This window comes from Neoarius graeffei, chromosome 1 (assembly GCF_027579695.1).
Source record: "Neoarius graeffei isolate fNeoGra1 chromosome 1, fNeoGra1.pri, whole genome shotgun sequence".
Taxonomy (NCBI): Eukaryota; Metazoa; Chordata; class Actinopteri; order Siluriformes; family Ariidae; genus Neoarius; species Neoarius graeffei.
In genome coordinates, this window is record NC_083569.1 from 27,484,590 (window position 1) to 27,556,678 (window position 72,089).

Genomic DNA, 72,089 nt, shown 5'->3' on the forward strand with positions numbered 1-72,089 from the left:
TCTAACTCTCGCTCGAGTGCAAAGTCAGCTGAGACAGCTTTTACAAACTGAAAATATGATGCTTACCTGCTTGTATTCTTAAAGCTGCTGGTGAAAAGCAAGCTGCTGTCGTGAAAAGGCACTTTTCACCACCTTCCAGCCAACTGCTCTCATTGAACAATGAAGCAACAAATGCTTCCTGAGGCATGTCCCAAAAGTGTGAGAAGCATGCCAGGGACTCCATGTGAGGAGATTGGGTTGTTTTAGGGGCAAAACCCGTGAAGCTTACCACCTGGTATTCATGCAAATGGGAGTCAGAATACACTCCCCCAGAACAAAAGTCTGCTTCTGGGCAGTCGCTCACTTGAAAATAAACAACCAACCAACCAATGGAAACTCAGGCATGGTTCCAGAGAGCAACGAGCAGGCCAGGAAGGGCAGTTTGGGGAGCTTGCGGTAGTTAGTTGGTCAAACGCTCAAACACAGCAGGGGAATTAGCTCAAGTGGTAGAGCGCTTGCTTTGCATGTAAGAGGTAGTGGGATCGATGCCCACATTCTCCAAAGCCGCCAGCTTACATGCATTTTACAGAGAAAAACATTCTTGTCATCTTGCAAACCAGCCGAGTCATCTGCACTTTCAGCCAAGTCAAGATCAAATTTCTTTGGCCACATTCAAAGCAGCACATCTGTGAAAACAGCCACTGTTTGGATTAAACCCACAACCTTGGCACTGTTTGCAACAATGACCAAATCAACTAACTGCACACTGCTTTTCTGCTGATATGCTCCTCTGATGAGCTCCGAAGGTGAGCTATCACAGATTCCTTTCAGTTTGCTTGGCTTTATTTCTTGAATTGCCCACTGACCTCAGAATCTCCAACTCACATTTTTCAACAGGCTTGTCATAGTCCCACCATCCACTATGAAATTCTAACTCTCGCTCGAGTGCAAAGTCAGCTGAGACAGCTTTTACAAACTGAAAATATGATGCTTACCTGCTTGTATTCTTAAAGCTGCTGGTGAAAAGCAAGCTGCTGTCGTGAAAAGGCACTTTTCACCACCTTCCAGCCAACTGCTCTCATTGAACAATGAAGCAACAAATGCTTCCTGAGGCATGTCCCAAAAGTGTGAGAAGCATGCCAGGGACTCCATGTGAGGAGATTGAGTTGTTTTAGGGGCAAAACCCGTGAAGCTTACCACCTGGTATTCATGCAAATGGGAGTCAGAATACACTCCCCCAGAACAAAAGTCTGCTTCTGGGCAGTCGCTCACTTGAAAATAAACAACCAACCAGCCAATGGAAACTCAGGCATGGTTCCAGAGAGCAACGAGCAGGCCAGGAAGGGCAGGTTGGGGAGCTTCTGGTTAGTAGTTGGACAAACACTCAAACATAGCAGGGGAATTAGCTCAAGTGGTAGAGTGCTTGCTTAGCATGTAAGAGGTAGTGGGATCTATGCCCACATTCTCCAAAGCCTCCATCTTACTTGCATTTTACAGAGAAAAACATTCTTGTCATCTTGCAAACCAGCCGAATCATCTGCACTTTCAGCCAAGTCAAGATCAAATTTCTGTCGCCACATTCAAAGCAGCACATCTGTGAAAACAGCCACTATTTGGATTAAACCCACAACCTTGGCACTGTTTGCAACAATGACCAAATCAACTAACTGCACACTGCTTTTCTGCTGATATGCTCCTCTGATGAGCTCCGAAGGTGAGCTATCACAGATTCCTTTCAGTTTGCTTGGCTTTATTTCTTGAATTGCCCACTGACCTCAGTATCTGTTGGACTTCACCCAGTCGGAAACGGTCAACTTACTTCTCGGGACCCCCGCCCTCATGTCACCCAGAGCTCTGGGGGGGTTAGTCGCCAAGAAAGACAGGAACCCCAATGTAGTTTATTCGCAAGTTCCCCCCATTGGACAAGAATACAGAGGGTTATTATATGTGAGTGTTATCTGTGTGTAAATGACATCAATGATATCTATGTGCGTGTGTGCATGAATGTGTGTATGTGTGTGTCTATGGGGGGGTGTGAGTGAGTGACATCATTTTGATATCTGTGTTTATGTGTGTGTGAGCAGGTCACATTTTAATTACATCACTGTTCTGATGGAATGTTCAGATGTATGTGTGTGTGTTTGACTTGCGTGCAAGTGAGCAGCTTGATCTTGGGGCAGGTCAAATAATCTCCATCAGTGTGTGTGTAAATCATAACACAATGACATATTTCTGATGATATGACATGATAGCAAGATACAGACAGATTTTAAAGGTCATTGCCTACGTACACCCCTTTAGGTCAGATATAACATAGGGCAATATGTACTTAAGATGGTGATGGAATTTTTAAACACATATGTTATAAGAAAGTAAACAAAAAATAAGAATATGTCTAGTCTACGAAGGTCAAATGCATCAGAAATTAATGCCAAGTTAAATAGTTTAAAGGATCTAAAAGCTAAAGGATGAAAAGCTAAAATATTAAAATTATAATTTCTTAACACATGAACGTGTGCTAAGTCAGCAAATTACATCTTGATTTCATCAGTATGTAGTAAGACAATCATAAGCAAAATAACAAATAAGAATATGTCTTTAACAATCCTAAATTATATTCTGTAATTATAAAACTAACTTAAAACTATAAAACTAACTTAAATCATTGAATGCATCTTAGATCTAACAATTAAGTCTAAATCACTGCCATAGTATATGCAAAAGTCCAAAATAATAAAGGATCTTAAAAAGCTCTCCCATATAAAGTCTTAACACTTTGTGCAGCAATAAGGCTAATACAAAACTATAAAACTAACATGAATCATGGCTTTAAATTTAACTTTAATCCCAAATACACGTTGCGCTATGCAGCTGCGGGTGTGTCTGACATCACTGCAGACCTTGGCGCCGTTCTCTGATCAATAATACACATTTCATATCAAAATAAACAAAATGTTCCCAAACAATGTCCAGCCGAGACATAAGGTCATTTTAACTGAACAGAAATTCATCCTTAATTTTGTCACAAATATAAATTGCTGCCTTCTTGGTCAAGAATAATACTTATATAAACCTACATATAAACCTACATAATAATAAAACCTAACAATCCCCCCCTTTGATAATAGTATCACTATTATCAAATCCTAGGATCATATATGATCATTATCACCTCACGATCATATATGTGATTACATCGAGAATTAATCTTGAGTTAATCTTTGCCCTTCTTGACGTATATTGGTGCTCAGAGGGCGGGCATGCCCGATCAGCCCTCGTCCCACCTCACCGGAGCTTAGAGAAACTCAAAACCTCTTAATTCGTCCCAAATACACGCTACTTCCTTCAGAGTAATTTGTTCTAAAACAGTGAGGGAAAGTGAAATTAGAAGGCATATTGACCTATAGTGAGAACAGAGTCCTGTAAGAATACAGAGTTTCAGAGCATAGAGATGTGTAATAATAGTAGAAAACGGCATCAGATGAAAGACATAACACATTCGTGTGGTGTGCGCTTGTGCAGTCCAGTTAGCGAATTGCCAGAAGATGTTGTCCAGCTCGAGCGGGTAACCCTGCTCCAAGCAATGAAGTGGTCCAGAAGGCTCGGGCGGGTAACCCTGCCCCGAGCAAAGATGAAGCAGTCACAAAGGCTCGGGCGGGTAGCCCTGCCCCGAGCAACAATGAAGCAGTCACGAAACCCGTGATGAGGACTGTCATGGTTGTAGTGAGGATGACTGGTTCCAAACGGAGCGCAAGATCTCTTCCCCTCTTTGTTCACAATGTCCCGCAGGCAGCAACCCGAGGATTCTCAGTCGGCCAGGGCTGCACACAGATCACGTCAAATCTGTGTAGAGCTCAGAAATAGAGAGACAGAGAGAGAGAACAGAGACTGGAAAGGGACACAGAGAAAACGTTAGTAGCAAACTTGTCATTGTAACACAACTTTGTTATGGAGCCTTCTTCAATCGCGTGGCATGGATCCACTATGGAAAAAGATCAGTTAAAACAGAAAAGTAATGGCGACTATGTCTGCAGGCCCACCATATCTAGGTTTTCCCAATTGTCCAAATCGTTACTTTAAAAAGTCACACCAGCACTTGTCTCCCACGTGAAAGGGGTGTGTGGTGGAGATAATATTGTACTATTGACCTTGGTACAAATTTTATACAACTTATCTATAAGGGCTGCAGAATACTCATTCATATGCATTTTCACATCAGAGGTACCCGGAGCCGGAGTTCCCTTCTTCCAGGGGAGAGGGAAAGGTCTTCCAAAAATAATTTCTTGGTGTCACACAAATTTCAGCCAGAATGAATTATGGATTACAGAGCCAAACCTGTGTCCTGCATGGCCTTAATTAATTTGTCTTTCAATGTTCGATTAGTACGTTCTACAATACCAGAGGATTGAGGAATGTGAAAACACCAGTTTAGTTTAGAGATACTTACAAAGGTTTTGTGTGACTTTTGAGGTGAAAGGGGTACCTTTGTCTGAGTCTATGGCGTCTGGAACCCCATAACTATAACAATAATTATTATTATTGATTTCTTATTATTTTACTGTTGTTATTTTATTGTTCTGCTTTTATTGTTTGTTTTTCTTTTTTACCGTCCAGTGTCCTTAGGTACCTTGAAAGGCACTTATAAATAAAATGTATTAGTATTATTATTATAACTAGGTACTATTTCTTTTGCCAGAGTACGAGTAACTAACTTCGTGTTCTCTCGAGAACAGGAAAAAACTTCTACCCATTTAGAGAATTTGTCCACAATCAAGATGACAAAAATCAAATGAGAAAGGAAGAGCGTATGCCTCATGCAGAATATCAGGCAGTGAACACACAGAGTAACCACAGAGGTATGATAAATATTATAAATTATAAATATTATACACCGTTTGAGGGTTTAGAACAAGAACCATCAACAAAGAGTACTTCCCCCATCCCTAGAGGGCTGGAGGAGAGATCAGACCTGATACTAGTAGTATGTACGATTTTTAGACAGACAATATCAATGTCATCCCAAGTATCATCCTGAGAATTAAGGAAGCGTGCGAGAGCATGACCTACATTATCAAAAGGGGATGTGACACGAATTTCGAGATTGTTAGTAGAACAGAGAATAAACAGTCATATGTTAATTTAATTATCAATTAAATTACTGATAAATTAATTTAATGGGTCTGTAAATTTTGCAACACCTGTTTAACTTGATGTGACGAGTGCAAGATCAGTGGGTGAGACAAGACCAATTTTTCTGCATCTAAAACCATCAAAGCACATGCGGAGACAGCTCCCAGACACGCAGGTAAGCCTTGAGCAACAATGTCTAATGTTTTGGATAAAAACGCACAATGATGCATCTTCCCCCTTCATGCTCCCGGCCAACAGCTGTGCCTTGGTGTTCACAGGCATAGAGGTGGAAGGGCTTGAAGTGATCAGATAAATCCAGGGGCGGAACAAAGGGTGCTTTTGAGGGAGTGATAAGCAACCACCATAGTGTCAGTCCAGGTCAAAGGATGTTGCAGTGGATCGTGATGAGAGATTGCAGAACGGAGAAGCTTGTCATATAAAGAGCAGTCAGGGATCCATTTTCTGACCCAGAAAAGACATCAGTGCATGTTTAGTTGCAGGGCGTTTTGTGTCTAGAATGACAGCCTTGAGAAAGTTCAAACTTCAAAAGTTCAAATACTTAAGTGTCCATTGGTCCTGGAAACCTTAAAGCCCTTGTGCGCCAGATGTTGGAGCAGGCGCAAGTGTCAGTGTCTTGGCAGAATTCTGGTGACTCAGCAGATACCAGAACACACAGACCACAGAGTCCTGAGGGAGGGAGAGGTCACAGAGTGCGTTATGAATTTGAATTACAGCTGAAAAAAACAGCAGGAGAGTCAATGAAACCTTGAGTCCAAACACTATCTCCTCATGTGCGTGAAAAAAGGCAGAACAGAGATCATTAATGGAAAAACAGCAATGATGAGCAGGAACCTGTGACATTACAGAAGAAACAATCAATTCATTAATCTTACGTAAATCTTGTGTAAAACGCCAGGTACCATCGGGTTTAGGTACTGGATTGACAGGTGTATTGTGCGAGCTGGTGCACGATCTCACCACGCCTTGCTCGAGAAGAGACTGTAGGATGACATCGATCCAGAGAGAGAGGTACTGCTTAACATAAACAGGATGCACATGAATATTGAATCATATTTTGTTTAGTTTCATGTCAATTTAAGTTCCAGGTTGCAGTGCAACAAAATGCGGAAAGGTTCAAGGACAATGAATACTTATACAAGCCAATGTATCATAATCATGATAATTTATGATGTTTTTTTTCTTAATGGTTAAATAAAGATAAACCCAAGTCTCCGATTTATAAACACCACTGGAAGGAAAAAAATTTTCTCCTTTTTTTTTCTCAACATTCTTCAAGTAAACGTTTGTTAACTCTGTTTCTTGCTGAAAAAAATTATGGTTAACTAAATACATTAAAGGCCTATCCATTCCATATCATCTGTGGTTTTTAAAGGCAAAAGTATGTAGGTTTAAAACTCAGCAAACAGTTAATCAGAACATTTCATATCAATAGTTCGAAATTAGAAGGAACATGTTTAAGCTTAGCCTCATAAGGAGCAATAAGTTTAAAGAAAGAAATATAAAACAGAGCAAATTGAAATGACAAACAATTTCACTGAATGTAATTTGAATAAAATTGAATAGCTGATAAGCACTCTTTGTTGGATTCAATATGTGACAGAGACTCAAAATACATTTTTAATTCAATTAAAAATAATGGGAATGAGAATCGGTTATCTTGGACATTTTGACTTTATGTATATGGAATTTACCTAGTAATATAAAGAGATTACTTATTAAATTTCTTATTGTGTGAGAAAGTCTCATCTCATCATCTCTAGCCGCTTTATCCTTCTACAGGGTCGCAGGCAAGCTGGAGCCTATCCCAGCTGACTACGGGCGAAAGGCGGGGTACACCCCGGACAAGTCGCCAGGTCATCACAGGGCTGACACATAGACACAGACAACCATTCACACTCGCATTCACACCTACGGTCAATTTAGAGTCACCAGTTAACCTAACCTGCATGTCTTTGGACTGTGGGGGAAACCGGAGCACCCGGAGGAAACCCACGCGGGTGTGAGAAAGTGCCAAAAATAATGATTTTCTCTGCCCATTGCAGATTTCTGTGTGTCCTTGTCTGCTGTTCTTGCATGGGTTGGTTGTTTATATTATAGCTCTGTAACAGTCTGGGAGTCTCATCTCAATGTTGACTGAGAAAAGAGACAGAGCATATTGCTACGGAACAATTATTCAAAATATTATATTTATAATACGACGACAATTATTCAAAAAATGTCAAAAATGAAGTAAAGAGCAGGTTAGCTCGCTGTTGATCGAACTGCATGTTTCCCAGACAAGACAAGTCCACATTTCGCTAAAACGCGTTAGAAACAGGAGTATATAGGATATTTAAAGGTTAGAATTACATATGATTAATAAAAATACCACTACACGATCAGTTTTAAAATGTTTTAGATCAACATTAAACATTAGGTTAAACATTAAACTTTTCGGCATTTCCATTCACAAGTAGGGTAAATATATTTGATGCCTTTTATTACACCTTTTCCATATCTGTTCTCTCCCATCTAGTGCGCATGCCTAGCTCACAAGCATTATGGGAACTGGAGTTCTAATGTTATTAACACATAATCATCACAATTTTGCCGTCACATACTTCTGTCTTAGTTTTAACTACTTCGTATTCATCATTTATAAGATCTAGACATGAAACTGCATTAATCGATGCACTATTAATTATTAAAACACATCAATAGTCTTGTAGACTGCTCGCGGACCACTCGTGAATTTCCAGTTACAAGTTTCGGACTATCGACACACAATGAATATAAAATACAGATGATCTACTCACCAAACGCTGAAACTAATTGATTAAGAAGCAAATTTTCTCTGTTGAGGGAAGAGGATCTCTTCTCTCCTCCCGTAACAGTGATGAGATTCACAAACGATTCGGATCTTTTTCGGGACGGAACATAAAAATGACTCGATCGAGCGAATCGATACAGACGCATGGACTGCATTTGTTTGAGTTCATGCACACGTAATGGTTTGAGGAAAGTTCATCCTTTAATTTCATGCAGCATGAAAGTGTGATTATTGTTTACAATTTAAAAGCAGGAATACAAATAAGGTTTCCGTAGTTTCTGAGTCAAGAATCAAGTAAATTGATTCACACGCATGCGAGTTTGTTCTAAAGAATCGATTCAGTGAAGCTTTCGTTGAGATCATAATGAATATACAGAATGTCCGGATTTTATACGGATTTGATTCAATAAACATAGTATACGGGCGTACAAATAAAGTTATACGGATTCTTTTTAACAAAAAAAACCTTCACTATTTATTTAGAGCTATAATAAATTCCCACGATGATAAAAGAGCACATTTACACTTTGTTTTTTTTTTTTTTTTTTTTGTCAAACATTGAAGCCTTGTATTCATTCTTAAAGTTTATTGTTATTAATATTGAATAAAAAGTAACCGGGATATATCATTGTTAATTATCATTCAAATTTTAGGTAAATTATTTTAATTTGCATCTTATAAGGATTTTATAAGGGAAATAAGGATTTTGGAAGTTGGTTATACAGGTTTGATTGACCAAAGGTTTGACATTTATGCACACCAGGAACACAGTTCTGACTGTTCATGTCCAGAGTACTGATTTGTTGTTTCATTATTTTGTGCATATCCAGTAATGCCTTATCTACAGTGGTGCTTGAAAGTTTGTGAACCCTTTAGAATTTTCTATATTTCTGCATAAATATAACCTAAAACGTCATCAGATTTCCACACAAGTCCTAAAAGTACATAAAGAGAACCCAGTTAAACAAATGAGACAAAAATATTATACTTGGTCATTTATTTATTGAGGAAAATGATCCAACATTACATATCTGTGAGTGGCAAAAGTATGTGAACCTTTGCTTTCAGTATCTGGTGTGACCCCCATGTGCAGCAATAACTGCAACTAAACGTTTCCGGTAACTGTTGATCAGTCCTGCACACCGGCTTGGAGGAATTTGAGCCCATTCGTATGTACAGAAAAGCTTCAACTCTGGGATGTTGTTGGGTTTCCTCACATGAACTGCTCACTTCAGGTCCTTCCATAACATTTCGATTGGATTAAGGTCAGGACTTTGACTTGGCCATTCCAAAACATTAACTTTATTCTTCTTTAACCATTCTTTGGTAGAACGATTTGTGTGCTTAGGGTCGTTGTCTTGCTGCATGACCCACCTTCTCTTGATATTCAGTTCATGGACAGATGTCCTGACATTTTCCTTTAGAACTCGCTGGTATAATTCAGAATTCATTGTTCCATCAATAATGGCAAGCCGTCCTGGCCCAGATGCAGCAAAACAGGCCCAAACCATGACACTACCACCACCATGTTTCACAGATGAGATACGGTTCTTATGCTGGAATGCAGTGTTTTCCTTTCTCCAAACATAACACTTCTCATTTAAACCAAAAAGTTCTATTTTGGTCTCATCCATCCACAAAACATTTTTCCAATAGCCTTCTGGCTTGTCCACGTGATCTTTAGCAAACTGCAGACAAGCAGCAATGTTCTTTTTGGAGAGCAGTAGCTTTCTCCTTGCAACCCTGCCATGCACACCATTGTTGTTCAGTGTTCTCCTGATAGTGGACTCATGAACATTAACATTAGCCAATGTGAGAGAGGCCTTTAGTTGCTTAGAAGTTACCCTGGGATCCTTTGTGACCGCGCCGACTATTACACACCTTGCTCTTGGAGTGATCTTTGTTGGTCGACCACTCCTGGGGAGGGTAACAATCGTCTTGAATTTCCTCCATTTGTACACAATCTGTCTGACTGTGGATTGGTGGAGTCCAAACTCTTTAGAGATGGTTTTGTAACCTTTTCCAGCCTGATGAGCATCAACAACGCTTTTTCTGAGGTCCTCAGAAATCTCCTTTGTTCTTGCCATGATACACTTCCACAAACATGTGTTGTGAAGATCAGACTTTGATAGACCCCTGTTCTTTAAATAAAACAGGGGGCCCACTCACACCTGATTGTCATCCCATTGATTGAAAACACCTGACTCTAATTTCACCTTCAAATTAACTGCTAATTCTAGAGGTTCACATACTTTTGCCACTCACAGATATGTAATATTGGATCATTTTCCTCAATAAATAAATGACCAAGTATAATATTTTTGTCTCATTTGTTTAACTGGGTTCTCTTTATCTACTTTTAGAAGTTGTGTGAAAATCTGATGATGTTTTAGGTCATATTTATGCAGAAATTCAGAAAATTCTAAAGGGTTCACAAACTTTCAAGCACCTTCCCGTGTTTTTACACGAGGTTTAACCAATCTTCCCGTGGCTCTTCCACGAGGTTCACCAAAAAACATCCTGTAAACAAAAGTCTACGAGGTTCAACAACATAAAAACATCCCGTGCTTATACACGAGGATTACCAATAACATAACCAAAATAATAAACAACTGGGTTTTTTTCTGATACTACCAACCAGGCAGAAGTCCCCCCCAACTAATCAATTAAAAGAGACCCCTTACCTGATTGGAAGTATCCCACTTCTGACACCAAATTCTTAGGGTTCACCCAGTCGGAAATGGTCAACTTACTTCTCGGGACCCCCGCCCTCATGCCACCCAGAGCTCTGGGGGGGTTAGTCGCAAAGAAAGACAGGAACCCCATGTAGTTCACATCTTTATTCGCAAGTTCCCCCCAATTGGACAAGAATACAGAGGGTTATTATATACGAGTGTTATCTGTGTGTAAATGACATCACTGTTTGATATCTATGTGTATGTGTGCATGAATGTGTGTATGTGTGCATGAATGTGTGTATGTGTGTGTCTATGGGGGGGGGTGTGAGTGAGTGACATCATTGTGATATCTGTGTCTATGTGTGTGTGTGTGTGTGTATGTGTGTGTGTCACATCTTAATTACATCACTGTTCTGATGGAATGTTCAGATGTATGTGTGTGTGTGTGTGTGTGTGTGTGTGTGTGTGTGTGTGTGTAAATCATAACATAATGACATATTTCTGATGATATGACATGATAGCAAGGTACCAACAGATTTTAAAGGTCATTGCTTATATACACCCCTTCAGGTCAGATATAACATAGGGCAATATGTACTTAAGATGGTGATGGAATTTTTCAACAAAGATATGTTATAAGAAAATAAACAAAAAATAAGAACAAACCTAAACAAAGACAGTCATACGAAACATAAACAAAGAAGTGCTACATCAGGAAGGTCAAACAGGATTCAGGATTAAACTCATAAAGTCTTAACATTAGAATCATAAAGTCTTAACAATCCTAAATTATATTCTGTAATTATAAAACTAACTTAAAACTATAAAACTAACTTAAATCATTGAATGCATCTTAGATCTAACAATTAAATCTAAATCACTGCCATTGTATATGCAATAGTCCAAAATAATAAAGGATCTTAAAAAGCTCTCCCATATACAGTCTTAACACTTTGTGCAGCAATAAGGCTAATACAAAACTATAAACTATAAAACTAACATGAATCATGGCTTTAAATTTAACTTTAATCCCAAATACACGTTGGATATGCAGCTGTGGGTGTGTGTGGCATCATTGCAGACCTTGGCGCCGTTCAGACACATCTCTGATCAAAAATACACATTTCATATCAAAATAAACAAAATGTTCCCAAACAATGTCCAGCCGAGACATAAGGTCATTTTAACTGAACAGAAATTAATCCTTAAATTTGTCACAAATATAAATTGCTGCCTTCTTGGTCAAGAATAATACTTATATAAACCTACATAATAATAAAACCTAACAAAACTCATGATGTCATCCTCGTTAGTATAGTGGACAGTATCTCCGCCTGTCATGTGGAAGACCGGGTTTCGATTCCCTGATGGGGAAGCTTTAAAAACTTATTAACTTTTGCAGCAGGGGGATGTAGTGGTTCGCACTGCAAGAAGGTTCCGGCTTTGAGCCCATCGGCTGGTGAGGGCCTTTCTGTGTGGAGTTTGCATGTTCTCCCTGTGTCAGCTCTGGTTAACCCCACAGTTCAAAGTACTTATAGGTTAACATGGGGTGGTGTTGGGCTGAAATGCCCTTGAGCGAGATTCCAGAACTATGGCCTCACTTTATCTTCAGTCAGAAATATTGGTAGGGACACGCCCATGCCGTCCATACCCAGTTCTACACCTATGTTGTTGTTTCTGGAGAAAACCAGAAAATAGGGAAAAAGTTAGGGCAGGCAAAATAACTTCTAGCTGCATGTGGTCCTAGTACAAGTACATCTGTCTTGTCAGAGTTCAGGGTGGTGTAGTGGTTAGCACTGTCCCCTCATAGTAAGAAGGTTCTGGGTTTGAGCCCAGCAGCTGACGAGGGCCTTTCTATGTGGAGTCTGCATATTCTCCCTGTGTTTGCATGGGTTTCCTCCAGGTGCTCCAGTGTCCCCCACAGTTCAAAGACATGCAGTCTTTCGGTTAACATGGGGTGGCCATGAGGTTTGGCTGAAGTGCAGTTAAGCAAAACACCTAATGCCCAACTGCTCCTTGGGTGCTGTAGCATGGCTGCCCACTGCTCTGTGTGTGTGCTCACTTGTGTGTGTTAACTGCATCAGATGGGTTAAATTTCACTGTGTGCTTAAGTCTGTCCTTGAGTGTATGTGTGACAAATAAAGGCTTGGTTTCTTAAGGAGAAGGAAGGTAATAAGCATCCAGTATCTAATTTCCTTCACACATTCCTCAATTTTATTAAACTGGTGTCTCTCATCTGGATTTGCAGAAACATACAACTTTGTGTCATCAGCATAACAAAGAAAAAAGCAGTGGGCCTCAGACAGAACCTTGTGGAACACCAAAATTTATCTTAGTGTGCATAGAAAAATCACCATTTACATCAACAAACTAATAACGATCAGTTTAATAAGACCTGAGCCAGGAGAGGGCTGTTCCCTTGAAATAACATGTTCTCGTCTATCAAGGAGAATGGTATGATCAGTGGTGCCAAAGGCTGCACTAAGGTCAAGCAATACAAGCAGGGAGACAGCCCTGATCAGAGGCCAAAGTGGTGTCACATACAAAGTGGTGTCACACACACCAGAGTGGTGTCCTTTCCTGGGTGAATTCCTCACACGTAGTGTTAGGCTCCAGATCCACAGCAGTCAGACCAGGATAAAGCACTTACTGAAGACAAATGAATAAATTAAGGGATGTGCTCAGAAAACCTTATATTAACGAACAGTGTAATATTATCAAATTCAGCAAAGTCAACATAAACACAATTAACAACACAAAGCATCATTAACTACATTATCAGGATTTTAATTAATTACTTTCTTTAATGGATTTGTTGCACCACATAAGCAATATCAGATAAAATGAGGTTTGAGTTTACAATATTGTTAGTTAAGGGACTGATAACACAATCTGTAAGACTCCATCTAATCCTCAGTGGGTGGAGCAAGATGTGTAAGATACAGTTTACACAGTTTCACAGAGACAACACTCCCATTCATATCGACTGCAAGAGACACACTCAGAACAACCATGTTACTCTTTCTCTCTGTTTTCATGGTTGTTATCAATGTTGGTAAGTCATTTAGTATTATTTTAGGTAATTTTATTTGCATAACAAAAGGTTTATTTGAAATGTTGAATGTAGATGTAGGAGGTAATGATACAGACACAGAGACAAATCTGCCATTTATACAAGAGAGATCCAAACTGACACTCAGGAAAACCGTTATTTATCCAGCTGTTACCACAGCTGTAATTAATATCAATAAGTCTATATTAAACATGACATACAATATACAAATATGTACCATTTTACTGTTCTTAAATTAGTACTATTGAGTGGTTATTAAAGTATATTACAATGTGTTTTCAGCAGAGGCTGTTGATGAACGCATGAAACCAGACAAAACAATCATAACTTCAACTGAAGGCAGCAAAACCACACTGAGCTGCACATATGATGAATCAGCTACCTATCTACACTGGTATCGACAAAAACCTCAGTCAGGACCAGAGTTTCTTCTGATGATTCAAGAATCTACAGAGGTTGTTCCTAATCCTCATCCAGGACTATCCATCAAACTTTATAAAACTGAAAGGAAAGTAGTTTTGGAGCTCTCCTCTGCTTCAGTATCAGACTCCTCACTGTACTACTTCGCCATAGAGCCCACAGTAACAGGAAACCCAGCTACACTTGTCAAAAACCCCTTCATATGAGAAAAGTGAATTGTTTTTCTTTTTTGTCAGGAGGGGGCGCTATTTAGCTAGTTAGTTCAAATAAATTTCCCTGTTTCAATGTCCAGTCTTTGATGTAGAGTATATTTGACTTTCTGTGCTGATTGTGCTTAAATAATCTTTATAAAAATGTAAAATCACCTTTCTTGTTATTTCTTTAAATACTTCTTAATTTATCCCCAATACCCAAAATGGACCAACAAATATATCCATTGTTTGTGGACACTTTATTTTTGTTGTTGTTGAATAAGATTGTGTTTATTTATTAGACCAACCATGTCACGTCAGTGCTGAAAATGGGGCCCCTTGCTTCACACATTAGTCACGTTAGTAAAGTTGCAGGTTTTGTTGGTATTATTAAGCGTCTGTCGTGTTTATCTTGTGATGTGTTTTGTTTCACTGTATGCTCATGTTTATGTTATTGCTCGTACTCCTGGTCTTATTTTAAAAAAAAAAAATCTGCAATTGCATTACATGACGAACTACTGGAATATTTCACTCATTTATGCATGCTAAACTGTGTTCAAATAAAATAGGTAAGTGAGTGAAAATAAAAAGTAACAGTAACCTTTTACACTATGAAAAAGAAAACATAGTTTATTCTGTCGAGTTAGTATTCTGAATTGTTCAGACAGGAAAATGAAAAATTATTATGGATGAGGGGTGGCATGGTGGTGTAGTGGTTAGGGCTGAGTTCGAGCCCCCTAGCCAACAAGGGCCTTTCTGTGTGGAGTTTGCATGTTGTCCACGTGGGTTTCCTCCAGGTGCTCCAGTTTCCCCCACAGTCCAAAGACATGCAGGTTAGGTTAACTGGTGACTCTAAATTGACCGTAGGTGTGAATGGTTGTCTATGTGTCAGCCCTGTGATGACCTGGCAACTTGTCCAGGGTGTACCCCACCTTTTGCCTGTAGTCAGCTGGGATAGGCTCCAGCTTGCCTGCGACCTGTAGAACAGGATAAAGCGGTTAGAGATAATGAGATGAGAACTATAATATTATTTGGCAATGGGCACATAGGAAAGTGTAAAGTTTCTGTCAATATGGTTATCATGCTTGCATGATAAAAACTCGCAAATATATTTATCTAAATACATGACCTACTCATTCTAAACCTGATGGGCTTCGCCAGAGAAGCTCTCGACCCCAGAGGGTTAAAATACGATGGAAAAAAAACACTTTGTCAGGGTCCAAAACCTGTAGTATTCTATTTTCTTTGAATGTTAGTGGCATACCTACCCAGCTGATAACAGCATCACATGATGTCATGACAGAATGCACTACTACTCACTGATGAGATGTGACTTGTCATTCATCGAGAACTTCTGCGATTGGCCAATCACAGGTCATATTACAATGTAATTATTCACCCAGTGTAACATCTCATCTCATCTCATTATCTCTAGCCGCTTTATCCTTCTACAGGGTCGCAGGCAAGCTGGAGCCTATCCCAGCTGACTACGGGCGAAAGGCGGGGTACACCCTGGACAAGTCGCCAGGTCATCACAGGGCTCCAGTGTAACATTTGGAAGAAAATTAGAAGTAGATTAGACCCATATACGTATTTACAATTTTTCATGGGCTATCCGGTTTGGTGCTTTTGAATTACAGACGGACAAATGCGAAAATTACTAGTCAATATCCGCCGGTCCAACCTTATTTCCCACACAGTTATTATGTCAATGCACAAAGGTCCTGTGCCCTGTTAAACTCCAACAGGACTCACCCAGCTCATTTTTCACTCCAATCGTATCATGAAAAAATCTAAGCTAGGACCGACTATTAAAGATAAATTTATACCATTAACTCTTCAGCTCAATCCCACATAATGATTGATTTTGTTAATTTTTTTAAAACCTTATTAATAAGTAAAAAATGGCAGGCATATCTTGGTATCTGCATTACTAAAACTATTTTTTAGTGTGCCCCCCCTTAAATCCGTGCCAGTGTGGATGCAGCGGAAGCGCATTTTCCACATCTCGATGGTCTGCTTCACCACATTCCGGGCCTCAGCATGAGTGGTGTTGTATCTCTCCTCTAGTTCATTTTGTGGGTTGCTAAAAGGGGTGAGCAGGAAGGAACAAAAGGGGAGTAACAACTGTCACCAAGTAATCATTCACCTCCAAGTTCCCCATTGTTGGCCAAGGTGCAGAGAGAGGAGTTTGCCCATATGAATAAATTGTATGTGCTGCTAGGGCATTTGGCAACGACATCAGTGATCACACCAGGGGCATCATACACAACCTGCACATTCAGGGCAGTATATACCCTTTCCTGCACAAAAAGACAGGGTGATCATAGGATGGCAGCTGGATGGGGATCAAGGTGCCATCTATGGTTCCTATGACCTGAGGAAATCCTGGGTCTGGAAGCTGATGGAAGGCCTGTTTGGTTTCCTGGATCTCCTCCTGCATCCATAGAAACTGGATCAAAGTGTGGCAATGGTGCAGGAGTGCTGCTGTGACTGAATGCACAGCCTTAGACACAGCAGCCACACTGAGGCCATAGCCCTCCCCAATCATCTGCAGGAATCTCCCAGTGGCAGAGCTGTCAGAAGCTGGACTGCTGGCCTGAGGGAAAAGTTATGACAAGGAGCTCATTACAACTCTCCGCCTATGAGAGCTTCCAGACTGCAAAAAGTTGAAAACTGAATTTGAGAAGAAAATTACTTAATGCTAATGAAATTATCTTGCTGCATGGACGGATATTTTTACTTGATACCCCGCCTCTCACCCATAGTCAGCTGGGATAGGCTCCAGCTTGCCTGCGACCCTGTAGAACAGGATAAAGCGGCTAGAGATAATGAAATGAAATGGAAAGACATCTTAGAATAAGTTGATTGCAATCTAGAACTAGGTTTAATAATCTCAGAATTGGTGTCTTGTATTCTTCGAATTGGAAATTCTAGATTGTTTCAAATATTTTCAATATATTTTCACTGGCTAAGATATCATATTTTGCAGTGCAACGATAGGATTTCAGCTCTGGGTAGCCTGTACCTGTCTTGGATGGCTTCATCAATGTAGAGTTCCAGTGGATTGAGATGAAGTCTTATTTTTGCATTTCATGTATTTCTCTAGGGTAGCATGGTAGTGTAGAGGTTAGTGCTGTTGCCTCACAGCAAGAAGATCTGGGTTTGAGCCCCGTGGCTGGCAAGGGCCTTTCTTTGTGGAGTTTGCATGTTGTCTGTGTGGGTTTCCTGTGGGTGCTCTGGTTTCCCACAAAGACATGCAGGTTAGGTTAACTGGTGACTCTAAATTCAGTGTGAATGGTTGTCTGTGTCTATGTGTCAGCCCTGTGATGACCTGGTGAGTTATCCAGAGTGTATCCTGCCTTTCGCCCATAGTCAGCTGGGATAGACTCAAGCTTGCCTGCGACCCTGTAGAACAGGATAAAGTGACTAGAGATAATGAGATGAGATGTGTTTCTGTGACTGAGTTGCAGGATTCACTGGAATGCAGCCATGATTATTTGAACTGTTACCCACAATGCCAAATTAGATAATTGCTTGCCAAATTGAGTTAAATGTGATTAAAGTGTGACAATATCAATGAGATGTTATAATTCCGTAACATATTGAAATATATTCGTAATGTTTTCTGTAAGAGCGGTACGGTGGTGTAGTGGTTAGCGCTGTTGCCTCACAGCAAGAAGGTCCGGGTTCGAGCCCTGTGGCCGGCGAGGGCCTTTCTGTGCGGATTTTGCATGTTCTCCGGGTGCTCTGGTTTCCCCCACAGTCCAAAGACATGCAGGTTAGGTTAACTGGTGACTCTAAATTGACCGCAGGTGTGAATGGTTGTCTGTGTCTTTGTGTCAGCCCTGCGATGACCTGGCGACTTGTCCAGGGTGTACCCCGCCTTTTGCCTGTAGTCAGCTGGCTACGTAGGCTCCAGCTTGCCTGCAACCCTGTAGAACAGGATAAAGCGGCTACAGATAATGAGATGAGATGTTTTCTGTATATTTATTCCATAATTAACTCAATGTACTTGCAGTGTACAAGAAAACTAGTTGAAGACTGGCAGCAGATTCAACACCAGTTTCCCCTATTGATTGTGAGAGTCCCATGCGCATTCTGTCTATTTGGCTGTGAGGAGACGCTCTTTGTTGTGAAAGAGTGATCCAGGTCCATCCTCAGTTAAGAGCGAACTAAATTACTACTTTGGCTATGACGTTGTTCAGGAAAACCACATTAGGAATTATGGAATTATGGCAGGTAATAGGGACAAATGTGTTTTTCTTGAAAATAATTATTTCTAGATGAGGGATTTGATTTTCTCTGAATGAATTTATTTCAATTAAAGGTTTGATTTTTCTCATTTACTTCAGTGTGAGATGAAGTTACTTCACCAAATGGTGGAATTTTTTCTCACCCTTTTCACTAATCTTTACAAGGGGTGCCTATAATTGTGGAGGACACTGTATATGAGAGGGTGGAGTTACATCTGGAGACAGCAGAGACAATCTCAAATACACAACAATGACATTTATTTCTAAAGCTAGAGGTCTGAACTAAACACTCAGGATAACGATGTTACTCCTCTTCATGCTTTTATTCACCATTGCTGAAACTGGTAAGCCATAAATATATATATATCATCTCATTATCTCTAGCTGCTTTATCCTGTTCTACAGGGTCGCAGGCAAGCTGGAGCCTATCCCAGCTGACTACGGGTGAAAGGCGGGGTACACCCTGGACAAGTCGCCAGGTCATAACAGGGCTGACACATAGACACAGACAACCATTCACACCTACGGTCAATTTAGAGTCACCAGTTAACCTAACCTGCATGTCTTTGGACTGTGGGGGAAACCGGAGCACCCGGAGGAAAGCCACGCGGACACGGAGAGAACATGCAAACTCCCCACAGAAAGGCCCTCGCCGGCCACAGGGCTCGAACCCGGACCTTCTTGCTGTGAGGCAACAGCGCTAACCACTACACCACCGTGCCCCTCCCTCTCTCTCTCTCTATATATATATATATATAAAACGTGAAATTTTATGTTTTAAAGGTGTCATTGCATCGTTTTTTCATTAATTATGCGGTGGTCTCTAGTATGAATGAATGCCCTGTGAGCCAGTTTTGGCGAAAAAAAATGCTGTGGTGCTCCTGTTTCAGGCTGTTCTAGTTTGGTGGAGGAATGGGTGGGGAGAGAACGACAGGATTTCAGCTCTTACTCATTGTGGCAGCGGGGGCGTGGTCAAGCGCTGGTCTGTGACAGGAGGGCGGAGTCAGGGAAGGTAAGTGGCAGAATCACTACACCTGACGTCAATTATCCTGTGTTTGTGTGTGTCTTCCCAGTGACCGCGCCCTATTTAAAGAGGGAAAGCAGAGAGCAGAGGAGCTTCCCCCGAACCAGACGCCGGTTGTGTGTGTGGCTGTCTGTGTTTTCAAACCAAGTTAGACTAAAAAGTGTGACAATAAAACGGTTTATCAACCTGAGCTCTGTCCTGCCGTCTTCTGCGTCTTCTGACGCTCCCTCCAGTGGGTTATGGGCAAGGCCATGACTACTAATTTTTGAAGTGACGTAAGTTTGTAGGGCTTTTTCTGATTCGCTCGTTTTTCCATCTATTTTCTTTCATAGGCTAATCCAGGGAATGGGGGTAGAAGAACATTTTCACGTGCAGCATGCATATGCAACTCAGAGTGACCTATGGTATTTCAAAAAGAGCAAGTATTAAACGGTTTGTCGTGGAATGACACCTTTAAAACAAACAAAAAGAACAATTATTTATTGATAAGTTTATTCATCGCGGAGCTCCATCCTGAAGACACACAGGGATCCCAGCTGTGTCCGTCCCCGCCCCTCGAGATTCTGATTGGCTGTTTGATTTTGGCCGGAACTAGAAGCGCGAGCACGCCTACGTCACTTATTTTTGTCTGCAGATAATTTCGTGTTTATTGGGTTTTTCCACTGAGAGCAACTCAAACAGCGCAACACAATAATCATCACTTTACACACTTTAATACAAACTTTAAAAAGATGTCAAAGCAAGTGAACCAAGGAGAGAAAGATGAAGTCAAAGGGAGTTTTGCCAGAGGAAGAAAAGGAAAGAAGCAGTGAAAGAGCGAGAGAAAGGCAAAGAAATCTTTCACAAGAAAAGCCACAAGCAGAAAGAGGAAGAAAATGGGTAAAAAATGAATTAATATAAATGATGAGTTGTAGGAATTTAATTCTAAATAGTGATGCTGATTTTGAAATCACTGTGAAATTCTTCGGGATCTGACAAGTTGCCCAGAATCCACTTGCAACCCTGTCAAAATGGTTCAACCCACGAAACCCCTCTATCTGACCCAAGTGGTACAGTCCCTCGGTTTCCCCACCTAAACCCGGAAGTGCCGGAGTTTGATTGCCAGTGAGTAAAGTGAATATGGAAATGTCATCACAAAGTTTTACCCAATAAATGAGAGTGTTTTTCACAGCCAGTGTGTACATTTGCATTTCTTGATATTAGATAAAGTGAACACAGATGAGAGATGTAAATGACAATGAGCATTTTGAACGAGACATGACAAATAGGGTTGCCACCATTCAGAAATGAAAATAAGGGACGCCCACCATGGTTCCTTGGGGCCATGACCACCACGGGCACGACTCCCATGGGGTGGGGTGCCCGCAGCAGTGGTATGTTTTATTTTGTAGGTGTTTTTAGTAAAGGGGTGATCAAGAAGCAATTACTCATACTTAAGGCTTGAAATGCTTTATTGCCAATGCTGTAAAAATGTATAATGTACAAGTAGGCAACAATGAACTTTTAAAATATAATCTAAATATATTGAGAACTGGGCGGCATGGTGGTGTAGTGGTTAGCACTGTCGCCTCACAGCAAGAAGGTCCGGGTTCGAGCCCCGTGGCCGGCGAGGGCCTTTCTGTGCGGAGTTTGCATGTTCTCCCCGTGTCCGTGTGGGTTTCCTCCGGGTGCTCCGGTTTCCCCCACAGTCCAAAGACATGCAGGTTAGGTTAACTGGTGACTCTAAATTAACCGTACTGTGAGTGTGAATGGTTGTCTGTGTCTATGTGTCAGCCCTGTGATGACCTGGTGACTTGTCCAGGGTGTACCCCGCCTTTCGTCTGTAGTCAGCTGGGATAGGCTCCAGCTTGCCTGCGACCCTGTAGAACAGGATAAAGCGGCTAGAGATAATGAGATGAGATATTGAGAACTTAATATCACTGTAAATGTAAGTGCATAACTGTTCTTGGTGTAGGGACTCTCTTTGTGAACCTTGGGGACATTTTTCCTTAGAGAGGAAAAAAGAGAACAAAAAACAACAAAAACACAACAAACATGTATATCTGCTTATTCAAGAATGCAGAAAACAAGAAAGTGCAAAACATTACTCCTTCCCTCAACAGTCCTGAGTTCATCAGGAACTGTTGTGTTTCTCTTGTCTGTGGAGTAGACCAGATTTAACCTCCTAAGGCCCAAGCTGTTTTTTTACATGTATTTTTTATTTCTCTTTGCTATTTGGGCTTATTCGAACCTGATTAGAATAAAAACTAAGCATCATCTTTTGATAAGATGTACTTTTAGAGAAAAAGTATGTCCACATATGTGGATTCTTGTTCCAAATTTCTAAAAAGTGCTGTCCACGCATGTGACCGCTAAGCCCTAGGAGGTTAAACAGTCAACAGATTAAATTGAACGGTATTTGTCTGCTGTCTGTCTTATGACTTGAAATGAAGTCATGTCATCCAAACAGTTAAAGTAAACCACACTAATAAAATTACATTTTTAATCTAGGAAATGTATTTATTTATTTATTTGTTACTATTATACTGTGAATGCTGTGTGATAATAATAATAATAATAATAATAATAATAATGTTGTGTGTTTTCTGATTGTCAGTGAATGTGTATAGTATGGGCAAGTACGTGGTTGGATGAGAAAGCGAGGGGGCGGGGTGAGTGTGGAAGACAGGGGTCCTGTGTGTGAGTGAGTGAGGTGCTGAGATTTAGTGAGAGCTTGATTTGTGGATCAACTCTGTCATCCTTTTTAACACGTCCATTCGGACGGATGAATGATCATTAATTCAAACAAACAATCAATCAAACAAATGACAATCATAACATAATGTCCCATACCGTATCACTCTCAGGAGATGATTGGGGTATAAAGAACTGTGACACTGACGCTTGTGTCTTCTGTGTTCTTACATATCTGCAGTGTTGCTCTCCCGACGAATGCTGTCTAATGTCAGACAGCCCACCGTCTGCCACTGAAAACACTCGCCGACAGACTTTACAGTTTGCTGTGTAGTCGTCTCCACTCACGCTGTCCAGCCAAGAATGTGCCTCTTCCCACTCACGTCTGTATTTTTGTAAGCGTTTACGCAGAGTGGAGGGGTTTGTGTCCTGGGTAGATCCCGCAACGGAGTATTTCCTGTTTTATTTTGTTCATTATTGTTAGATTTAGTGTTGATATGTGTGAGACAGACATGTATATTGGACATTTATGAAAATATGGAACAAATCGCGTCTCGTATCGGTTCAATACGGGACACAAGATTTAATTGCCAAATAAAGGACGATTCTGTATTTTGTGGGACGGGTGGCAACCCTGATGACAAACATTTGGTATCCAAAAAATGCTGCTCGGCCTTTCCCCGCTCTCCCCATAGCACAGTTAAATGCATGAGAATGAAGTGATGGCAAACAGTGATTTAATGCTGAGCATGGCTTATGAAACCAGTTATACTGATCAATTCAAACAGTATGGACAAAGAAAGAAAACAGCAATACACTAGCGACAGGTCAGCTGATGGTAAAGTGGTGGCAAAAGGCTGCCTGCGCACTGCGCATGCTCTGTTAGCTTAGCTTTAATATCGCCTGTACGGTTTGGCTCCTGTTGCAACTTGGCCCATGAGGGGAAACATTTCAACCAAAGACCTTGAAAACTTTATATATTTTGCTTACTTTTCGGTGAAATTTGCCATTCTGCATTCAAAATAAGAAAGCATGTCACCTATGATTTTGGTGTAGAGCAGAGGAAAAACCTGGGTGGGGGAGGGGTGGTTTCTGTCCCGCTCAATCCACAGAAATGACGTCAGAGAGCAGATTATCTCACGAGCGCAGTGAGTTTCTAAGATGGACACAGTGCCAAAGATGAAAATGACAAACTCCAGATGTGTCGTGTTCTGTGACAGACGGCTGACTGGCTGTATTGGAACTGTTAGAGAGCAGCAACTGTAAGTCGTGTGGATTCATCATTCTAAATGACATGCTTTGCAGGCTGCTTTAGAACATCCCCACACCAACACTAGCTCTATCGGTATTTACTCACCACGGAAATCAGTTTAACCTTTAACTGAACCACACTCCTATCTGTAATTAAAATTTAAATCTTCATATTAGTGGAGCTCCTTCGGCCTATGCGAGCGGAGCCCCATAGGCATAGAGTGTGGAGACATAAAGAAACCCATCGAGTTGTTTTCTGATGGTTTCGGTCCTGTGTGTGCATGCCTGCTGCCACAGGAAACCCAACAACTAGTGAAGTAGAGTAGTAGTCGGGACAGTATAGTAGTGAGTAACTTGTCACTGTTGTCGCCTGACGTTTTGTGCAACATAAGGAAACAGTATAGTAACTATAACGGTAAAGAAATAAAACAAAAGAGGCAGGCTATGATATAAGAAAATTCTACAAACCAGATGGGAGCTCCACTTTTAGGCAGTGCCTCAATCTATATATTAGTCTTAATTTGAAGTCTTTTTTTGTTGACGTTATCATCTGTGCATTGATGGTGACTTGAGTGCAAAGTATTTTGCAGAAATTGCACACCAAGGACACCCTCAGGTCCTCAGTCTCATTCAGAGTAATCTCACTGATCTTTAGACTGTCCATATGGGGCCATTCTCACCAGCAAAAAGTGGTCTTCAGGTGATGAGAAATCATGAGCAGCACTTTCTGGTGTCAGTGTTCTCAATATTCCCTCTTTTGTCTGGATCATCTTTTTACCTTAAAAGTACCCCTTACAGGCCCCAGTGAGAATTGAACTCACAACCCCTGGTTTACAAGACCAGTGCTCTCACCACTGAGCTATGGAGCCTTAATTCTTTCACAGCTGCTGAAGCTTGGGGCCACAGCAGAATCTTGAAGCCCCTGCACCGATCCTCAAAACAGCTCACAGAAATTGGCGTCACGTCACTCACAACTTTAGTTCTTAGCTGCAGTTAGCTTCTGTTTACTATTTGCCTCACAAAAAAAGACACATTTTAAATTATGTGGTGGGCCAATCGTAGAGTGGGCTGTGGACTGTACATTCTGGCTACTTTCTCATCTGAGCTAACAAAAACACTGGACAGGCCAAGCCCTCAAGAGACGAACCATAAGCACCATGAGTGACCTCCTGATCTTCAAGCTCTTCATGTGGGGTCATCCTCAGCAGCAGCCAATGGTTTTCAGGTGATGAGAACTCCAACCAAAAAAAAATCCAAACAGTATTTTTGGTTGCATGTCTGTGAAGATTCTCAGTCATCCAGGTCATAGTAAACTGTGGGTGGTAAAAGAGAGCAACTGGACTTGCTTGATGATTCTTGAAGATGTTTCACCTCTCATCTGAATACTTCTTCTGTCTTAGAAGCCTTTCGGATGAGAGGTGAAACGTCTTCAAGAATCCTCAAGCAAGTCCTGTTGCTCTCTTTTACCACCCACAGTATTTTTGGTTCTTTTTTTTAATCCTCCACCCAAACGAAGTTTGGCGGGGGATATAGAAACAGGTTTCATCTGGTCATGTTTTCATTTCCAGGCCATATCTTTAAAACTACTGAAGATATTTTCATGAAAATTTGTATAAGTATCAAGCAACTTGTGAACTGCTGCGTTTTGCTATTTTGGATTTTTGGAAAAAATTAATTTTCAAATTTTTACATAAAAAATTGATTTTGAATTAGTTCCTAAGAACAATGTTCATTTCCGGAGCATAAATCCAAAACTATTCATGATACAGATTTGAAACTTGGTATGTATGTTAACAAGATAATGTATTCGTGCCTTTTGATTCTAAGAAATGTGAGAAATTTAAATTTTTAGCTCACCTGGACCAAAGGTCCGGTGGGTTTATGCCATGGGCTGCTGAGGTCAGTGTAAAGAGGTAAGGTTGGTTTCCTGCAGCAGAACTTGAAAAATGTGACAAATAATATCTTGAAACTTGGTATATAGTTGGCATATAGGGTGGGGGATATAGATGACTGTCTTCTTGTCGTTTTTAACTTGTAATTTTCTTAACCTCATGCTTTTTCCGTGTACATCTCATGGAGTTCTTGTCCTGAGTTTCCTAGTGCTAAAAGTTGGAATTGTGTAACCAGGAACTTACAAATATTTGCAGCATGATAAGAATCCTTTAGAGTTTTAATTGAAGTCTTTTGTTTAAGATGTCAAAGGCTAGGGGCGGCATGGTGGTGTAGTGGTTAGTGCTGTCGCCTCACAATAAGAAGGTCCAGGTTCTAGCCCCGTGGGCCGGCGAGGGCCTTTCTGTGCGGAGTTTGCATGTTGTCTGTGTGGGTTTCCTCCGGGTGCTCCGGTTTCCCCCACAGTCCAAAGACATGCAGGTTAGGTTAACTGGTGACTCTAAGTTGACCATAGGTGCGAATGTGAGTGTGAATGGTTGTCTGTGTCTATGTGTCAGCCCTGTGATGACCTGGCGACTTGTCCAGGGTGTACCCCGCCTTTCGCCCGTAGTCAGCTGGGATAGGCTCCAACTTGCCTGCGACCCTGTAGAAGGATAAAGCGGCTACAGATAATGAGATGAGATGTCAAAGGCTCACTGATAGATACTTGAGTGCAACATGTTTTGAAGAAACTTTATAGTCAGGGAGCATATGTAACCTACTTTGCAAAATTTGGCAAGTCCGGTTTCTCAGTATTAACCCTTTATTTACATCCCAAACAAATTATTTTTACTTGTTGTAATGTCAGCAATCACCATTTTCACCAAAAAAAGGAAATGCTAAATATCGCATGTAAAAACGTAAAAAAAAACCCAACCGTATATCCGTATCACTTAAGTCCATTATAACATCTGTATTTTTTTTAATTACCCATTTACTAACTTTATATGAATAGAAATCATATATTTACATGATATTATCAAGTTAAGTTTAAAATGAGACATTTAAGTACATAGAGAACATAAAAAAGCCAGAAATATTTTACACTATTGCTACAGAACTTGAGAATATTTATAGCTTATCTACACTGTAAAAAATGTCCGTAGAATTAACAGTGAATTTATGTAAAATCATGACATAAAAAAACTGCAAATACAAAAACAATGAAGCAGTGTGTAATTTGCATCAATATACTGTAAAACTCCTAACGAAATACCACAGTTAATTTAACAGTAAGAATATGTTGAATTGATCATATTTTTTTGTAGAATTTACAGATTGTTGTAGTTTAAACACAGACAAACTGTAATACTAAAACAGAATGTGATAGTTAAAATTACATCATTGCCCTGTTAAAAAAATAAAAAAAATGTCAGTAGAGGCTCTCCGGCACATTTCGTAAAACTCTAAATCAAATAAAATATCTGTCTAGTAGATCATTGCTTGTAACCATCATACATTGAATCCCGGTGAAATGTTCATACAATCATTGTTTATTGTACAATGAATATCCGTAAAATTAACAGTTATGTATTGATTATTGTACATTGAATACCTGTAAAATTTACATTTAGTTATCATTAATTGTACATGGAATCCCAATGAAATGTACAAGTTATTCTGTAATGTTGTTTACATTTCACTGTATTTTTAACAGGATTATTCTGGCAACCACAGCTGCCAGTATTTTTCGGTAAAAACAACGGATTTTTTTTTACAGTGTACATTCCAGAACTCAGCTCACAATCTCTCATTTTAGAAATTTCTGTGAGACATTTATTACTAAGCTGCTCCCAGTTTTTATTTTTTTATTTTTTTTTTTATGTCCAAACTACATCAAGAAGTAACACTTTGCCTAAGGATTCAAACACAAAACACTGAGATAAAAGCAGTTATTGGTAACACATATTAAGACCAGAACAGCCACTGGACTATTTTCAAAAGTAAACAATGTCTCTTTCACAACTAGACAATGTCAGTTTCCTCTGTATCTGCTGGACTGTCTGTTGTTCTGTATGGAGAGTGCATGGACAGATAAGCATCAGACAGCGGACATTTCAGTAACTCTATAACTAACAGGTTCACTAGTTACCTACAATTTGTAAGAAAGAGTTATATTCTTAATTATGGCAGACATCTAACACAAGCATGCAAACGTACAGACAGGCAAAGATAGACACACAACGAAGCGACTAACTTGCTGAAATATTTTTTGCAACAAATCTCACAGTTATGGGACCCCAACAAAAAATCAGTCACCTTGTTAAACACTTTTTTTCATCAATCTTGAAACAAACATACTTTTAGATAAAGAATCTATAGAGTAACAAACTCCGAAAAGCAGAAAGTTATGTCAGTTGAATAGACTGAGCAGCACACCACCTCTGAGGGGCTAACTGATCCCACTCAGTAGTTTAGGTCCTTTTAGGGTTAAATGGGTATCTAATGTATGAACCTGCTTTTGACCTGAGTAAAAAGGTTGCGTGCCACAAATAACACCTATTATGGATACAATAATTGCATATTAATGATGTAATACTTTTATACCAATTTCCTATATGTGGTTTCAGGGCTCTTTTTATGCGCAAAGTTCCCCTGCATAATTAACTATGAAACAGCAGCCTACAAACATTACAACAAGCCCAGATTTATGAATTCATATCTGAACTTGTATATTATTACCAAAAACAAGACTTGGTAAATTTTGCAAAGTAGCCTCCAAATACCACCTGACAATGGGCATTGATGGCAAAGTGCTTTGCAGAAATTACACACCAAAGACAACTTCAGATCCTCAGCAATCTCCAAACTGTCTACATGAGGCCCTTCTGACCAGCAGAAAGCAGTCTTCAAGTGATGGGAAAACATGAGCAGCACTTTCTGCTGTCAGTGTTCTCAATAGCCCCTCTTTTACTTAGATCATCCTTCCACCTTCAAAGCATTCCTTGCAGGCCCCAGTGAGAATTGAACTCACAACCCTTGGTTTACTAGACCAGTGCTCTCACCACTGAGCTATGGAGCCTTAACTCTTTCGCAGCTGCTGAAGCTTGGGGCCACAGCAGAACCTTGAAGCCCCTGCACTGGGATTATGACTGTGAAAGTGTTTGCAAAATTTCTACTTTCCTGATGTTGCATTTGGTGAACTTTTACTCATATATTACTTTTTTGAAGTTATTTTTATTGGGCCATGCAAAAACCTCCCGCACCCAACATCACCTCACTTTTGATAAATACATGTATATTAAAGAAATAAATCATGATTATAAAATAAATTAATTGAAAGATGTGTAAAGTACTTTTATATAACAATAAATTGCTTAGCAATTGTTGTAATAATAATTATAATTGTTAATTAAGTATTAATTAACAATTATAATTATTATTACAACAATTGTTAAGCAATTTATTGTTATATAAAAGTACTTTACACATCTTTCAATTAATTTATTTTATAATCATAATTACTATTTGCCTCACAAAAAAAGGACACACATTTTAAATAATGCAGTGTGTCAATGGACTGTACATTCTGGCTACTTTCTCAAGTATTTTTCAAATTTTTACATAAAAAATAGATTTTGACTTAGTTTCTAAGAGCAATGTTTGTTTCTGGAGCATATATCCAAAACTATTCATGATACAGATTTGAAACTTGGTATACATATTACCAAGGTGATGGAGATGTGCCTTTTCATACGAAGAAATTTGAGAAATTTAAATTTTTCATGTTTCCATGGAAACAATTTCAGACTAAGTCTGAGGTTTTGGTTCCAGAGCAGAACATGAAAACTATGAGTGGTATGGTCTTCAAAGTTAATATGCGCCTATCTCTGAGTAGTTTGCCATGATCGTATAGTGGTTAGTACTCTGCGTTGTGGCTGCAGCAACCCCGGTTCAAATCCGGGTCATGGCAAGAAAAAAAAAAAAGCTAACTGAGTAGGAATAATTTTGGGTGGCATGGTGGTGTAAGTGGTTAGCATGGTTGCCTCACAGCAAGAAGGTTCTAGGTTTGCTGCCAGAGGGGGTCTTTCTGTATGGAGTTTGCATGCTCTCCCTGTGTCTGGGTGCTCTGGTTTCCCCCACAGTTCAAAGACATGCGATTAGGTTAACCCTTTGGTGACTGACCCCTTGAAAATCGTTCCTCCATATTACTTGAATAATATTACACCTTTGAGAATAACTTATGTTCAATCATTTAGCTTTAAAATGATGGGTTACTTATATGATTTGGATAAGTCAATGGTGAGTTATGATGTTTTTATCTAACGTAGTTGAAAACAGGCGATTTTGAGGCAGTCACCAAAGGGTTAATATGGGATGGCCTTGAGCGAGGCACCTAACTCCCAACTGCTCCCCGGGCACTGTTAGCATGGCTGCCCACTGCTCTAGGTATGCGTGTGTGGGTTAAATGCAGAGAGGAAATTTCACAAGTGTGTGATGAATAAAGTTGTGCTTTCTTTTCTTTATGTGTTGATTAAGTAATGTATATGTGCCTTTTGATACTAAGAAATATGATAAATTTTAATCTTTAGCTCACCTGGACCAAAGGTCTGGTGAGCTTATGCCATGGGCTGCTGAGGTCAGTATAAAGAGGTAGGGTTGGTTTCCTGTAGCAGAATTTGAAAAATGTGACAAATAATATCTTGAAACTTGGTATATAGTTGGTATATAGGGTGAGGGATATAGATGACTCTGTCTTCTTTTCTTTTTTAACTTGTAATTTTCTCAACCTCATGCTTTTTCCATGTACATCTCATGGAGTTCTTGTCCCGAGTTTCCTAGTGCTATGTAACCAGGAACTTACAAATATTTTCAGCATTATAAGAATCCTTTAGAGCTTTAATTGAAGTATTTTTGTTGGTGTCAAAGGATCGATGATAGAGACTTAAGTGTAACATGTTTTGAAGAAACTTCTCCTTCCTCAGCAGCAAGAACTCACAAGCACCACTTCTGTCAGGTCCCAATATTTTTAGATCAGAACCTGAGACGTGATCTTTCTCCCTTCAGGTGTGTCAAAGGCCCCAATGAGGATTGAAGCAGGAAATAAGAAACACAAATAAATAAAACACCCAGTTTCTTTCTCTCTCTCTGTGCAACCTTCACTTGATCCAGCAAACTTCACACACAAAATGCATCACACCTCTTAAGGCCTAATGGCTTGGTGGCATCTTTCATAATATTACCAAGAGCAGCAGCTGGTTTGTTCCTCACCTCAGTGAAATAACAGGCTTCATTAGTACAAAGTCAATAAATCAATCACATTGTAATAATAACTTGTCAAACTAAATTATTTGTCATGATTTATACTTATTTACAGCAATTTCAGATCAGGCCAAATCTCCTAATGCAGCAAAACCACTTATAAAACAAATATAACAAGGAATTTAAACATTTAATAATGTATTAACTATATTATATTTTTACAGATTAGAATGACTGATTTTTCATAATTATATGAATTCTGCTGACAGTCAGAGTTGAAGACAGGTTCCCCATGTGAGGCTGAATGTAAAGCCAGGATGCTTCAGTAAGAATCAACAATCTGTCAGTAACAATGGTGACACTGTCATGTGGTGCTGTGGGCTGGAGCTTCATGAACCTTTATGATGTGAACATATCATAGTACAGAAAGAATACTTTCACTCAGCTGAGACCATTCATCATGTTCACTGTTATATTCATGTGTCTGTGGCTTTCACTCGGTGAGTTAACTTTGACCTTTTTTTGTCACTGCAGAAATATTAAGTGTTGAATTAGTGATTTATTCTTCTGTGTGGTGGGAAGAAAAATGAGAATGTGCATGCTCTCTTCTCCATGACAGGTGACTCCATGGCAGCTTCAATAAAGCCACTTTTCACTCAGACAATTATAGATGAAGGCAGTGATGTTTCTCTGTCCTGCAGCTACAAATCAAGTGGTACAGGAAGCTACCTGCACTGGTACAGACAAAATCTAAACTGGAGTTACTTCTTTTCATATCCCAAAGTGGACATAAAAGTGACTCAATCCCACCACGTCTCTCTGCTGAAGTTGATGAAAAGAATAACCAAGTGGATCTGCTCATCTCCTCTGCTGCTGTATCAGACTCTGCACTATACTACTGTGCTCTGCGGCCCACAGTGACAGGAAATCCAACTGCACTGTACAAAAACTTTCACACAGTTATATTATCCTGAAGGCTGATCAACTGCTAAGGTTACACAATTCCGGATGATATAATATCAATGATAATCAGTTAAAAATAAATAAATGGATGGTTTGAGAGGTCAATAAAAATATACACTCACCTGCCAGTGTAATCGGAACTTGTTCTTGATTTGAAGATTCCTGTTCTTGGCTGCAGGAGTGGAACCCAGTGTGGTCTTCTGCTGTTGATTGCTGAGCTGCTTTTCTGCTCACCGTGGTTGTAAAGAGTTGCTGTGAGTTGCTATATCCTTGCTAAAAGCACTGAACAAGTTTTCAATAAGTTCATATACATCCCACTTTCTAAAGTCAAGATCCTGCAGAGTCTGAATTTTACAATGATATTTGTGTGTTAGCTTTTTGTAATCCACAGTGATTTTACACAGTGAGGTGTGTTTTAGTGAAATGAAGTCATTATTGAGAATTTCTGATATATATTAGCCTGGTGGATACACAGTACAACTAGGAACAGCTATTACACATAATATAATCTTATACCTTTTATATATTTACTTAAAAATGAGAAAATTGTCATGCTTGTGTGCAATTTACTTTCAGTGTTTCCTCTTTTTATAATAACCTGTTTATTTGTGAATTATTCTTAAATGCTTCAATATGTCTCAAGGCTTGTAAAAATATTTCTGCGAACAAAGACTAAGCAATGAGAGAAAATCTTTCAGCAACATTGGTAACAGCTGATCATTGGCACCAGTTACCAGTTCTGTTCGTACGAACTTTCATTTCTGAGAGGATCCATAAGCAATACTCTTCTCTAACATAATGAGAGCATGAAAACTGATTCCATAATTGTCTTGATTGTTGGATTTTAAGTCATCCTTTTAATGTACTTCTTATGTTTAATGACAGTTTTTCAATGAAAAATACTGTTTCACAAAAATGTTCAGTGATTCCTTGATGACTTCTGTTAAAAGCGAGTTTGGATATTTGGGGTTTATATTCTTTTTTCAGGGTTTTTTTTCATAATCTATTTTTTTTATACCAACACAAAAGCTATATAGTACAACAAAACAAAGACAATAGACAAAGACAACAGTGCACAAACAATGAACACAAGATGTGCAAAGAACCAAATGAATAGGTAGATTTTCAAAAGTGCAAATTAAATCCTTAAGTGATTTATACAGTATCAGTGATTTGTATCAGTTTTTTTTTCTATTACCATTTTCTACACCGCAGAACAATACTGGAGACACCAAAACTTTGAAAAAAAAAACATATGGAACACACACAGAACTATGTGACATACAAAAAAAGTTAAAAAAAAAATTCCCACAGGAATGACAGACCGCATAAGAAACAAGGGGATACAAAAATTAGAACAACAGGGACAATAGAAAGAAAAGAGCAATGACAAAACCTACACAATACCTACACAATGATCACAATACAAAAGAACAGTAAAAGATAGTGCAAAAACCCCATCATCCCACCGGCGAAGCAGGCAGGGGCCCCATACAGACACAGCAACCACCGATGGGTCACATCACCGCCCCCAGGACTCCAGACAGACCAAACACAGGGCAGCAAACGGGAGAGTAGAGCCGACACCAGTGCGCAGCTTTGTCCTCGACCTGCACTGCAACGACCTCATGCCATCTCTCCTGCACATCTAACATTGTGTGTGTGTGAGAGAGACAAAGATTTTGATCATATATATATATATATATATATATATATATATATATATATATATATATATATATATATAATTAAAATCTTCCTATTCTTTATTCAGTTTTTTATTTCACAATCTATTTTATACACTACACACAGATCAAAACCTCTCTCTCTCTCTCTCTGTGCGTGTGTGCACTTATAAGGGAGATCATTATTCACTTGATACTGTGGATAACAGTGAAATAATCAAGACTGCATGATTGGGGGGTAACAGTGAAATGAGTGAGCACAGAGAACACATTTACCTCATTATTTAGCTTATTATTTGCTCATTCTTTCATGTGAACATTTGTTCATTTAATTAAAAACATGCTTGGAATAAAACAAATTGCCAACAACATAAAAGAGTTTCATTAATCAATTACCACATTACACACTCAAAAAAAAACCCCATTGGATTTACTTAACCGAGTTATGGCAACCGGTCCCACAAAACTGTGTTAATTTAGATGTATTGAATACAGTTATGTTGAGTTTTTCAACACATAACTGTATTCAATACATCTAAATTAACACAGTTTCGTTGGACCGGTTGCCATAACCCGGTTAAGTAAATCCAATGTTTTATTTTTTTGAGTGCATATGTCATGCTTCCAGATGATACTATATATTATTTTAAACACTTTATATTTCATTAGATTTTGGTTCAAAAGGAACACCATGTGACCTTACCGATTGGATTTAGCAACTACTCATGTTTATATCGGTGACATGACTTCTCAGATGGTGGCATGCTCTTGCTGAAATAGCTCAGTAGGGAGAGCGTTAGACTGAAGATCTAAAGGTCCCTGGTTCAATCCTGGGTTTCGGCACTGTGGGGTGTGTTCATCTAAGCCTTTGACACTTAAAAGGTGTGTCGCTGATGAAGAAAAGCAGAATTTTGATCCATTGTAGCCCAAAGTCAGCAGGACACTTGCAGAATGAATGGGTTTGATTTGTTCCAACAAAGAGAGGTAACTTCAAGCCGACTAGACAGTTTGGTGTCTGCTCCATACATTTTGCAAAAGATAAATTTGTGAGGCAGATTCACATAGAAGGATTTGATTGATGTCTGGTATGCAGAGCAGTTCCTACGATCTGGAAACAAAAGTCAGAAGCGCCATCCCAAAGAGCTCACCGCACAGTAAGGGTCAAGCTTGCGTTTAATCTGTTGCTTGAATTTATGAGTTGTCCATCGGCGTCGCCAGACCCATTTTACTGGGTTACATGCCCCAGTATATATCTGCTGTGATCCAGTAAAATTTCCTGATCACATTTCAGAAACAGTAATGTATTTGGCACTGCGGAATAACCGTACACTGTAAAAAATTGCAGCCTCATTTAGTTATGTCCACTTACTACCTCTCTTTAACACAAAGAGCTCTGACAATTTTTGGATTTTGAACTCAACTTTATGAGTTTTAGAAAGTAAAACTTATTGCTATCCATTGTGTTGATTATTTGAGAATTTCGCAGATTTGTATGTGTTGATTGAACTTGGGTTTGTACGTCATCAGTTGGAAAAAAGGAGAGGAAAAAAGGCGGGAAATTAAAACTTATTCATTCTGTTGACTATTTGGAAATTTGTCAGATTTGATTGAACTTGGGTTTGTAAGTCATCAGTTGGAAAAAAGGAGAGGAAAAATAAGACGGGAATGGGGGATGGGAGCTACAGAAAAAAACAACTGTTTGCAGTGTCTTTAAGGCAACATTGAAGAATGGGAATACATTGCAGATAAGTCATATTTCGAATTCTATCCAAAATATACATATTTTGCAGTAAACAAGAAGGGACTTCTTCCACCGGCGGAAGAAGACTATTTCCCTAACAATGGCCTGTTAAAATAAGCAGAGCAATACAACACTGTCTGTACTGAGTGCAACTGGAAAACCGGATTGTCGAGAGACTCGTGAGTTTTTCATGCAGCATCAGTGCCAGGTGAGTTTAATAATCTTTAATTCACTATTTTTCCATTAACCGTCGGTGCAGTAATGTAATAACAGTAACTAGGTTGTGTTTTTTAATAGCAGGGAAAAGCTAAATTCAAGCCTTTGATTATAAGCTCATGGCTTGGTGGCATCTTTCATAATATTACCAAGAGCAGCAGCTGGTTTGTTCCTCACCTCAGGCTTCATTATTACTAGTAATAATAGCTTTTATACTAAATTATTTATCATGACTTATTCACAGCATTTTCTGATAAGGCTAAAGTCCCTAATGCAGCAAAACCACTTATAAAACAAATGCAACATGAAATTTAAAGATTTAATGATTTATTTATTCAATTACAGTATATTTTTACAGACCAGAATGATTGATTTTTCATAATTATATGAATTCTGCTGACAGTCGGAGTTGAAGACAGGTTCCCCATGTGAGGCTGAATGTAAAGCCAGGATGCTTCAGTACGAATCAACAATCTGTCAGTAACAATGGTGACACTGTCATGTGATGCTGTGGGCTGGAGTTTCATGAACCTTTATGATGTGAACATATCATAGTACAGAAAGAATACTTTCACTCAGCTGAGACCATTCATCATGTTCACTGTTATATTCATGTGTCTGTGGCTTTCACTCAGTGAGTTAACTTTGACTTTTTGTTCTTGCAGAAATATTAAGCATTGAATTAATGATTTATTCATCTGCATGGTGGGAAGAAAAATGAGAATGTGCATGCTCTCTTCTTTATGACAGGTGACTCCATGGCAGCTTCAATCAAGCCACTTTTTACTCAGACAATTATAGATGAAGGCAGTGATGTTACTCTGTCCTGCTACTACAAAGCAAGTGGTAAAGGAAACTACCTGCACTGGTACAGACAATATCCAAAATCTAAACCTGACTTCCTTCTTTATATATCACAAAGTGGATATAAAAGTGACTCAATCCCACCACGTCTCTCTGCTGAAGTTGATGAAAAGAATAACCAAGTGGATCTGCTCATCTCCTCTGCTGCTGTATCAGACTCTGCACTATACTACTGTGCTCTGCAGCCCACAGTGACAGAAAATCCAACTGCACTGTACAAAAACTTTCACACAGTTATGTTATACTGAAGGCTGATCACTTGTCAAAGTTACATAATTCCAGATGATATAATATCAATGATATAATGAGTTAAAATAAATAAATGGGGGGTTAGATCAGTCAATAAAATCTATATTTAGTGTGTCTTGGCTCGGGGCGGTACGGTGGTGTAGTGGTTAGCGCTGTCGCCTCACAGCAAGAAGGTCTGTGTTCGAGCCCCGTAGCTGGCGAGGGCCTTTCTGTGCGGAGTTTGCATGTTCTCCCCGTGTCCGCATGGGCTTCCTCCAGGTGCTCTGGTTTCCCCCACAGTCCAATGACATGCAGGTTAGGTTAACTGATGACTCTAAATTGACCGTGAGTGTGAATGGTTGTCTGTGTCTATGTGTCAGCCCTGTGATAACCTGGCGACTTGTCCAGGGTGTACCCCGTCTTTCGCCCATAGTCAGCTAGGATAGGCTCCAGCTTGCCTGCGACCCTGTAGAATAGGATAAAGCGGCTAGAAATAATGAGATGAGGTGTCTTGTCTCCTGCTCCAGATCTATGTTCACACTCAGGATCACATTTTTTGGTTGCTAAGTACAATGATTTTGTAGATTTTTGTTATTGTTGTCAATGGCTTCATAATATATTCAAAACACACACACACAAATACTTTCAAGACTCATAATGGCCATTTTAGTCTTGCCTTGCCTGACCATAGTTTTCATTGATATCACTGTTTAAAGATCGTGATGGCCAAATGAGACTTCGAAGCGCATATCAAGAATAAGGGGGCAGATGAAGCTCCGCTTTGAGGCTTTGTATCGTTGAGCAGAAAACCACATGAACCATGATAAACAAGGCCTCGGTTGTGATTCACTAAAAGGTTCATTACTCAGACTCTCATTCAGCAGACTTCACTAGCGACCTACTGCTAAGATAAATGTACAGCATGTTTAATTTCTACCTCGCGTCAATGTTCTGCCACTTTACATTATTCTTTGCATGTGCAGTAATTTGCACAATGTTCCATTTTAAAATAACTTATGTCATCAGATTTTTTTTGCTTGTTTGTTTTACTTATTTGCCTGTATGTTATTTGGTGTTGACCCTCTGTCTCTCTCTTACACACACACACACACACTTTGTGTCTTTCTATGGATTAATGATCAGTATAATTTTGTCTGCACAATAAAAAGGTGTACATAAACATAAAGGGAGTAAGCTTTGTGTTCAGTGCTTGTGTGATGGGACTGTGAGTGCTACTGCAGCCGTGCAGTGCACAGAGTAACTTTTAGGGGAATCTTTATTGATTTTTGTTGAGGAACAGATTTTTTTTCACTGTGTTTGGATTGAGGTGATTCCTTTTCTTCGAAATTCCCTCCCCAGCCTCACGTGGTTCCCTCACGTGGTTTTCTTCCGAACGATCCATGCCTCGAGGCGGGGCTTCATCTGCCACACCCCCTTATACTCGACACACGCTTCGGAGCCTCGGCTTCAGACGGCCATCACTACCGACCAATAATTGCTGATTATTGTCTGTCTGTGTTTTGTCACAGCATTAAATCATAATGTATTTTGTGTGTGTGAGCAGTTTAAGGACAGTTCCCCTAGCCTGGCTAACGCGACTTCAAAGCTCTCCAAGCATTTGGTCTGGCCAAGCTATTAAGCCAAACTGTTTCCCAGAGCCCGTGGTTGAACCACCTCCCTGAAATGCCTCAGTTTGCTACTGATCGAAGCCAGAAAAGGCTGTGATGAAGCTTAAACCAATCACATAACTCTTTCCTCTGGCGTATGCGACGCGACAGGGCTAACTGGTCGATTAAACTCTTACCGAAGCCGGTCGGAAGCAAGGCAAAAACGTCCTTCCTTTCAATAAATACCTCCAGGGCTGCTCTTTGCTCCGTTTTCAATGAGAACTTCCCGTTGAATGCTTTCAATACAGCATCTACCGCTGTGTTAAAGGCTTGCCGCTGCTCCATGTTCGTGATGTGAATGAAGCACTTCCGGCATAGATTCTGTAAACAATCTATGGTTTCTGGTCACAGTTCTACTACGTCACTGCCTTGAACACGCCTCTACCCAGGGCCGTTGGAGATGCTCAAAGTTGATTGGTTCCCGATTTTTCGGGAGCTTGGAAATGCTGTAGATAGCCTGCCTGGCCAGACTAAGCTCGGAACAGGCCCTCGTGTTGCGTCACGCTTAGGATGGGCGGACCCAGGCAACAGTTCCCCCATTTCCCCCTGATGAAGCGATCAGCCAGGATGTGTTTCTATCTGACACTTAAAGACATTGATTTGAATTAAAAAGTCTGCAAAGGGAATAAATCTGAATTAATAGTACAGATCTTTGCACAGATAACGAGAAAAGGTGTCATGAATTAAGTTACAGGTGTTTACATTTTTCCTAAACCTTTGTTTGTTAAAGTTGCATTTTATATACTCTATGTTAATATTTATTTTTAAACCTTTATTTGTCATATGCACACTTCAAGCACAGTGAAATTCATTCTCTGCATTTAACCCATCTGAAGCAGTGAACACATGCGCACACCCAGTGAGCAGCACCTTGCTCAAGGGCACCTCAGCCCAAGGCCGCCCCACGTCAACCCAACTGCATGTCTTTGGATTGTGGGGGAAACCGGAGCACCCGGAGGAAACCCACACAGACACAGGGAGAACATGAAAACTCCACACAGAAAGGCCCTCGCCAGCAGCTGGGTTCAACCCGGAACCTTCTTGCTGTGAGGCGACCGTGCTAACCACTACACCACCCAAAAGAACAGACATGCGATGAGGGTGGGACTCGAACCCACGCATGCAGAGCACAATGGATTAGCAGTCCATCGCCTTAACCTCTCGGCCACCTCACCTACATTTATGCGTGTGTTAATTTATTTTGTATGATGCAATGATCTTTGGACTTTGACAGAGTAATTCTGTCAAAGTCAAAATTCAGACTCATTAAAATATTTGTTGGAACATTGTTGCTGTCTATTTATTTAATAAGCCTGTTATGAAAATGTGAAAACTACATATTCAAAAATAAATCCGTCTAAAATGCTCAACTGAACTCTGACTGAAAATGAAATTATAATCATTTGAAACCAATCGCAGTAAATTTTGTGCTCCTTTTCCTGACCAGAGGCTAATTATAGGGGGGGGTGTGTGTGTGTGTGTGGGGGGGGGGGGGGGGGGGGGGGGGTGTGTGTTAAGAATTTTGACTTTTCAATGTTTTACCCCCCTAGAAATATGGAGATGGTCCATCTATGTGGGAAAATGTAAAATTTTATTAAATTGAACCTTGCTAACCCCCCTGTACATACCCTCTGAAAGTTTCCATTCATGACAAAATGCATTACAGTGCTGTTTGATATTAGAATGCTGCTTTTTTTAATGTGTTTTAAAGTTATCGATGAATGTGAACCTCTTCAGGTATGCCACTAGGTACGACTACAACATTTTCAGTGCAGATGATCATTATTTTAAGGTATTAAGCTTAGTGGTAAGTACCGTAACCTTACATTCAAGTAAATTAAACATATGGTAATTCTGCTCTTTTTCAGCAAGTTTTAAAGTTATTGATGAATGTCACACTCTTCAGTAATACCTCAAATATGAACTATTTTTAAGCACAGAGGATCATTACTTAAGGTTACTAATTTAGTTTTAAGAACCAGTATGCACAAATGATTCATATCTGAATTATATCTCCCAGTGTATTAAATAGTCATTATTTGTATTCTTGCAGGTAAATAATGGCTTCTGTTGCAACACGGTCAAAAGCTAAGAAGATACTAGGTGTAGTCTAGTACATAGAGCAAGCTGAGTTCCCTTCTGGGATGCTTCCAACAGGGAAGGACATCATTCAGAATATGCTGTATCTGCTGCGGCCGAAGCGTGCTGGTCAAGCACAGAGATCCAGGGATGCTGCTGCTCAGTTGCTGGCAGAACTTGTTCAAGAGCACTGGTTATTTTGGAACTTATACACCATCCACACCAGACATATAAAGAAGCATCTCTTGAAACTTTATGGAGAATTTGTTACTCTGATTCAAACCCGTAAACAGAGACAAAATGAGGGTTTCTAACAACTCTTTTTATGAGAAATAAATGTTATTACTGTGATTTTTGATGTTATATTTAAGAGTTATTTCCATTAAGGAATGCTTATATTAGTGAAAAAGGCAGTTTTTGACTATTTGGAGGGGTTATTAACTTCAGAGGGTATGTACAGGGGGGTTAGCATTTTTCAGTTGGCCAAATATTGGTATTTCCATAGATAGATCATCTCCATATTTTGGAGGGGGTAGAAAAACATTTTTGGTCTAACCCCCCTTATAGGATCAAAACACAGTAAATGAATTATTACATAATTGTTAGGGTTTTGCTGGGAATCGAACCTGGTTTGTTGGTGTGATGATCCAGCAAACCCCCACTAGGCCACCAGGGGAATGACTCAAATGCAGAGGCGTGAGGCGGAAGTAGAAAAAGTAACAAAAGGTTTATTTATACTATGTACACTATATACAATCCAGGGCAAAACAAAAAAAAACAAAGAGTATAATTCAAAAAGAAAAAGGCAAAAATGCAAAAGCTCAGAAGATCCACAAAACACAGTACAAAGGAAACTGGAGATAAACATAACAGCACAAAGACTCCGTGACAAGAGGACTGAACTCAGGGGTATAAATACACAAACTAATTAAGGACACAGGTGAAGATAATTAGGACTAACAGGCAATTAACAAAAACACAAAACACAGGAACAGTGGCGGCCTCTAGAGGCCAAAATAAACAAGACACGAAAAGGAAATAACAGCGGCCTCTAGAGGCCAAAACAGTCCAAGTCCTAACAATAATGCTGGTTTGGGACATAAACCTGTGTTTTGTACAAATCTTTTATTTCACTCAGAGGCGGTCTTACAATAGAGGCGAAGTAGGCAATTGCCTTGGGCCCCTCCAACTTTCCCATTCGGCAGGGGCCCCAGACCAGCTGCCCCTTCCCGAATCAGCTGGGGATTTGGGGGCCTTTGGACAGCGATCCATTCCTAAGCCATTGTGTTTGTAAATTGTAATTTTGTATGTTTAAATCGGAAACAAAGACAAAAAACTAAAATACAAAGGAATGAGTATTTGTACACCCCCCCCCATTTGTGTTGAAATGGACTATTCCATGCAATGATCGCGCGAGTCCGAGAACATTGCGCGACGAACGTGAACTGAACCTGAGTGAGTGAATTCAGGGAACTTCTAATAGCGACTGTGCTGAATTGTTTTGAACTTGTGATCAGCGAAATGAAGCGCCACTTTCCAAGTGGTGCTACGAAAAGGAAGAAGCGGGATGAGGCGAAATCAAAGAATGATGCGCTTCCCAAGCTTACAACTTTCTTTAATGTGTCAACACCGTCGGTTGACTCGGATGTTGTAGCGGAGCAGGAGGAGCTGCTGTTGATTCAGGAGGGGAGCGAGCGGCATCAAGCTCCAACACAGCAGACGAGCAACAGACTAATCATTCTGAAAAAAAAAAACATAGCGGAGGTGGTGAGCGCGTGTCCCGTTTCTGTTGACCACCACGAAGAAAATGACTCTCTCATTCATTCACTCACCCTCTCTGTCTCACACACAGAACACTCTCTCTCTCACACACTGTCTCTCTCGCTCTCTCACTCACTGACACATACATTCACATGGATATGGAGTTGCTTAGAGCCAAATGCCACCTCATCTCTCCTCAGTCCACACTTCTTACCTCCCCTCTCTCTCACACTCACTCTCTCACAAACACTAACTCACACACACACTAACTCACACACTCTCACACATACAAACACTAACTCACTCACACACACACAACTATGTACATAGTTTTATTTATAGAATGTTTGAAATGTTCTGATCTTTAAAAAAAAATAAACAGTGCTGGTTTTCCTGGCATTTTGGCAAAGACAGATGTTATATGAAATCTTATTCTCTGTTGGGTTCCATCATGACTATTACTTTGTGTTCTCTGCTTTCCATCTTCATTTTGGAGTAAAGAAGTGTATGCAGGGTTTAAAGGGGAATGTTTTTTTTTTCTCCTCTCCAACCTTTACTTCCCTGTAGATTAGCTTTACCTGCCTATCCACCATGCAGTCGGTACATTTTTTTTTTGTTTCGGATCGGATGAGGGGGGCCCCATACATACCTTTGCCTGGGGCCCCCAATTTGCTAAATCTGCCACTGATTTCGCTCCTTTTGAAGAAAAGTCCAACTTTATTTACGGATAATAATCCACGAACCACAACAACATGCATTTGAAACCAATCGCAGTAAATTCTGTGCTGCTTTTCCTGATGGTAGAATAATTATTGGACTCGGACTGATGGGTTCGGAACCAAACAAAACCGCTTCCTCATAAAGTAACGCGGTGGAACAGAAAGACTTCACTGGCCAATCAGGCAGCACTTTCCTAATGAATATTCATGAAGTCCCCGCCGACCTCGCTGGAATTGAAAGGTGTTTGTGTTTAAATTAGTGCTGTCAAGCGATTAAAATATTTAATTGCGATTAATGTCGCGACTGTCATAGTTAACTCGCGATTAATCGCAATTTAATCGCACATTTTTGTCACATGAAAAACCATGTCATTCTCTTATCAGCATAAAAAAGTGAATGGGCTTGCTCACCGTTTGAACTACGGGGGTACTCGGGGGATCCGAGATCCCCTGAAACAGACATGAGATCCCTTGAAAACATGATTTGGGAAATGTTGGGGGGTCTCTAAAATATTGGCAAAATGATGTTTATTGACAAAGCAATCGTGTGTAACGGGAAGCATTTGCATATCCGAAGTGAGCGCACAATGGAGATCCGCGCTCTGAGACAAGCGCAAGCACCCCCCCAAGGGAAAAAAAGGGACCCCCCGAAAATATCGGCATAGTTCGAACACTGGTTGTACCAATGTGTTTTTTTTTTTAATTGCAGAGCATAACACATCTTGTCACAGCAAAGTGGGGCTGGAGCCGCCAATGGGAAAACGAAACCTAAGCCGAGCACCGTGGCTCTTCGGGGGAGGGCAGAGGACTCTGGCTGTGCGGGGCGTGGCATTACAGTCTAGCTGCTATCGTTTTTCTAAGCAAAGTCTCTGTTCCAAGTTCCTGGCAGTTTCAAAAGCTTATGAAAAACCTACATCATGTCACAGAGCATTAATCTCGCGATAAAAAAAATTATCGTTGTTAAAATTGAGTCAAGTTAACGCGTTAATAACGCGATATTTTTGACAGCACTAGTTTAAATGTTTGGAAATCCCCACAAAACGCTCATTTGTAGAAGCGGCGAGATCAGGATCCCAGCAGCGACTCTGACACAGCGGTTATTCCTGCAGCACCACTGGGTTTATTCCCGCACCGACAGCAATGAACTCTCATTTTTCCTTTTCACTTCAACAACAAGTGCTTTAAACACCTCATTATTACAAAAAGGGTCAAAAATAGCAGTGAACAGGCGGAAATGCTCTCAGGAATAGAGTTAACGCTCATTTGTGAGTGGGACAGGCAAAGTGCAGCCAGGTACTCTTTCTTTATTTTACAGACAAGCGTACTTGATTGGGACAGGCCAAGTGCAGTGAGGTACTCTTTCTTTCTTTTACAGGCAAGCGAACGTGAGTGGGACAGGCAAAGTGCCGCCAGGTACTCTTTCTTTCTTTTACAGGCAAGTGAACGTGAGTGGGACAGGCAAAGTGCCGCCAGGTACTTTTTCTTTGTTTTACAGGCAAGCGAACGTGAGTGGGACAGGCAAAGTGCAGCCAGGTACTCTTTCTTTCTTTTACAGGCAAGCGAACGTGAGTGGGACAGGCAAACTGCAGCCAGGTACTCTTTCTTTCTTTTACAGGCAAGCGAACGTGAGTGGGACAGGCAAACTGCAGCCAGGTACTCTTTCTTTCTTTTACAGGCAAGAGAACGTGAGTGGGACAGACAAAGTGCAGCGAGGTACTCTTTCTTTTACAGGCAAGGGAACGTGAGCCGGACAGGCAAAGTGCAGCCAGGTACTCTTTCTTTCTTTTACAGGCAAGCGAATGTGAGTGGGACAGGCAAAGTGCAGCCAGGCACTCTTTCTTTGTTTTACTGGCAAGCGAACGTGAGTGGGACAGGCAAACTGCAGCCAGGTACTCTTTCTTTCTTTTACAGGCAAGAGAACATGAGTGGGACAGGCAAAGTGTCGCCAGGTACTCTTTCTTTTACAGGCAAGCGAACGTGAGTGGGACAGGCAAAGTGCTGCCAGGTACTCTTTCTTTGTTTTACTGGCAAGCGAACGTGAGTGGGACAGGCAAAGTGCAGCCAGGTACTCTTTCTTTGTTTTACAGGCAAGCGAACGTGAGTGGGACAGGCAAAGTGCAGCCAGGTACTCTTTCTTTGTTTTACAGGCAAGCGAACCTGAGTGGGACAGGCAAAGTGCCACCAGGTACTCTTTCTTTCTTTTACCAGAGATGCCTACTAGTACGGATTGGCCGTATTTTGTACGGAAAAGTTACGTAAATACGATGTTACGGCAAACAGTGTTATTCTGTATGGAATTATTATAAAGTCTTAAATTCCAGTGAGTTGTTTTTAAATGGCCAAGCGACTTTTTCAATCCATGCACGATTCACGGCTAGGCTATTTATTTTTCCGACAACCGCACATGCTGTGTGTGACATGCGCAGATTCCGCACATTTGTTCGCGCTATTTTCGATACGGTAGAATGGCCGTGCATGACTGGGTGTAAAAAGGGCAATGGATACGCGCACTGCAAACTGTGTAAAACTGACATTAATGTCACTCATGGTGGTTGCGATGACTGCACGCGGCATGTCAACTACAAAAAAAACATATGGAGTATGCTGAAATGGCGAGTCAGGCGGAAAGTAAATCTGGGGGTATCCAGCAGTTTTTTACGAAATCTGTGGATGAAAAGACACAGGACGTGACACGTGCTGAAGCGGTGATGGTTGACCTATGCTTGGAGTTGAACTTGCCAATTAGTGCCATGAAATGTGAGTTAAACTTATTCAATTTCTTTTTACATGTACAGTGGTGCTTGAAAGTTTGTGAACCCTTTAGAATTTTCTATATTTTTGCATAAATATGACCTAAAACAACATCAGATTTTCACACAAGTCCTAAAAGTAGATAAAGAGAACCCAGTTAAACAAATGAGACAAAAATATTATACTTGGTCATTTATTTATTGAGGAAAATGATCCAATATTACATATCTGTGAGTGACAAAAGTATGTGAACCTTTGCTTTCAGTATCTGGTGTGACCCCCTTGTGCAGCAATAACTGCAACTAAATGTTTCCGGTAACTGTTGATCAGTCCTGCACACCGGCTTGGAGGAATTTTGGCCCATTCCTCCATACAGAACAGCTTCAACTCTGGGATGTTGGTGGGTTTCCTCACATGAACTGCTCGCTTCAGGTCCTTCCACAACATCTCGATTGGATTAAGGTCAGGACTTTGACTTGGATATTCCAAAACATTAACTTTATTCTTCTTTAACCATTCTTTGGTAGAACAACTTGTGTGCTTAGGGTCATTGTCTTGCTGCATGACCCACCTTCTCTTGAGATTCAATTCATGGACACATGTCCTTTAGAATTCACTGGTATAATTCAGAATTCATTGTTCCATCAATGATGGCAAGCCGTCCTGGCCCAGATACAGCAAAACAGGCCCAAACCATGATACTACCACCACCATGTTTCACAGATGGGATAAGGTTCTTATGCTGGAATGCAGTGTTTTCCTTTCTCCTAACATAACGCTTCTCATTTAAACCAAAAAGTTCTATTTTGGTCTCATCTGTCCACAAAACATTTTTCCAAAAGCCTTCTGGCTTGTCCACGTGATCTTTAGCAAACTGCAGGTGAGCAGCAATGTTCTGTTTGGAGAGCAGTGGCTTTCTCCTTGCAACCCTGCCATGCACACCATTGTTGCTCAGTGTTCTCCTGATGGTGGATTCATGAACATTAACATTAGCCAATGTGAGAGAGGTCTTCAGTTGCTTAGAAGTTACCCTGGGGTCCTTTGTAACCTCGCCGACTATTACACGCCTTGCTCTTGGAGTGATCTTTGTTGGTCGACCACTCCTGGGGAGGGTAACAATGGTCTTGAATTTCCTCCATTTGTACACAATCTGTCTGACTGTGGATTGGTGGAGTCCAAACTTTTTAGAGATGGTTTTGTAACCTTTTCCAGCCTGATGAGCATCAGCAACACTCTTTCTGAGGTCCTCAGAAATCTCCTTTGTTCGTGCCATGATACACTTCCACAAACATGTGCTGTGAAGATCAGACTTTGATAGATCCCTGTTCTTTAAATAAAACAAGGTGCTCACTCACACCTGACTGTCGTCCCATTGATTGAAAATACCTGACTCTAATTTCACCTTCAAATTAACTACTAATCCTAGAGGTTCACATACTTTTGCCACTCACAGATATATAATATTGGATCATTTTCCTCAATGAATAAATGACCAAGTATAATATTTTTGTCTCATTTGTTTAACTGGGTTCTCTTTATCTACTTTTAGGACTTGTGTGAAAATCTGATGTTTTAGGTCATATTTATGCAGAAATATAGAAAATTCTAAAGGGTTCACAAACTTTCAAGCACCACTGTATGATTTATATTCACTGAAATATCAAACACTGGCTGTACTTCTTTAGTTCAAAGTCTTTTCAGTGTTGCAAGTGCAAATGTACATGCAGTATGATCAAAAACAGAATTTTATGATTAGTGCTGTTGGGATTGTGGCAAAAAATTGATAATTCCACTGTTTTAAATACAATTATAAATGTCATTTTATTCAATGTCTCTTCTGAAGCATTATGCTGAAGTATTTATATATTGGGACATTAAGATAACAATGTCGGACTCTCTTTGGCATGAAATGAGATTTTTTTATTTTATTTTATTAGAATCCGTTAACAGGTACAACATTTTGCCAGGCAATATAATATAATACTTTTGATGAGTTACATTCAATACCAATGATTGGTAGTCAACCGTAATGTCTGCAAACGGGGAACACAATTGTATTTATAAAAATGTGATATTGTATGCTTGAGGAATTTGTTGAGTGGAAATTCAGTTGAGATGGCTGCTCGCGTTTGTTTATTCAATTCACACAAAACAGTTCTTTTTAATAATATAAATGTTAAACATATTGGTGTATATATACCTCTTTATAATGGAAATGCGCATAAATTAATGTGACTGAAAGTCACTCCAAAATACTGAAAAATGTTTTCAAGAATACTGAAATTCAAAATTTGGGGTAGGCATCTCTGTTTTACAGGCAAGCAAACGTGAGCGGGACAGGCAAAGTGCAGCCAGGTAGTCTTTCTTTCTGCTCCTTAGTCCGCTCGGGCACACACCACGGGGCCCATCAGCAAACCGCTGCAATAAATGTTAGAAGTGGGATTCGAACCCACGCCTGTCCAAGACAGATACCTGGACTTGGAACCGCTCCCTCTTTTGCCAGACAAGCTCGGGTAAAAGCCGCCACAGAACAAGGCTCCGGCTGCCTTTCAACAAACCCGATTTCAGATGGCGTCGGCAGCACACTCAAAGCAGCGTGGGAGACGTCGAGCGGATGTCGAGGACATCGCTTTAAGTAGGTGGCCACGACTGCACACGGGGCCTCGGGACAGCGTGGACGAATTATCAGGAGACGCTTCGGTGCACTTCGTTTCAAAACGCATACGCTTCAGGGAGGCAAAATCCTCAGGTTGGACGTGAACGAGTCTACGGCCTAGCCTCGTTGATTCACTGGATGTACAACCGTCTGTGGGCAGCGCTGCTAAATAAAGCCAGGGTTGTAAAATGAAACCCTAGAATGGACTGCAATGACCAGTTTTCACCCATCGTATGGCAAACGGAATCTCAAACTTACTCGTAAGCATGCTATATTGCGTAGGGAAACCTCAAAGCATCCGTTTCAGTACCTTAAGATGCAAAACTGGATTTCAGCGTGCTATCAGTACACCATCCCGAACATTAGTAAGAAGGGGGCAGTAGGGGGCGCTACTCTGGCTGTAGCGACCAGCAGCAGGTGTGTTTGTTTGTCTGCGTTTTGTTTGTCAGAGTTGCTGAAAAGTTTCTTGTTTAAATTCGCTGCTTGATGGAAATGGACTAGAAACGATTGCTTATTCAAGAAATAGTCATGGAGATATATTACGCGGTCATCTTATGGATTTTATGGATTTACCATGTCCAAGGCGGAAGCAGCCAGCAGCAATGTGAGCCGGTAAGGACATATTCTCGAGAATGTTTGATGCAATGGGACAATCCGTGTTTGGGAAATATAAACTTTGATCTGCTTGTAACTGGGGACATTCTAGCCGAGATCTCTAGGCACAGGTCTCCTGGAAATGATCGCAAAAACTCTCGTAAGGAGAGGAAGCGAGGAAGGAGAGGTGGCGTTCGACTTCGGTTAAAGCGACAAAAAATTCGCCGCATTCCACTCCCTACAATAATACTCGCAAACGCTCAGTCGCTAAGAAACAAGATTGACGAGCTTCAAGCAAATTCAAACCATTTACAGGCATACAGGAACGCCTGTATCATGGCCTTCACTGAAACATGGCTGTCATCTAAAGACACGGACGTGGATTTATCGATCAGCGGCTTTGGGGCGCCTGTCAGGTTGGACAGAGATGCAGAAGTCACGGGGAAATCTCAGGGTGGTGGTGTGTGTGCATACATAAACCAGAGGTGGTGTAGCAACGTCACCGTTAGAGAATCGTTATGCACTCCGGACATCGAACTGCTTTCCATCTCTGTTCGGCCGTTCTATCTCCCAAGAGAATTTCCCCAGATATTTGTGACTGTAACATATATACACCCCAAAGCAAACATTCAGACTGCTGCTGACACTATTCGTAAAGTGACCTCAGAGACTTCAGTCCCTTTCCCCAGATGCTCCTTGTCTGCTTATGGGAGATTTTAATAACTGCATACTGAGTAAATCCCTCAACTTTTATCAATATGTCACATGCCCAACTAGAAAAAATAAGACTTTGGACAAGTGCTATGGCTCAATTAAGGAGGCTTATAAGGCCTCCCCCTTGGCTCCCTTGGGATCTTCAGACCACTGTGCTATCAATCTCATCCCTTTGTACAGACCAATGCTTAAAAAGGGGGAAATTAAAACTAGAGAGATTGAGTCCTGGGATGATGAGTCTGTTCTGAAATTACAAGGTTGCTTTGACTGCACTGATTGGTCTGTCTTTATTGACTCTGCCTCAGATATTGATGAGCTTGTTGACACTGTATGTTCTTATACGTCTTTTTGTGTGGATTCTGTTATTCCCAAAAAGCATGTTAAAGTGTATGCAAACAATAAGCCATGGGTCACTAGCTCATTGAAATAAGTGCTAATGAAAAAACATCAGGCTTTTCAAAAAGGGGATACGTGTGAAATCAGGGAGGCAACAAAGGAGGTCAGGGCAGAAATTAAGAGGGCTAAATTGCAATATAAAAATAAAATGGAGGAAAGACTAGGCAGTAACAACTTGAGGGCAGCATGGGATGGTGTGAAAAAAATGATAGGTTTGCAAAAAGCACAAAAGAACTCAGTTCAATTGCCAATGTATAAAAATGATAGTGACTTATCTGAAGCATTGAACACCTTTTTTTCACGTTTTGACATTCATGACTTTTCAACTAAATTAAATAATTTAACAGAGGAACTGGCTCAGGTAGAGTGCACTCCTTTTTTTGTTGCAAAGGAGGAGGTCAGGTCTATATTTAAAAGATCTAAAGTAAATAAGAGTCCAGGTCCAGATGGGATTAGTGGGAAACTGTTGAAGTGCTGCTCAGAGCAGCTCTGTGGTGTATTTGCGGACATTTTTGAGATCTCCTTGAACCAGAGAAGGGTCCCAATGGCTTGGAAGGAGTCTATCATAGTTCCAGTGGCAAAGGGTAACTCTGCAGTCACATTAAATGACTTCAGACCAGTGGCACTGACCTCACTGGTCATGAAGTCATTCGAAAGGATTGTAAAGCGACTCCTACTATGCAGGGTGGGTGGAGCCCTGGACCCCGGGCAATTTGCATACAGGGCTAGAAGGGGGGTAGAGGATGCCCAGATTACACTTTTAGATCTCCTTTACAGACATTTAGAGGGTCCTGGTACGCATGCCAGGCTCTTGTTTTTGGATTTCTCCTCGGCTTTTAATACAATCCAGCCTTATGTTTTAGTTAGTAAATTACTTGCAGACTTTAATATTGAAAGTGATCTTGTGAGTTGGATAATGGACTTTTTAACAAGCAGAACACAGAGAGTTAAGGTAAATGGTTGTCTCTCTGAAAGGCGTGTCTCTTCTACTGGCTCCCCTCAGGGTTGTGTACTTTCACCTTTACTATACATCCTCTACACTAACGATTGTAGGAGCCAGTATAGAAATAGACATATCCTGAAATATGCTGATGATACAGTCATTGTCAGTTTACTGCAGAAACATGAATCCCAGCATGGGCCTGTGGTCGACGAGTTTGTTAGTTGGTGTGACAGGTCTTTTCTCCAGCTCAACACCTCTAAAACTAAGGATACGCTGATAGATTTTAGGAAAAAACAACCTGCTTCTCCTCAACCCACCTGTATAAAAGGTAGCAGTATAGAGGTGGTAGAGCAGTATAAATATTTGGGTACTGTGATAGACAGTAAACTCAAATTTGATGTAAATACAGAGACTATCTGCAAAAAGGGTCAACAACGATTGTACTTCCTAAGGAAGCTTAACTCTTTTAATGTTGATAAGGTTATTTTGTCTTTGTTTTATAAATCTTTTATTGAATCTGTTCTTACTTTTGCTTTCATTGCCTGATATGGGGGTATTAGCCTGAAGGAGAAAAATAACATCAACCATATTGTGAAGGTGGCTGGTAAGATAATAGGCTGTCCACAGGCTTCCTTAACAGATATTTATGAGAGGCAGGTTATGAGGAAGGCAGATGACATACTGGATTGTGTAAATCATCCCCTTTATTGTTCTTTTGAGGTTCTCCCTTCAGGCAGGAGATTCAGAGTCCCTGGTTTTAAGTCTAACAGGACAAAGAACTCCTTTGTACCAAGTGCGATTAGGTTGCTAAATTTGCACAATCCTTGCACTTAGATGAGAAGCTGTTTACAGCATTTTTAACTTGTAGTCTGTGTTATTTATTTGTATGTGTATGTGTTGTTATCTGTTGTGCTGTATGTTTACCTGTTGCAAGACAAGTTTCCCCTCCTTAGGGGACAATAAACTTAAACTGAACTGAACTGAACTGAATGGAGGAAACCTCATGTAACCTGAGCTCAACATTGAACTGGGCAGCAATACTACCCACAGCTCAACTGTCCCTGAAAAGTGGAAATTGTACAGTGGTTTGGCTTTTGTTTTTATCACAGCAACTAATAATATATGTGTGATAAGTTTTAAGAGTAGCTTTCACTTTTATATGGTTTTGAGTTTTTAGGCAGGAGTTCTAAACTGCGAATCTGCTTGAACACTACATTTCATTAGATGCTGAGATCATGATTACTCTGACGACTCGCAACACTGCTGCAAAGTACAGCTTAGGAGAATACAAGTGGTCAATCTGTGTTCCTCTGCTGCTGTGATCATAGAGACAGTCTTTGGGGCACATCACAGAGGACCTCAGCTGGGCCAGAAAAATCCCAGCAGTGTCTTAATTTCCTGCAAATACAGCAGACCAAACCTCACCTATCTTACCCTTACTACATTCAGAAGAATCATAGAGAGCATCCTGTGCAGCTGTAACACTGTCTGTGATGAAAAGTGTATTCTGTTGTAGTGTCTAACATCCTACAGCAGAGAAAGAAAACCACTCGTAACATCACAGGGTCTCTCATCTTCAGTGAGGATTCTTCATAGAAAATATTAATTCATAAAGTCATCCACTTTATGAAGGTCCCCTCCCATCTTCCTAACACAATAAGGGTATTTAATCTCCTGGGGTATTGGTGACTCAATATATCAGGCTCTGGGTTACCGATCAGAGGTTCAAGCCCCAGCACTGCCAAGCTGCCATTGTTGGGCTCTTGAGCAGGGCCCTTAACCCATTCTGCTCAAGGGATGCTGCATCATGGCTGACCCTGCCTGCTTTCTAACAAGCTGGGATATGCAAAGAAAAGAATTTCACTGTGCTGTAATGTACATGTGACAAAGGGGTTGAGAGGGCTGTACCACAAAACAAACTGGTGGTTTTGTTATGGTAGCCAGCCTCCTTTCATCAAATATTTACAAACTGGCTTAATTGCTATTACATTGTGGGTGAAGAAATGGTTAACAAGCTTTTCTAATCATGTCCACCATAAAGTAATACTGTCAGAGCTGCCAAGGTATGGTATGTGAAGGCGCATGGTGTCCCATTCAGTGTCTCTTCCTGCTTCATGCGCACTGTTGTCAGGAGACGCTTCAGATCCACCACAACCCTGGACAGGATAAAGCAGTTCCTGAAGATAAATGGATGTTTTGGAACTCAGTTGTGGAAATATGACCAGGATAAAGTGATCCCTGGAAATAAATGATGAATGAATGAACATTTGTTCTCTGCAACTGCAGGACACTAAACAGCTGCTGATATTGTTAAGGTAGAGTGGGTTTGTAAATGAATCTGCAATATGTCTCACAGCAAAGTTGGAGATTTTTCAAGGTTGATCTGTGGCTTGATTCTACAAGACTTAAAGTTGTAGTTTAATAATAGTGGCGTGTGTGTTTTTGTTGAAAATAATTATTTCTTGATGAGGTATTTGATTTTCTCTGAATAATTTTTTTCTATTAAAGGTTGGATTTTTCTCATTTTTCAGTGTGAGATGAAGTTACTTCACCAAACGGTGGATTTTTTTTCTCACCCTTTTTACTAATCTTTACAAGGGGTGCCAATAATTGTGGAGGGCACTGTATATGAAGGGGTGGAGTTACATCTGGAGACAGCAGAGACAATCTCAAATACACAACAATGACATTTATTTCTAAAGCTAGAGGTCTGAACTAAACACTCAGGATAACAATGTTACTCCTCTTCATGCTTTTATTCACCATTGCTGAAACTGGTAAGCCATATATATTACGCGTGGTTTTATTTTATGTTTTAAAAGAAACAAAAATAACAATTATTTATGAATAATAGTTTATTAATAGTGAATAGCCATGATTTTAAAGTAGTATCTTTGTCACAGAGGCTGCTGACAACAGCATTAAACCAGACCAAACCACTATATCTGGAACTGAAGGCAGCAACATCACACTGTCCTGCACATATACTGGATCAGGTAACGGTCTTCACTGGTATCAACAAAAGCCTGGATCAAGACCAGAGTTTCTGCTGCTGATTGATGAAGTCACTGAAAGCATCACACCAGCTGAACCACCTCCAGGATTGTTCATTAAACTTGATAAAACGAGTAAGAAAGTGGATCTGCTCATCTCCCCTGCTGCAGTGACAGACTCTGCACTGTACTACTGCGCTCTGAGGCCCACAGTGACAGGAAACCCAACTACACTGTACAAAAAGCACTACACATGACTGGAGCAGAGCCGTGCTTTTCTCACAAGATGGAGCGCTTTACATGTTTGCATTCACAGCTGAACTGCCTGTCTGTGAAAGAAAATGCTTTTGAAGATCAACTGTCATTTGTGTACCAACTGTATGATCAACATTTTAAAGTTTTTTTTTATTAGAATAAAATAATAATCCTCACCAATGGCATCTCAAAAATACTAGTGATAAGTTAAAAAAAAGACTGATAATTTATTTCATTACCAACAATAAGTTTGTACAAAATAAATCCACGGACAACACATGTCCTGTTCCTGAGGTTATACCACAATAATTATCTACAAAAACTTTCTTCAATTCTCCCAGTGTTTCTCACACATACAGTGGTGCTTGAAAGTTTGTGAACCCTTTAGAATTTTCTATATTTCTCCATAAATATGACCTAAAACATTGCCTCTGAATTCTGTTCCAAAAATCACTAAAAGCTTGTCTGCTATTATTACAACACCAATTCCAAAAAAGTTGCGACAAAGTACAAATTGTAAATAAAAACAGAATGCAATAATTTACAAATCTCAAAAACTGATATTGTATTCACAGTAGAACATAGACAACATATCAAATGTTAAAAGTGAGACATTTTGAAATTTCATGCCAAATATTGGCTCATTTGGAATTTCATGACAGCAACACATCTCAGAAAAGTTGGGACAGGGGCAATAAGAGGCTGGAAAAGTTAAAGGTACAAAAAAGGAACAGCTGGAGGACCAAATTGCAACTCATTAGGTCAATTAGCAATAGGTCATTAACATGACTGGGTATAAAAAGAGCATCTTGGAGTGGCAGTGGCTCTCAGAAGTAAAGATAGGAAGAGGATCACCAATCCCCCTAATTCTGTGCCGACAAATAGTGGAGCAATATCAGAAAGGAGTTTGACAGTGTAAAATTGCAAAGAGTTTGAACATATCATCATCTACAGTGCATAATATCATCAAAAGATTCAGAGAATCTGGAAGAATCTCTGTGCGCAAGGGTCAAGGCCGGAAAACCATACTGGGTGCCCGTGATCTTCGGGCCCTTAGACGGCACTGCATCACATACAGGCATGCTTCTGTATTGGAAATCACAAAATGGGCTCAGGAATATTTCCAGAGAACATTATCTGTGAACACAATTCACCGTGCCATCCGCCGTTGCCAGCTAAAACTCTATAGTTCAAAGAAGAAGCCATATCTAAACACGATCCAGAAGCACAGATGTCTTTTCTGGGCCAAGGCTCATTTTAAATGGACTGTGGCAAAGTGGAAAACTGTTCTGTGGTCAGACGAATCAAAATTTGAAGTTCTTTATGGAAATCAGGGACGCCATGTCATTCGGACTAAAGAGGAGAAGGACGACCCAAGTTGTTATCAGCGCTCAGTTCAGAAGCCTGCATCTCTGATGGTATGGGGTTGCATTAGTGCGTGTGGCATGGGCAGCTTACACATCTGGAAAGACACCATCAATGCTGAAAGGTATATCCAGGTTCTAGAGCAACATATGCTCCCATCCAGACGACGTCTCTTTCAGGGAAGACCTTGCATTTTCCAATATGACAATGCCAAACCACATACTGCATCAATTACAGCATCATGGCTGCGTAGAAGAAGGGTCCGGGTACTGAACTGGCCAGCCTGCAGTCCAGAGCTTTCACCCATAGAAAACATTTGGCGCATCATAAAATGGAAGATACGACAAAAAAGACCTAAGACAGTTGAGCAACTAGAATCCTACATTAGACAAGAATGGGTTAACATTCCTATCCCTAAACTTGAGCAACTTGTCTCCTCAGTTCTCAGACATTTACAGACTGTTGTAAAGAGAAAAGGGGATGTCTCACAGTCATAAACATGGCCTTGTCCCAACTTTTTTGAGATGTGTTGTTGTCATGAAATATAAATCACCTAATTTTTCTCTTTAAATGATACATTTTCTCAGTTTAAACATTGCATATGTCATCTATGTTCTATTCTGAATAAAATATGGAATTTTGAAACTTCCACATCATTGCATTCAATTTTTATTTACAATTGGTACTTTGTCCCAACTTTTTTGGAATCGGGTTTGTAGATCGCGGCAATTTACAGGTTGGCAGCACTGCACGCATGACATCATTTACACTGGTGCCTTCTTTTCTTTCCACACAGACTCTATCCTATTCTCTGCAGTGGCGTGCATTCTTGATACCGATTTTTTGAAAAAGACATGAAAGCTCTTCAAATTTAGTCTGGCTAACACAAGTTCAAAGCTCTGCGAGCATTTGGTCTGGCAAAGATATTAAGCCCAACCGTTTCCCAAAGCGTGTGGTTGACCCGCCTCCCTGAAATGCCTCAGTTTGCTACTGGTCGAAGCCAGAAAAGGCTGTGACGAAGCTTAAACCAATCACATCACTTTTTCCTCTGACGTATGTGACGCGACGGAAACTGCTTGAGTAACAGGAAGAAGATAAATACCTCCAGGGCTGCTCTTTGCTCCATTTTCAATGAGAACTTCCCGTTGAATGCTTTCAATACAGCATCTACCGCTGTGTCAAAGGCTTGCCGCTGCTCCATGTTCGTAATGTTTCTAGTGAATGAAGCGCTTCCGGCATAGATTCTGTAAACAATCTATGGCTTCCGGTCGCAGTTCTACTACGTCACTGCCTTGAACAAGCCTCTACCCAGGGCCGTTGGAGATGTTCAAAGTTGATTGGCTCCCGATTTTTCGGGAGCTTGGAAGAGCTGAAGATAGCTTGCCTTGCCAGACTAAGTTCGCAACAGGCCCCCGTGTTGCGTCACACTTAGGATGGGCGGGCCCAGGCTACTTCAAATTCATCCTCAAACATTGTTTTTTTGTTTGAGAATGATTTAGAACCTTTAGCTGCAGAGAAAGAAGCAAATGTTTTTGTTTTTTTTTAAGTACTCTTTTGGATAGTTTGGCTTGTTGGTCTAGGGATATGAGTCTTGTTTTGGGTGCAAGAGGGCCTGGGTTCAAATCCAGGATGGGCCTAGGTTTTACCTTAAATGGTCAATCTGGACTACTGGCTACATGGATTTCACTTGGCTGCATCGTTCTTAAAGTGCTAGTCTAATGAAAGTTACATCAGAAAATACCTTTTTTTCTGTGTGATGTGCTCAAATACACTACAAAGTTGGTGGATTAATAAAAAAATTGGTTTGAAAAATGCTTTTTTGCATCTGAAATCTGTTCCAAAATTCACTAAAAGCTTGTCCACCATTATTAGATAGCAGCAATTTACAGGTCGGCGGCGCTGCACGCATGACATCATTTGCGCCAGTACCTTCATTTCTTTCCACACGGACTCTATACTGTTCTCTGCAGTGGCGTGTGTTCTTGATACCGATTCTTTTGAAAAAGACATGAAAGCTCTCCAAATTCGTCCTCAATTGTTGGCTTTTTGTTTGAGGATGATTTAGAACACAGAGCCACGGAGAAAGAGGCGAACAATTTTTTTTTTTTTAATGTTTTGGATAGTTTGGCTCATTGGTCTAGGGGTATGATTATATGCCAATAATATGATAATATTTAGGATTGTGATATTTAAATGACAATGGTTTTCACCTACCACATTTATCAATGCCCAATCATTCTTATGCCGTGATTGGCAAGATACAAACGTTTCATGAATCACACGTGATTCCTGTCATACGGTGATTTCTACACTTTGATCTGCGCTGGTTTCTACGTTAGATTGATAAATGAGGGTCATTGTGTCATCCTTGTTAGTATCGTGGACAGTATCTCTGCCTATCACATGGAAGACCAGGGTTTGATTCCCAGATGGGTTCAGCTTGAAAAATTCCCAAACTTTGGTGGCTCTGGTTAACCCCACAGTTCAAAGACATGTAGTTAGGTTAACTCGGGCTAAAGTGCCCTTGAGCAATGTTCTTAAAGGAGACACGCAGAACCATGGCCTCACTTTTTGTTTTTAAATGCCTTGAGACCTCAAGAATGGCATAGGAATAGTTTTAAGCCTTAATATATAGATTGAGGCACTGCCTAAAAGTGGAGCTCCCATCTGTTTCTGGGTTGTGGAATTTTCTTATATCATTGCCAGCCTCTTTTGTTTTATTTCTTTACCATTATAGTAACTATACTGTTTCCTTATGTTATACAAAACGTCGGGCAACAACAGCGACAAGTTACTCACTACTATACTGTCCTGACTACTACTCTACTTCACACTTCACTACTCACTTCACTAGTTGTTGGGTTTCCTGTGGTGGTGGGCACACACAGGACCAAAACCATCAGAAAACAACTCGATGGGTTTCTTTATGTAACTACACTCTATGCCTATTGACCACTAGGCGGTGTTTTGAACTGATAATTAATAGCACTGGCCACTAGGCAGTGTGTATGACTGGTAATTACTAACACTGGTATGGTGGCACGGCACGCACAGGACCAAAACCATCAGAAAACAACTCGATGGGTTCCTTTATGTATCCACACTCTATGCCTATGGGGCTCCGCTTGCGTGGGCCTTTGGCTCGTGCAGTAGCTCCGCTAACAATAAATCTAATGTAGTAATTTTTACAATTAAAATGATTTATGTAGGTAGCGGTCTGAGGGAATGACCTTGACATCTGTGAAGTCACCACAGGAAGGCTATCGGTCTCATTGCCATTTCCGCTATACTAAAACACAGAGCTGACTGCAACTTCGAGCTTGACATGACATATTATCACTTGGGCAGTGACCTCCCTGCAGTTGTTAGTAAAACCGGTGACGTCCCGTCCTGGGTTTTAGTAATTGCCAGAGCTGAGCAGTAATGGCAGAGTACTCAGTACAGAGAAAATGGAGAATGAGTGGAGCAGCCGTCTGATTTCTCCACTGGATATGCTTGTCTCAGCAGCAATATCTCGCCCTTACGTGGAAGAACCGAATGAACGGAGAACTGAACCAACAACTGAAAGTCAGATTGTTTCAAAACAATTGGCCACAAGGTTGGCCTTCAGGAAGTGAGAACACAGAAGGGTAAGATGTAACTCTCATTTGGATACAAAACAACAACAACACTCTCTGTTTACCTGCATTTAGATTAATACATGTAATTTGTATTGTGCATTTAAGTTACCGGTATAATAATATTTAATTTGCTTCAGAATGTGATTGTCTCAGTTCATCTGATTTATTTAATTAGGCTTTTATGTTTTATCAGTGAAAATGCATGCATGTACATGTATACTGCATAAGTTATAACACCTATCCTGTTTTAATGAGAGTCAACCCACAATCGTCGTCGTCGTGGTGCGGGATGACTCAGGGGGGCTGAGCGTCCATGGCCCGTCACACAATATCCCTCCAGCCCTCTCTGCCTTTCGCCGCGCGGGCAGCAGTCGAAAGCCCCATACCGGTCAAGACCACCACTCCGTCCATCACATGCGTCTTTTGCCAGCCTCTTCGTCGCGTTCCGAAGACCATGCCAGTGATGAAATCGGCCACTATTCCCTCCGCTCTCATAACATGGCCAAAATACCGCAACTTCAGCTTGTCACAATACTTCATCAGATTCCAGCTGCCTCCAATCTGTTGCCTCACGTAGATGTTCGATTTCTTCTCAGTCCAGCTAATCCTTAACATTCTGCGGTAAGACCAGTTCTCGAACGCTTTGATTCTCTTCCGATCAGACTTTTTCAGTGCCCAAGACTCGGCCCCATAGGTGGCAATCAGAAACACCAGTGACCGGAGGAGGCGTAGCTTTGTGCGTTGACGGATGTTCCTATCCGTCCATACAGGGGCCAGGCTGATAACTGCCGTCTTCGCAATCGCAAGTTGCTGCTGTATCTCGGTTGTCTCATTGCTGTCTGAGTTGATCATCGCTCCTAGGTGGTTAAAAGCCTCTATCTCTTCCACTACCTCGCCATCAACCACCAGCGTCTCTGGTACAAAACTGTCATCGTCGTCAGTGCTCACATCCTTGCCGACCACCATCAGTTTCGAGCCTCGGCCTTAAAACCTGTTCTTGCTGTGACATCACCCACCCGGGCCTGGCTGGCTCAGCGGGGCAGCTCAAATGCCAACTTTGTGGTCAATTTTAACTCTCAAAAATATATATATATATTTATTCCCATTTATGCAGCATACAAGAGTCAAGGATGGAGATACTATCCACTCAGAAATGTATTTAAAAATAAAGGTTCTGCGTATCTCCTTTAACCCCTGACTGCTCCCTGGGCACTTGCTGATAACACGACAGTGTTGAGCCTCATCAGAAAAATGATGAGTTTACATACAGAGAGAAGATGGGCAGTTTGAGGACTCGTGTACAACCCCAATTCCAAAAAAGGTGGGTCAAAGTACAAATTGTAAATAAAAACGGAATGCAATGATGTGGAAATTTCAAAATTCCATATTTTATTAAGAATAGACCATAGATGACATATCAAATGTTTAAACTGAGAAAATGTATCATTTAAAGACAAAAATTAGGTGATTTTAAATTTCATGACAACAACACATCTCAAAAAAGTTGGGACAAGGCCATGTTTACCACTGTGAGACATCCCCTTTTCTCTTTACAACAATCTGTAAACGTCTGGGGACTGAGGAGACAAGTTGCTCAAGTTTAGGGATAGGAATGTTAACCCATTCTTGTCTAATGTAGGATTCTAGTTGCTTGACTGTCTTAGGTCTTTTTTGTCGTATCTTCCATTTTATGATGCGCCAAATGTTTTCTATGGGTGAAAGATCTGGACTGCAGGCTGACCAGTTCAGTACCCGGACCCTTCTTCTACGCAGCCATGATGCTGTAATTGATGCAGTATGTGGTTTGGCATTGTCATATTGCAAGGTCTTCCCTGAAAGAGACATCGTCTGGATGGGAGCATATGTTGCTCTAGAACCTGGATATACCTTTCAGCATTGATGGTGTCTTTCCAGATGTGTAAGCTGCCCATGCCACACGCACTAATGCAACCCCATACCATCAGAGATGCAGGCTTCTGAACTGAGTGCTGATAACAACTTGGGTCGTCCTTCTCCTCTTCAGTCCGAATGACACGGCGTCCCTGATTTCCATAAAGAACTTCAAATTTTGATTCGTCTGACCACAGAACAATTTTCCACTTTGCCATAGTCCATTTAAAATGAGCCTTGGCCCAGAAAAGACATCTGCGCTTCTGGATCATGTTTAGATATGGCTTCTTCTTTGAACTACAGAGTTTTAGCTGGCAACGGCAGATGGCACGGTGAATTGTGTTCACAGATAATGTTCTCTGGAAATATTCCTGAGCCCATTTTGTGATTTCCAATACAGAAGCATGCCTGTATGTGATGCAGTGCCGTCTAAGGGCCCGAAGATCACGGGCACCCAGTGTGGTTTTCCGGCCTTGACCCTTACACACAGAGATTCTTCCAGATTCTCTGAATCTTTTGATGATATTATGCACTGTAGATGATGATATGTACAAACTCTTTGCAATTTTACACTGTTGAACTCCTTTCTGATATTGCTCCACTATTTGTGGGCACAGAATTAGGGGGATTGGTGATCCTCTTCCCATCTTTACTTCTGAGAGCCGCTGCCACTCCAAGATGCTCTTTTTATACCCAGTCATGTTAATGACCTATTGCCAATTGACCTAATGAGTTGCAATTTGGTCCTCCAGCTGTTCCTTTTTTGTACCTTTAACTTTTCCAGCCTCTTATTGCCCTGTCCCAACTTTTTTGAGATGTGTTGCTGTCATGAAATTTCAAATGAGCCAATATTTGGCATGAAAATTCAAAATGTCTCACTTTTGACATTTGATATGTTGTCTATGTTCTACTGTGAATACAATGTCAGTTTTTGAGATTTGTAAATTATTGCATTCCGTTTTTATTTACAATTTGTACTTTGTCCCAATTTTCTTGGAATCAGGGTTGTAGAAGCAACAACATCTGGACATAACAGAAGATCTTATTTTCGACCTCAGGAGGATCCACAGTGGTTAATGTGTGTCTGCTCGCGTGATCATGGGATTCTAAGAGTCTTGGGTTGCTCATCACTGAGGATCTCATCTGGGCCAAAATAAATCCTTGCAATGTCTTAATTTCCAGGAGAGACTGTACCCTCAGTACATTCATGGGAATAACAGAGAGCATCCTCTGCAGCTGTACCACTGTACTACAACTTAAACAATTACATAGAAAACTTTACATAAAGGTCCACAGGGCGTGTGGTTGAGACCAATTCTGAACTTGAGCGATGTAGCTGAGGCTCTGTACGAGTTCAGGAGTTTTCTCAAGTTCAACTATTTGCTGTCACGATTTTTGAATTTAAAAACTGACTTCATTTTCCCAGTAACACTTTTTTCAGGGTAAACTGGGACGTAGTTCATTTACAGAAAACAAAACAAAGCAAAAAAAAAAAAAATCCTTGGTGTGTCTTTCACCTTTCTCCACAAGATGGCATCATCAGTTATCTTACTGGGCCAAGCATGAGAACCCCACTCACATCCCTGAGAGATTTCAACTTGTTTGATTATGAATACTATTTCTTCCATTTGGTCTCGTTAGGAGTCGCCACAGCGGATCTGTTCCACATATGTTTGATTTGGCAGAGGTTTAACACCGGATGCCCCTCTTTGGAGCTTCAGCAATGATTCTGATTATTCAATCAAGCTGAATAATATAATTGTCAACTTATCATCAACAAAATGACTTGTTTCTCTGAATTAATGAAGAAAATTGAAATTGCAGTAGGGCTGTAAATACAATTTCTTGCTAATGTGTGACCTGTAATATATTTGTCTCCAGCATGGTCAAATATATTACAGCTGCAGTGAATAAAATGGGCTCTGGACAGGTTCACTTGTAATGGAGGTGTTTATGATTGGATAATGTAAAAACTTTATTTTGCTTCCACAGTTTCATGTTAAAATGACAAATAGCAACCATGAGATTTTTTTTTTTAGTCTTTCAGTTTATAAAGCAGAATAATAATATTAAAATCATATGAGGCAAATAACAATAATAAAAAAGACAGGAGAAAGAAGACAGGTAGGCCAGGCAGCACACTTGACGACAGGGAGGAAATAGAAAAGAAATAAAACACCCAGTCAGTCTCTCTCTCTCTATCTCTCTCTGCAACCTTCACTCAATCCAGCAAACTTCACACACAAAATGCATCACTCCCTTTAAGGCCTAATGGCTTAGTGGCATATTTCATAATATTACAAAGAGCAGCAGCTGGAACAGACTTCAGTCTTACAAATTCAATAAATCAATTCCATTATAATAATATTAATAATAACTTGTTATCCTAAATTATTTGTCATGATTTATACTTATTTACTGCAATTTCAGATCAGGCCAAAGCCCCAAATGCAGCAAAACTGCTTATAAAACAAATATAACAGGGAATTAAAACATTTAATAATTTATTGATTAGATTATATTTTTACAAATTAGAATAATTGATTTTTCATAATTCCATGAATTCTGCTGACAGTCGGAGTTGAAGACAGGTTCCCCATGTGAGGCTGAATGTAAAGCCAGGATGCTTCAGTAAGAATCAACAATCTGTCAGTAACAATGGTGACACTGTCATGTGGTGCTGTGGGCTGGAGCTTCATGAACCTTTATGATGTGAACATATCATAGTACAGAAAGAATACTTTCACTCAGCTGAGACCATTCATCATGTTCACTGTTATATTCATGTGTCTGTGGCTTTCACTCGGTGAGTTAACTTTGACTTTTTGTCACTGCAGAAATATTAAGTGTTGAATTAGCGATTTATTCGTCTGTGTGGTGGTTAGAAAAATCAGAATGTGGGTCTGACATGTAGTTCTGGTTTGATGGTGTAAAGGTTAAAAACATTATGTTCTCTTCTCTATGACAGGTGACTCCATGGCAGCGTCAATAAAGCCACTTTTCACTCATACAGTTATAGATGAAGGCAGTGATGTTACTCTGTCCTGCAACTATGAATCAAGTGGTACACAAAACTACCTGCACTGGTACAGACAATATACAAAATCTAAACCTGAGTTCCTTCTTTATGTTTCCCAAAGTGGAGCTCTAAGTCCCAACATTCCTCCAAGAATGATTGCTAAAGTTAATGGAAGTATTAACCAAGTGGATCTGCTCATCTCCTCTGCTGCTGTATCAGACTCTGCACTATACCACTGTGCTCTGGCGCCCACAGTGACAGGAAATCCAATTGCACTGTACAAAAACTTCGTCCCAGTTATGTTATACTGAAGGCTGATCAAGTGCTAAAGTTACATAATTCCAGATGCTATGAGTTAAAATAAATGGATTGATAGGTCAATTAAAAAAAAATGTTCAGTGTCTTGGCTCGGTCTCCTGCTACAGATCTGATTGTCTGCTTTAACTCCATGATTTTAGTTTACATTGATTGCAAGTATATTGATAAGTACTCTTAAATCAGGGTTGGTCATACACTACCATTCAAAAGTTTGGGGTCACTTTCAAATTTCCTTATTTTTGAAAGAAAAGCACTGTTCTTTTCAATGAAGATCACTTTAAACTAATCAGAAATCCACTCTATACATTGCTAATGTGGTAAATGACTATTCTAGCTGCAAATGTCTGGTTTTTGGTGCAATATCTCCATAGGTGTATAGAGGCCCATTTCCAGCAACTATCACTCCAGTGTTCTAATGGTACAATGTGTTTGCTCATTGCCTCAGAAGGCTAATGGATGATTAGAAAACCCTTGTACAATCATGTTAGCACAGCTGAAAACAGTTTAGCTCTTTAGAGAAGCTATAAAACTGACCTTCCTTTGAGCAGATTGAGTTTCTGGAGCATCACATTTGTGGGGTCGATTAAATGCTCAAAATGGCCAGAAAAATGTCTTAACTATATTTTCTATTCATTTTACAACTTATGGTGGTAAATAAAAGTGTGACTTTTCATGGAAAACACAAAATTGTCTGGGTGACCCCAAACTTTTGAACGGTAGTGTATTTCCTGGTCAAGAGCTTATTTCCTGGACGGCATCCAATATATGATTTCATGTACAAAGAAAAACTGAAAAACTCTCTGTAAAAATAATTATAGTAGTAAAAGAGCTGTTCAAAAAAATGATCAGAGGCGGAACTGGAAAAGGGAAAAAAATATGAAGGGCAGCACTATAAAGAGCTCATCTCATTATCTCTAGCCGCTTTATCCTGTTCTACAGGGTCACAGGCAAGCTGGAGCCTATCCCAGCTAACTATGGGCAAGAGGCAGGGTACACCCTGGACAAGTCGCCAGGTCATCACAGGGCTGACACATAGACACAGACAACCATTCACACCTACGGTCAATTTAGAGTCACCAGTTAACCTGCATGTCTTTGGGGGAAACCAGAGCACCCAGAGGAAACCCACACGGACATGGGGAGAACATGCAGACTCCGCACAGAAAGGCCCTCGCCGGCCACGGGGCTCGAACCCAGACCTTCTTGCTCTGAGGTGACAGCGCTAACCACTACACCACCGTGCCACCCCGCTAAAAAGATATGTAAGGAATGTGGATAAATTTGAGAAAATAAGAGGAGGTAATGAAAAGGAAAAAAAAAGCCAGGAGATACTTTTCTTGGGGCAAATTTAATCGGATACGACGGTTTAACACATAAGCCAAATACACATGTTGTGAGTGGTTAGATGGCGGCCAGATGGCTTCACTCGTTTCTACAGCGGGGACTAGGCTATGAGCTTGCCAGATTTTTGCACAGTGCTCAGTGGTTACTCCCCAGTGTAATAGTGATGACTTTATAAATGACTAAATTGCATCGTATGTTTCAAACCAATGCATGTAATGTACAGTTATAACAGTTGATGAAAAGTCAATTTAAGAATAGTATTGCCCTCTGAATTCAAGCTATATTTCAAGTGTATCATCAGTTAATAGTTGTGTAATCCACAGAATTTGTGATCATCAAAATGATTGTTTGTAGTACAACATTCACGTATTCTTCTATCTTAACAGGTGCCTTGACAAGATAAATCCAGATAAGGGAACCAAAGTGGGGAACAGTGTTGTAGTCGACTCACTAAACCTCAAATCTGAGTCCAGTCTCGAGTCCCCAGTGTTCAAGTCCAAGTCCTTAAAGAAAATTTTGAGTCAAGTCCACTACTGATCCGAGTTGAGTCCGAGCCAAGTCCACTACTGATCCAAGTCGAGTCCGAGTCGAGTCTGAGTCAAGTCCACTACTGATCCGAGTTGAGTCCATGAGTCGAGTCCACTACTGATTCGAATTGAGTCCGAGTCAAGTCCACTACTGATCCGAGTCAAGTCCGAGTCGAGTCAGAGTCGAGTCCACTACTGATCCGAGTTGAGTCCACAATGAGTCAAGTCCACTACTGATCCGAGTTGAGTCTGAGTCGAGTCCACTACTGATTCGAGTCGAGTCCGAGTCAAGTCCACTACTGATCCGAGTTGAGTCCGAGTCGAGTCTGAGTTAAGTCCACTACTGATCCGAGTTGAGTCCACAACGAGTCAAGTCCACTACTGATCTGAGTTGAGTCCGAGTCAAGTCCACTACTGATCCAAGTCAAGTCTGAGTCGAATCTGAGTCGAGTCCACTACTGATTCGAGTTGAGTCCACAATGAGTCGAGTCCACTACTGATTCGAATTGAGTCCAAGTCAAGTCCACTACTGATCTGAGTTGAGTCCGAGTCGAGTCTGAGTCAAGTCCACTACTGATCCGAGTTGAGTCCACAACGAGTCAAGTCCACTACTGATCCGAGTTGAGTCCGAGTCAAGTCCACTACTGATCCAAGTCAAGTCTGAGTCGAGTCCAAGTCAAGTCCACTACTGATCCGAGTTGAATCCGAGTCGAGTCCACTACTGATCCTAGTTGAGTCCGAGTCAAGTCCACTGCTGATTCGAGTCGAGTCCGAGTCAAGTCCACTACCGATCCTAGTTGAGTCCGAGTCAAGTCCACTACTGATCCGAGTTAAGTCCGAGTCGAGTCCACTACTGATCCTAGTTGAGTCCGAGTCGAGTCCATGATTGATCCAAGTTGAGTCCGAGTCAAGTCCACTACTGATCCTAGTTGAGTCCAAGTCGAATCCACAACTGATCCGAGTCGAGTCTGAGTCGAGTCCACTACTGATCCAAGTTGAGTCCGAATCGAGTCCACTTTGAGTTGAGTCCATGAATGATTCGATTCGAGTCTGACACAAGCCCTGCTATCAACAGAGCAATGAACATAGCATGTCACTTACTCCTCTGGCTGTAGCCTTGCCAAATGACAATTGAATTTAGAGGTTGTCCCTGTCATTTCCTCAATAGTTCTTCTACATATGAAACACATATCAGGGCATTTTTTCCCACTGCATGAGAAGTCTGTATAAAACAATTTCTAGGGGCTTCAATTAGCACCATTAAGGTTAATTTGTTCCTGAACATGACATATGAACAGGTGAGTGTGCATTCTGTTGCACGAAATTAGCAGAAAAATTAATGTAGATATAAATATGGTATGTTACAAAAATAAAGAAAAAATCTGAGTCCTCATCTCCAATGTACGAGTCCTAATGCAGTTAATGCATCAGAACTGCAGACTGCAGTTAATGCATTAGGAATGCAGTCCGAGTCCAAGTCCGAGTCATCAGTGCTCAAGTCCAAGTCAAGTCACGAGTCCTTAAAATTAGGGCACGAGTCAGACTTGAGTCTGAGACCTGGACTCGAGTACTACAAGCCTGGTGGGGAAAAAAGAAACTAAATACAGCAGTCTGTCAATCCCATGTTTCTTTCCATTCTCACAAATATTGCAGACTTTAAATGGAGAGAATAGAAGGCAACGAATGCAAACACACACATGCACCCAAGTAAGCAAGCAAGCATCTTTCTCTTTCTCTTTAATATTGAAATGCAGTTTAAAGGACCCCAGTTTGACTCACAGCTGCACTGCATCTGAGTTTCATAGTGCATTCTGATAAAATGTTTGAAGGCTATTGTTGTCGACCATAAAAAAAGCTTCTTGATTTGGTAAAGATGTTGTTTTGAAAGATATTTCCTGAGCGTACTGTTACATTAGGTAGAAAGCTTTACAGAAAGTCCACAGAGTGTGTGGTTGAGACCAATTCTTAACTTGAGTGATTTAGCAAAGGATCTGTAAAGTTCAGGAGTTGCATAAAGTTCTCATCTCATCTCATTATCTCTAGCCGCTTTATCCTTCTACAGGGTCGTAGGCAAGCTGGAGCCTATCCCAGCTGACTACGGGCGAAAGGCGGGGTACACCCTGGACAAGTCGCCAGGTCATCACAGGGCTGACACATAGACACAAACAACCATTCACACTCACACCTACGGTCAATTTAGAGTCACCAGTTAACCTAACCTGCATGTCTTTGGACTGTGGGGGAAACCGGAGCACCCGGAGGAAACCCACGCGGACACGGGGAGAACATGCAAACTCCACACCGAAAGGCCCTTGCCGGCCACGGGGCTCGAACCCGGGCCTTCTTGCTGTGAGGCGACAGCGCTAACCACTACACCTTGCATAAAGTTATGTTTTGCAAATTACAACTTGCTATAATGATTTTGGAATTTAAAAAAAGACTTCTTTTCCTGGGCGGCATGGTGGTGTAGTGGATAGCGCTGTCGCCTCATAGCAAGAAGGTTCTGGGTTTGAGTCCCATGGCCGGCGAGGACCTTTCTGCGTGGAGTTTGTATGTTCTCCCCATGTCTGTGTGGGTTTCCCCCAAAGACATGCAGGTTAGGTTAACTGGTGACTCTAAATTTACTGTAGGTGTGAATGGTTGTCTATGTGTCAGCCCTGTGATGACCTGGTGACTTGTCCAGGGTGTACCCTGCCTTTTGCCTGTAGTCAGCTGGGATAGGCTCCAGCTTGCCTGCGACCCTGTAGAACAGGATACAGCGGCTAGAGATAATGAGATGAGATGAGAAAACAAACAAAAAAAGACAACTTGGTGTGTTGAAGGCTTTCACCTTTCTCAACAAGATGGCATTGTCAGTTATCTTATTGCGGGCCAAGTACTAGGAACTTGCTCACATCCCTGAGAGATTTCAACTTCTTTGATTATAAATCCTAGTTTACACAATAACACAGACTCTCTTCTATCAGACATACATAGTACTTTTATATATAATGCATGGGGGGTGTATTATACAGATGTGAGATCTTATTCCAGTTGTGTTCGAATCTTTGGAGCTTCAACAAATCTGATTATTCAAGTCAAGCTGAATATTGTAACTGTCAACTCATAATCAACAAAATGACTTGTTTCTCTGCATTAATGAAGAAAATTGAAATTGCAGTCAGGCTATAAATAAAATTTCTTAAAAATGTGTGACCTGTAATATTTTTTCTGGAGCATGGACAAGCACATTACAGCTGCAATGAATAAAATGGGCTCTGGACAGGTTCCCTTGTAATGGAGGTGTTTGTGATTGGATAATGTAAATACTTTATTTTGCTTACGCCGTTTTGTGTTTAAATGACAAATAGCAACCATGTGATATGTTTTTTTAATTTTCAGGTTTATTAAGCAGAATAATGATATTAAAATCATATGAGGCAAATGAATAAAGAATAATCGATAAGAAAAAGAGGACAGGTAGGCCAGGGAGCAGACAAGGCTACAGGGAGGAAATAAGAAGCACAAAGGAAATTAAACACCCAGTTTCTCTCTCTTTCTCTCTCTCTGCAACCTTCACTCGATCCAGCAAACTTCACACACAAAATGCATCACACCTCTTGTGGCTTGCTGGTATCTTATGGCTTGCTGGTACCAAGAGTAGCAGCCGGTTTGTTCCTCATCTCAGTGAAATAATAGGCTTTGTGATTGCAAAGTCAATGAGTCAATAACATTATAATCATAGTAATAATAACTTGTTGTAGTTAATTATTTATCATGATTTTTTGTTTATTCACAGCAATTTCTGATCAGGCCAAAGCCCCAAATGCAACAAAACCACTTATAAAAACAAATATAACAGGGAATTTAACATTTAATAATGTTATTATATTACATTTTTACAGACTAGAATGATTGATTTTTCATAATTCCATGAATTCTGCTGACAGTCAGAGTTGAAGACAGGTTCCCCATGTGAGGCTGAATGTAAAGCCAGGATGCTTCAGTAAGAATCAACAATCTGTCAGTAACAATGGTGACACTGTCATGTGGTGCTGTGGGCTGGAGCTTCATGAACCTTTATGATGTGAACATATCATAGTACAGAAAGAATACTTTCACTCAGCTGAGACCATTCATCATGTTCACTGTTATATTCATGTGTCTGTGGCTTTCACTCGGTGAGTTAACTTTGACCTTTTTATTGCAGAAATATTAAGTGTTGAATTAATGATTTATTCGTCTGTGTGGTGGGAAGAAAAATCAGAATGTGGCTCTGACTTATGTAGTTCTGGCTTGATGGTGGAAATGATAAAAACATTATGTTCTCTTCTCTATGACAGGTGACTCCATGGCAGAGTCAATAAAGCCACTTTTCACTCAGACAGTTATAGATGAAGGCAGTGATGTTACTCTGTCCTGCAGCTATGAATCAAAGAGTTCATCACCCGACCTGCACTGGTACAGACAATATCCAAAATCTAAACCTGACTTCCTTCTTTATATATCACAAAGTGGATATAAAAGTGACTCAATCCCACCACGTCTCTCTGCTAAAGTTGATGAAAAGAATAAAAAAGTGGATCTGCTCATCTCCTCTGCTGCTGTATCAGACTCTGCACTATACTACTGTGCTCTGCGGCCCACAGTGACAGGAAATCCAACTGCACTGTACAAAAACTTTCACACAGTTATGTTATACTGAAGGCTGATCAACTGCTAAAGTTACACAATTCCAGATGATACAATATCAATGATATAATCAGTTAAAAATAAATAAACATGGGGTTAGATAGGTCAATAAAAATATACACTCACCTGCCAGTGTAATAGGAACTTCTTCTTGATTTTTAATTCTAAGATTCCTGTTCTTGGCTGCAGGAGTGGAACCAAATGTGCTCTTCTGCTGTTGCATGCTGAGATGCTTTTCTGCTCACCACAATTGTAAAGAGTTGCTATATCCTTCCTGGCAGCTTGAACCAATCTGGCCATTTTCCTCTGACCTCTTTTATCAACAAGGTGTTTCCACCCACAGAACTGTCGCTCACTCACTGTTTTTTTTTTTTTTTGTACCTTTCTGTGTAATCTCTAGATCTCTGTAATTTCTGTTGTGTGTGAAAACCCCAGGAGATCAGCAGTTTTTGAAACACTCAAACCAGCCCATCTGGCACCAACACCCATGCCACAGTGAAAGTCACAGAGATCACAATTTTCCCCATTCTTATATTTGAAGTGAACATTAACTGAAGCTCTTGATTTGTATCTGCATGATTTTATGCATTGTGCTGCTGTCAAGTGATTGGCTGATTAGATAACTGCATAAAACACTGGGTGTATGGTTGTTCCTAATAAAGTGGCCAGTGAGTGTACATGTGAGTTTCCTTAGAAATTAACTAGGGTGGAAACATGTTAAACCACATTTGTATTTCTAAAACTGTTTCCATTAAAATCTGTTTTTCCCCCAAACAAAAAATCTATTTCCCCCAGAACCAAAAAAGTCTCAGGTTCCAGATAACCTGCATTCATGAAATTTTACATGTTCAGTAAATTTCCATATGTAGAAGGATATTACAGAGGATTTATGTTACAGTTTATCAAAATGAAAAAAAAATAGAAGCTGTGACTGCCTATTATGTTTTCTTCCTTAAACAAAGAAATGATTTTCCAATAAACTGTACTGCAGAGGACTCTCTATTGAGTGTCTTAACTGAACAATTTAACTGTAACCATGGAAGTGAACAATTTTATTGTAACATCCAGATACAGAATTTTTGGCTTTATGTTTCCAAATTCATACATATTTACTGATTTTCTGCTTTCCACTGGACACTTGTTTCAGGTAATGAAATCTTAAAAGAAAAGAAAACCCATTTTTAAAATACAGTTATGAAGATAGATTATGATATAAACTAACGATTCATGTGAATAATTGAAAATAAGGAGCTCACACAAATAAGATATCCATCTCCAAAAGTCAGTTTCTATGCAGAATGGACGATTTCATGGAGGCCGCCATTGCAAATATTTTAACCAATCAGGAAAATCCCCCCGATTGTTTCCAGCAATGCGCTGACATCATTTGGGCTCAAGACACAGAAGCTCCACATAGCGAATAAGACTTGAAGCTGCCCCTGGCTGGAGATTATTTCATTAAAAGTTTATAAGA

The 72,089-nt window shown here is 40.4% G+C and overlaps 5 non-coding genes and 1 gene segment (V, D, J or C); 3 read left to right on the forward strand and 3 right to left on the reverse strand.

Annotated features, from left to right (window-relative positions):
* Positions 1-467: 467 nt before the first annotated feature.
* On the forward strand, positions 468-540 carry trnaa-ugc (transfer RNA alanine (anticodon UGC)). Its single transcript has one exon. It is a non-coding gene; the product is annotated as a tRNA-Ala (tRNA).
* A 23,761-nt stretch (positions 541-24,301) lies between these two features.
* Positions 24,302-24,374, reverse strand: trnat-ugu (transfer RNA threonine (anticodon UGU)). Its single transcript has one exon. It is a non-coding gene; the product is annotated as a tRNA-Thr (tRNA).
* A 4,009-nt stretch (positions 24,375-28,383) lies between these two features.
* Positions 28,384-28,456, reverse strand: trnat-agu (transfer RNA threonine (anticodon AGU)). The gene has a single exon. It is a non-coding gene; the product is annotated as a tRNA-Thr (tRNA).
* Positions 28,457-34,054: 5,598 nt separating this feature from the next.
* Positions 34,055-34,127, forward strand: trnaf-gaa (transfer RNA phenylalanine (anticodon GAA)). Its single transcript has one exon. It is a non-coding gene; the product is annotated as a tRNA-Phe (tRNA).
* A 4,966-nt stretch (positions 34,128-39,093) lies between these two features.
* On the reverse strand, positions 39,094-39,175 carry trnas-gcu (transfer RNA serine (anticodon GCU)). The gene has a single exon. It is a non-coding gene; the product is annotated as a tRNA-Ser (tRNA).
* Positions 39,176-70,064: 30,889 nt separating this feature from the next.
* On the forward strand, positions 70,065-70,562 carry LOC132887111 (T cell receptor alpha variable 12-3-like; the record flags this gene model as incomplete). The annotated part of the segment is given in 2 exon segments: positions 70,065-70,104; positions 70,267-70,562. Coding segments are annotated over 2 exon segments (336 nt in total), but the record flags the coding sequence as incomplete, so codon positions are not given.
* Between the last annotated feature and the right edge of the window lie 1,527 nt (positions 70,563-72,089).